General features: G+C 43.7%; 2 protein-coding genes across 2 annotated transcripts in view; both read left to right on the top strand.

Moving 5' to 3' along the window:
• Positions 1-9,961: 9,961 nt before the first annotated feature.
• LOC147905666 (membrane magnesium transporter-like) lies at positions 9,962-48,891 on the top strand. The gene is made up of 4 exons (XM_087381185.1): positions 9,962-10,204; positions 10,954-11,006; positions 11,140-11,240; positions 48,492-48,891. Exons 1-4 carry the CDS (start codon positions 10,132-10,134, stop codon positions 48,589-48,591), a joined length of 327 nt encoding a protein of 108 aa, XP_087237311.1. The 5' UTR covers positions 9,962-10,131; the 3' UTR covers positions 48,592-48,891.
• Positions 48,892-66,927: 18,036 nt separating this feature from the next.
• Positions 66,928-70,682, top strand: part of ACX2 (acyl-CoA oxidase 2) — a 4,312-nt gene continuing 557 nt past the window's right edge. The window contains exons 1-7 of the mRNA XM_087373958.1: positions 66,928-67,746; positions 68,404-68,519; positions 68,620-69,500; positions 69,607-69,786; positions 69,945-70,111; positions 70,189-70,312; positions 70,592-70,682. The exon at positions 70,592-70,682 is cut by the window's right edge and continues 557 nt beyond it. Of these exons, the coding sequence (XP_087230084.1) occupies positions 67,331-67,746; positions 68,404-68,519; positions 68,620-69,500; positions 69,607-69,786; positions 69,945-70,111; positions 70,189-70,312; positions 70,592-70,682 (1,975 nt within the window). The 5' untranslated portion in view covers positions 66,928-67,330. The remainder of the gene's footprint in view (positions 67,747-68,403; positions 68,520-68,619; positions 69,501-69,606; positions 69,787-69,944; positions 70,112-70,188; positions 70,313-70,591) is intronic.

Below are 70,682 nucleotides of genomic sequence, written 5' to 3'. Positions count from 1 at the left end.
GATTTGTGAGGGTAGGGGAGGGCGAAAAGATGGGAGGGAGCGAAAAAGATGAAAAAGAGAAGATGGGAAGGAATGGCCGAAAAGCAATCGGTTTGCTAACTTTGATTCATTCATGAGTTCAAAGCGTTGCATGGACAAGCTCTTGCTTGATGCTTTCATCCAACAACAAGTTTCTTCTATGTATCCTTTGCTTCTCCGCCCATCTATCTATTGTAAGATCAAAGGAGAACGAGATATGAAGAGGCAAGACCCATCAGTTTCGCTCGCCTTCCTGAGCCTTGCAGTTAGATTCCTCCTCTCTTGTGACGCCGCGAGCGATGCTTCCTCCGCGATTGTTCTTCCCACGCTTTTTCCGGAGGAAGCAGCTGCAACGAGGGACGGGATGATCGCAGTGGATTCTTGGAAAGCTGGTGCAAAAGCCAGTGGTTCCTCGGCTACAACCGCAAAGCCTGATCTATTATTATCCTCGACGTCGCCTCCGAGTGCAACTCCTGAAATTCTTTCTTCTTCGTCAACCGCATCTGCAGCGGCAAAGGGGGGCTTGCACAACGAGAGCAAGGAGGCGGAGCTATGTCCGGCGACGTGCTTCCGGGCGAATCCGGTGTGCGGGGTGGACGGGTTGACGTATTGGTGCGGGTGGGCGGATGCAGAATGTGCAGGAGTGGAGGTGGAATACGAGGGCTTCTGTGACTTTGGAAGCAGAGGGACGGGGGACAAAGGGGTGCTGGCTGTGCAGTCGCTTCTCCTCGTACATATGATCTGGTTAGTGCTGGCTGCATTCCTGGTACTTCTGGGTGTACCATAGCTATTAGCTAAACATCACCAGGCACGCCGTTGCTTTTTGTGGAGGCGAAGCTTTTTTAAGTGCATCTTCTCCCCCCTCATTCACCTGTGCGGTGATGCTATTCCACTCGCATCCATTTTTTTCGCCCCATCTTATTCTTTGTAATAAGGCGCCCTGTGTTCCTACAGCAATCAACAAGCAATAGCTTTGCTTTTGGATGATCTGTAAAACTTTTTACTTTTGATGGGTCGTTTTAGCAGGCCTTCGTTTCTGTATTGCAGTAGGCGCATTGCCTTCCTGTTGTTGCAAGTTGTGATCTTGGAGAGCGTTTTGGTTTCAACTCTGCTGGGGTGTCTTTCTTTAAGGTGTTGAAAAGTGTTACCAGTAGAACTGCCAAACGTGTGGTGGAAGATGTAATGCTACTCTCTGACTAAGTTTGATGTGAATGAAAGCAAGTAATTCCTGACATGCGCACGAAGGGCAGAGACGTACTATCAGTGATAGTAAATGGAATCTCGTATACATTCTAAACATGACCGCTATTGAATTGAAGTCACTACTGGCAAGAGTCTTCTCGCTACTGACTGCCAGTTTCTTTTACGATCACATCGTTCTTGTTTGACAGTAGTTGATATATCTTTGGTTGTTTATCATTGTGTCTGAGCGTGTGTCGCTCCTTTATGGGTTTGGATCTTAATTTTCCAAACGTCGCTTAAGAGCTTTCACCATAAACCTTTTTGGCCTGCCCTTAGGAAGCCTTAGTGAAGGTTCAACTTTCAGAAGTCAAAAATAATTTCTAGCATTTTTCAGATATGTTTTTTTTGCCCTTCCATATATGGAGGCCTAAGTAAAGCCGATGGCATTGGACAAAGCTCATTTTTTTGAGAGATTGGTGCCACTTGGAGCCACATCAACGCTTCAAATCCTCTCTCTCTTTCTTTCTCCCTCTCTCCCTCTCTCTCTCTCTCTCTCTCTCTCTCTCTCTTAGCTTTCTACCCCCTTTTCCATGCTGCACATTCAATTCGTCTTCTTTTTCGATCTCGAGCAGGCCTTATGAATGATATTCATCGTGTTTCAAATTCTTTGATTGGTTGGTGTGTTGACTTTAGAGTATCTCTTTCAAATTTGGGTATGCTTTTTTGGAATTGCATTCATTCACTCTCTCTCCTCTTCCATGTTTTTGGAAGTGCATTCATACCCTCTCTCTCCTTTTCCATTTCTCTCCCTCTCTCACTTTGGGTAGGATTCACCTTTTCCTCCCCCCCCCTCTCTCTCTCTGTCTCTTTGTCTCTCTCTTTTCTCCTTCTACTCTCTCTCTCTTCTTCTTTCTCTCTCTCTTGGCAGTCCACATGAATGAAATTCATCTTGTTTATGAAGGAAGGTTTCTTTGTAGGTTTGGGTGTGTTGCTCATCCATGTGGGCCTCTTTGAATTTAGATAGTCTGTAATACTTAGTATTATAATATTAAATATTACATAGTTTGTAATATTAAGTATTCTAACATGACTTTTATCAATGGTCTCTTTGTAGGTTTAGGTGTGTTGCTCATCCATGTGGGCCTCTTTGAATTTAGATAATACTAAGTATTGTAATACTAAATATTATATAGTTTGTAATACTAAGTATTGTAATACCAAGTATTCTAACATGACTTTTATCAATGGTCTCTTTGTAGGTTTGGGTGTGTTGCTCATCCATGTGGGCCTCTATAAAATACTGTATCTTTTGGACTAATTGTCTCTTCATGACCACTTTCAACAATACCCTTGCTAAACACTAGAACTTGAGATTTCAAAGTGTAAGTACTTTGTTGTTTCCTTCATCAACCAACTCAAGATCTCGTCCAATTAGTGAAAATTCTTGAGATCCAGTCTATTTTATGAGTGAATGGCAACTACCCCATGCTCCATTTGGAACCATATTTGGTTAACAATGTTGTAAAGGAGGTGGATGCCAATGGATTCGTATACTAGGATTTCGGTAATCGTTAGCCTAAAGCTTCCTTATGGGGTCATTTTACTTGTGATAGCACTACTTATAACATCTCGGTGTTAAAATGTATTTGGAACATTAAAAAAATTACAAATTTAGGGACGCATTGCATCATACATGTGCCACATGTGCATTGAATCAAATATAAGTGTCATGAGTAGTATGACCCATCCACGACGGGTTAGAGACCTGCTCCGCTATGTCTCAAGGTGGGATCTTAAAATGTTTTTAATTTTAAGAAAATAAAATTTCAAGTTTCAAGACCCCTTCATCTCTAAAATTCAATTTGTAAGTTGCAAGAGTTGTGATTGTGCTATAAATTTAGTATCAATCTTGCTTTGGTGCTACTTAGGAAATAGAGAAAGCAAAAATTTGGAGTAGTTATCTTTATTCATCTCAAATGCTTGGAAGATTAATGTGTTATGCATCATGATATAGTAGACTTTTGAATGCCTCAAGTAGTAACCATGGGTTTCAAGCTTACTTTTCTATGCTATTGGATGCAAGAAATTCATCATGTCTGGGGCAAAGCCATTATCCAAGAACAAAAAATTGATAGTGAATGGTAATAAGTGCTCAAAAATAGAAAGTGTATTTGACATGTGTCTCTATTGATTATCTGGACATATGTGAGTGAGTGCATATCTATGTGGATGTGGTGTTGCTATACATGTGTCTCTATGCATGTGCATCTATGTTTATGTGTGTGCATATGTGTGTGTGCATGCGGGTGCACAATTGTGCATGTGTTTACATGCATGGGCAACTCTTGTCTCTAACATTTTATAAAAATATGGCAAACTTCTTGAGTTCTAGGTTCTACATCCTACTTGTGCAATTTATTGCACTTTGATCGTGGAGGAGGGACCTACCCTAAGCTGAGAAACACCATGTAGGCCATGTTGTAGCAATCAAGCTCAAATCCAAGATGTGGGATTCGGTTGAGGGAATGATGATAGACATAGATGGATTTGCAAAACCTTGCTGAATGGGTGCCTAATTTGCAATTTGCTTATTTATGTTGTAAGGATGGCAAAGAAAAAATCATCCAAACATTTATCAAGCAAGCCCTACATATTCAAGCTTCTTAAGGTTTGATGTTTTATCGACTTGTAGTCAATCAAGCTCACAAACAAAAAGTGTAATATAATAGCACAAAATGTAAACTCTATAATGCATCCAATGCGCATTGAGATTCAAATCCTTTGTCCCTCATGATGATTTGTTTCTGCTTGTGGGTGAAGTTTCTTTTTGATTGAGTGGTTCTACGTATGAGATCATGTTAATCACTACTGCAATGTCGAATCCCATTGTGAACATAGTTGAGTATAGCAAGAAAGTTATCTTTCTCTCATAAAATTCACCAAGATTGCATGCCAAAATTAAAATTTGGACTCAACACTTAAGACCGCTAAAGCGTGTTGCATCATGAGGGAGAAGAGAAAATGTAGGATGCCTTGTTAGAGCAATGCAATTTTAAGTAGCTTCAAAGAGCATTATTTTGTGCCAAAGATCATGGTATAGAGAGCATCACTCCAGTGGTGGCTCGAAGAGAATTAGCAATAAGTGATATAAGTAATATAAGATGTGAGTGAGATTTCTTCCATCCACAATGAAAAACCTCAATCCTTACATAACTTTTTTTAAATGTTCCACATGATTTAAAGATGTGCATATACCAACCGTCTAATGATTGACAATGGATTGGAATGGTTCTCAAGAAATGAGGATTGCCTAGGTGACTCTTTATTTCGATGTTTCAAAAAAATCAAAGAGCTTCCTAAGTTTCAGATCCTGCGTCCTACTTTTATGCTTCGATCATGGTGGAGTTAAAGAACACTACATTGCCAAGGCCATTTCTAGAATTCAAAGAGTAGAGAAAGGGGCACATTTTATTGATGAAAGTTTTCCACAACCATAGTTGTCACACTTGTGATTAAAATAGTTCCAATATTAAAAAAGGTTTTACTTCTATGTCCCAAGCTTTCACATATTTACATTCTTTAGGGCCCCATGGTTTCAAAGGATTTAAATTGGTTTCAATTGGATCCTCATATTTGACAGCTTTACAAAACCTTGGTGAATCATGGGTGTCTTTGTAATTTGCACATCTACGTTTTATGGATGGCAAAGAAAAAATCATCTAGACATTTATCAAGCAAGCCCTACATATTCAAGCTTCTTAAGGTTTGATATTTTATGGACTTCAAAGTTAAGCAAGCTCACAGACAAAAACTGTAATATAATAGTACAAAATGTAGAGCAAAAGAAATGCTCCCCAAATCCAAACATGCCTCAAAGGCATTGGTCGGAAGACATGGACTTGGACTCATTGTTCATTCACTGATTAACTACCTTCATAGCACCACCATTACGGCATGCACACACCCATATCTTACATTGCTAGAGACTTCTTTGACTTCACCTTCTAGATCTAGTGCTTCAACAACCATGGCTATTGAGACCATCTTGTGACCCCTCACCATGCCCTCCACTACAACCTCCATTAACATAAACCTAATTCTATCACACCCATTTCACTTATGACATCCAAAGCCCATGTCATTAAGTAATGTATTCCTTCTTGAACAATCACAATAGTGGTGGGTCACTTCCCACTAACAACTTTAACATCTTTTGTAGCTTTTCCATTGTCCCCTGCCCTACCCATGTAGTTTCCATTTGGATGGGTTGTCCTTTGATTTTGTAATCCTTGCCCACCTCTCCTAAAAATGTGAATCCATTGGCACTGGATCTTTACCACTCTTTTATCAAGTCTACCAAAACATCATTTGCTCTTTGCCATTGCCAAGTTTCTTGCTACAAGCTCTTTGTCTCTTTCATACCTAGCAATCCTAGCAAGGTGCCTCTCTCAAACCCTTCTCCCTTCATGCCCTCCATTTCATTAGGGTGGCAAAGCTTGCACCATGATGGTAGTACAGGTAGGAAAAATGGTATCTCTTGTGGATGGTTGAGGGATGATGAAGCATCACATTTTTCTCCCTTCACCCTCTAGTTGTTTGGGTGGCTGTTCTTTGATGAGTGTGGCTTTGTGCAACTTTGCCTATGAGACTATGCAACACCTATAATGCCATGTGGTTGTTTCAGGATATATGTTTGATCTCAAGTTGTTGTTGGCTCCTTAGCAGACCTACATTTGAACTTTGAGAGGTGGGGAGTGCTTGAGCATGGCAAGGAGCTACCATGAATTTAGGCAAGGATCAAAGTAGGCATGAAGGCCAAAAGGATGAAACACACGCATGAACACACACACACACACACACACACACACACACACACACACACACACACACATGAAGTATTGAGTTCTAAATAAATATGTTATATATATTATAAACTCTCTGTCTCTCTCTTTATATATATATATATAATCTTATATATAATATGTATAGATATATAAACATTATATTATATGTAATATATGTTACCGAATTGTATTTACGATAAAGTATTCCATATGAGCACACTGGATGCGGCGGGGGTCCTAGTGGATGCTTTGTGGGGTTTAGTTGGGAACGCCTAACTACCCATGTTTTGCTAGGCTAGATGGTTAGTATTGTGGGTTATTCCATGTTGATACTAATTTCGCTATTGTTACTGGTTCTATTGCAATTGGTTGCAAGGTGTGTATTTTGATGTCTGTATAACAAGCATACAATTGTGTTGGGATTAGTTGGTGTGATGATTAATTAATTATTTGTAATTGTAACAACTAACAAAATTGGTAGCTTGAGTACAAATGATGAGTTGGATAATGAGAAACGAAGATGCTGAAGGTGATTTGGATCGATCAAAGTGTCGAATGGTTGCCAAAGGCCATAGGCCATATCGTAAGTAATGAATATCAAGCCATGGGCTATTTTATTTTATTAATTGTGCATGAGGGCACATTAAGCCTTGTGATATTTTGAGCTCGTGGACCTATGTTGAGCAATCCCTGTAATTGTGGACAAGGGATGCTTTTGGATGTACTATTACTGGCTCTTTGCTTTTTGGAATTATAATTATAAATACTCTAAATGGGAAGCAAGAGCCACCAACTAGAGGGCACTGATTGGATCCCATGTGGCATCGTCTCTCTTATTTCTTCCTTGTTTCCTTGTTCTTGGTTTCTATGGTTTTGGTAAATCATGAATTTGTGAGAATATTTAATTTTACTTTTTGTAACAGTGGTATTAGAGCCTGGCTTAGCCTGAATGTGGCAGGCAAGTGACATGATTTTCTCTAATTTGATGACACATTTGTTCTCAGAATGTTCTTCTTGATTGTTTTGACTACTTGATTGCTAGGTTTTGAGCTCGTGTGCAAAAGTTATCAAAGATGCTTTGAAAATTGACATTACAATTGTGATTGACAAAAATAGCCCACGCTGGCTTGTTCAAAGGGTATGCACTAGTTCTTTTGAGTGGTTGTATTACTATATTCCAACTTAAGGTAAGAAATTTATGGGTCTTTTTTTTCACTACCTACCATCAATGAATTGGATCGGGTCTCAAATTGCCCAATGTGACTATCAGGGTCTTGTTTTGTCTTGCCACTGAATTCAGCAGAGTGGACTCTGGGGTTCTACATGTTGACTGCTGGATTGATTGGAACTACTGGTTTTGCTCTCCTTGGGCGGGGTTGTTGCTCGAGAGTGGATCAAACAATTGCCTTTGCGCTCCTACATATAGCCCAACTATTGCGTGGTACCCAAAACTTGCCTGAATGAAGGTTTTTGATGGAGACTATGTGAGATTTTCTACATTAACTACATCTTGGTATTCTAAACTTCCTCCAGAACTAGTGGAGGGATCCTCACCGGACGCTGTGTTACCAGGAACCCAGTCTTCATCTTCTGAACTCGGAGCGATTTCATCCAATTCTAGCTAGATTTTAGATGGTTCTCCTACCTCTCCCTGCATTCCAAGCGTCTCGCCAGGTCCTTCCTCATTTGCATCAAGACGACCTACCCTTGTAAATTAGAGACGATTGATACGTCGAGACTCTGTTTCCTCCGTGTCTAATATCTGCTACCACTCTCTCCATGAACATTCTTTGAGATTGCTCGACTCCTTCTCCCTTTGGTCTTCAGATTGGATTATTTGCGCCCGCCTCAATGGTCCCCTGCATTTCCATGAATATCATACTGTTTGGTGGAAATGTGGAGTAAATGTCATTTTCAACCTTTAAAAGATTCACTAATTCCCTTTTCCCACAAATCTCCCAAACTGAAGAGCTCCTGGGTTTTGTGGGGGGGAGAAAAAGGTGGGGATCCCACTAAGGCCCGGCCTCTTGGAGTGTCATTATAAGTGTAAGTGTAAATTTGCCCGATAAATATTTTCAATAACTTGTAAAAGGGAAACGATAGGTGTAAATTAGAAGGAAAGGAAAAGAGAAAAAGCAAGTGAAGGTGAAGCAATATGGGGAAAGGTGATGAGCAAAAGAGAGGAGAGAAAAGAGGTGTTAGAAACCCTGAACTACTACTAACCCACACTGAAACCATGTTGACCAAATACACACAAAACAAAACTTAATTATTAGTGGGTAGTTTGTTGGGACCCCTTACTAATGGTGCATTCAAGTAAAAATGTTGAGAGCACAATTGAGGCTCACCAACCGACTGTCTGGTGGGGATGAGTGTTGCACCCCAACAGCCACAGCAACACTTGTTTGAGCACAAACGATCCGATCATGGTGCACCACATATGTGTTGTGAAAGGTACGAAAAAGAACATCCATGATGAATATGCAGGTTCTTGCCCACTAGCCTTTACCACGATTACAATTCCAGACTGAAGGTATGGTTGGCTGAAGTTCACCATCGATACCCATTGTGCTCCAATTGTCATGTCTTAAACAACTGCATGGTATTCGCTCTATAGCCGACAATAATGCATCCATAATCTTTTACCATAGTAGGGGAAGAAATAGGGCTGTGATTTCGCTTGAGAGTCAATCCACTGTGTGCATTGAAGATTTTGAAATGTCTAGGTCACGTACCTCATTCGCCAGTTCAATTATCATCGTATCTAGAATTATCATCGTATCTAGGGCCGGTCTTGTTCGGGTTGAAGTTGAATTTTGAAATTCTGAGCAACCTTTGTGAAGACATCGATGTGAGTATCTTGTGAGATTAGAGGGGTCGGAATAATTTACAAACTGCCAAAAACTAGTGATGTTAGGAATAAGGACACGAAGATAACCGCACTCTCCACATAGGTAAGAAGAGCTTGTGTCTATGGGAGTTGTGGAAAGTAGAAGGGCAGAAGAGAAAACAAGGTGGAAAGCAAAACAAGCAGAGGACGCAGATGTTCCCATGAAGTGAAGAGAAGGATGCAAGTATGATCTTTGGAGTCCCATAGAGCAGATAATAGATAGTCAGACAAGTTTTACAAGGCTTGCAGATCTTTTTGCCGGACCATTTAAGTGTATGATCGGATGCTAGTGGTTTCTTTTCTTTTTTACTCTACATTGGTGGACACAATTGTTCGTGCAAAGGGGTTGCGAGCATTATCGTATTAGTAATTGTACAATGAGGGAAACGAGCTTGACTTCTTTTGTCGGAGAGCCTGTTGCCACACAAAAAACGACAGCGTCAAGAGTTCATCCTCGCCACTACACTTGATCAGAAATTGATTTGGTAAACAAGGAAAAACAATTGCGATGAATCGCTCAAAATGAATGTTGACATAAACACACAACGATTGCGATGGATTGCAGAAAGTTACGATGGTGAATGTGATGGATTAAGCTTGGAAAGAGAGAAAGCAAAGCATTGAGGCGAATCAGTGCAAGAGAACTTGGGTTCTGCGTTGGAGGTGGAGTCGAAGAAGAGGGGAGAAGGAGGAGGAGGAAAGGCAAGAGAGGGATGTGTTGGGATGGACGCCATAGCCAGTTATGCCTAGTAACTAGAGTGATCATCATTCCTTTAACACATAAAGTGAAAAATGGGCAAGAAACTTGCTAAATTTGGGCATGAAACTTGCTATAAGAAAATTACAATATAGGAAAGTTACTAATCGGGTCAAACATTCCTAACTATACCATTAACTCAAGACTGGACCTTAATCCCCCACTAACCCGGTCAACTTGTCCAACTTTCCCAACCCACCTCCCAAAAATCCACTAGATCCCTAAGACCCTTTGGAGGGGGAAAAAACACGGAACGAAAGATGTTTTAGAGCCTATGTTATGCAAAGTTCAATCATAGAATAGTCATAGGCAGAGTATATGCTCTGAAGAATTTCAAGAGAGATTTATGACACTATCCTACAAATTATCGAAGAAGCTTTCCTTGAATTTCAAGCTCATATTGCCTAAAGGGCTCTAAAAAACAAGACATCCGAGCAGTGATGGGGATCGATTTCTTGATAGGCCTGCTCGGTTTGGTGGTCCTTGGTCACGCTGCCTTCTCCACCATACATTGTAAGCATTCTCCCCGTCAACGGAAAGCACTGTTGTGTTGAAATCCGGCACCGCTCCTGCGATCCCTTCCCTCATTTTTTTTTTGGGTAGCTCTGTAACTACAATCTTGGGTTTTTGCGTACCTCTGCGATAGTCAAACGCGGGATCATATCTTCAAGGTTTTCATTTCTACCACTGAGCTTGCGATGTACACTCTATCCTTACTCCGTTGCATGACTTCTCATCTAGTCTCTCACTTGAAGACCTTCCGCCTGTTCAAGCAACCCCATTCGGTTTGAAAATATTTTACTTAAATGGTAAGAGCCCAAGTTGATGTGATTCGAACAGATACATGACAAACATCGTGCATGTTTGTACACTTGTCCCATCTCGGAAGCAGTTTCATACACACAACACTCTGCTTTTTTTAAGATGTGCAAAAGCCACCCTTTACTGCATGGCATCGCTAGTTGGACTGCGTCAAGTTGTGATCATGTAATGCCTGCCTAGATAAATAAGTCAGCATGCAGATTTATAGATTTGTAATGCTTTAGTTGCAACTTGCGAGTCATGACTAGTGTATTGATGGAATACATTAACAGCCAAGTTAGTCGTGTAGGTCTCTTCTCTATTATATGGGTTTATTTCGCTGGGGTGGACTTCAGTTTCCTCCTCCTGCGGCTAGTTCTACTTGGGTGCTGATGTTAGTTTTGGGGCACGTCTCTAGGCTAAGAATGATCCGTGTTTAATGTATGGTTTGAAACTTGCAGATCGTGGCATTTTGAAGGTCAGGGAAGAAGAGTTTGTGCGGCCTCCTTTTCAGGTATTTTGATGCAGGTTTAGAAAGCAGGTCTCGTGTGGTTTACATTAAATAAGAATTCTGCAAGAATCGAGATAGGAAATTTATATTTTGAGTACATAACTGCAGAAAACCGATAGATTTCATTTGCATGCAGGTGCTCGTTGAGATTGTTTTTAGCCTTGCGTTATGCTTTTGGGCTGCTTTGAGAGTTCCAGGGCGTTTCCTTCCAATATTACCTGATTCAGAAGAAAACAGGTTTGCAAAAGATTCATTCCGCATGCTTGTGCTTGTAATCTGATTCGGCCTTCTGTTTTGTAAAATGTGGGGACTTGCTATGCGGAAAATAGATGAAATGTAAATGGAGAACTCAAGCATGATAGACACCAGAGATCTTCCTAACTATAATATACTGCTTTATTTGTACTGATGGCATAAATGCCTTGAGTACTGCATGAGTGCCAAATAGGCCTACAAAGCTGAGCTGAGATGAGAAAACTCCCCTGACTGCGACTGAGGGACATGGAGCTATGCTGCTGAAACAGAACATGAGACCTCGACCATACACTGGCCAACCCCGGTCTGAAATATGCTGTTGGTCACCCTCTCCTTGGATCGCAATTGGTACGGCTGATTTCTGCTGCTGTACGGCGCGGACTGGAGTGGGCTGAGGGCTATACAAGGGGCTGGAGAGCTGGTTGGAGGCTGGAGATTGAATGCCAAAAGAGGGGCCAAGGGGCTCCTTATAAGGGGTGGACCAATTGGTCGACCAGCTTGTTGGCTGGCTCGTGCCCTATGGGCTGACTTGAAAGGGGTTGAGGCTGCCTATAAAAGGCGCCTCTCCCAACCCACTTCTTCACTTGGTGCTGCTCTTTGGGGCCTTAAAACCTTGTAAATATGTTGTGTTGGGGTGCTGCGAGATGGTGAGTGTGCAGCTAGTTGTAATTGCCACCTGTGCCTGGCACTGGTGCATGTGACATTCCCCTCTTTTGTAACTTGTTACTAGGTGGAGACCCCGCAACGCTTTGCCTTGGCGACCCGAATTGCTCTGCCGTGAAGCCTTGTCACCCTCCTGGAATGTGGAATTGTGGATCTAAATGCCTCTCGAAAAACCTAAGTGATGTGGAGCTATGAAAATTGTAGCTTTGTCCCAATGGGAGTGAGAGATGACGGGGATTGATAAGCATTCCTCTAATCAAGGAGGATGTCCACCGCACAGGTAGTGGTGCCATTTCTTGAAAGCATGTTGGATAGCCAACATTTCCTGATTATAAACATGATAGTACAATTCCTTGGCCTCAAATTTTCTACTCTTGAAAGCTATAACTCCATGCTTTTGTCTCAGAACAGCCCCCAGGCCTTTGCCACTTGCATCTATCTCTACAATGAAGGACCGTGAAAAATCCGGGCATACAAGTACTTGTGCGTTACTCAAGGCGTCTTTGAGATTCTCAAAACTGAGTTGTGCTTCTTGTGACCACTTGAAAGCATCCTTTTTCAACAAGTTAGTGCGAGGGGCTGCCCTCTTGGCAAAACGTTCAATAAATCTCCTGTGAAAAGAAGGAAGACCCAAAAAGCCTCTGAGTTGGGTGGGATTTTGTGGCTTTGGCCACTTCCTTATGCATTTGACCTTGGCTGGATCCACCCGAATTCCATCCCTGCTTACAATACGATCAAGAGAGGTTTGTGGCTTTGGCCACTCCCTTATGCATTTGACCTTGGCTGGATCCACCCGAATTCCATCCCTGCTTACAATACGACCAAGATACTCAACCTCTCTTGCCATGAAAGTGCACTTGCTGGCTTTAGAATAAAGCTAATCCAACCTCATAAGTTCCAGCACTTGCTTGACATGACTGATGTGTTCCTGCTTATCCTTGCTGTAAACGAGGATGTCATCAAAAAATGCCAACACACATTTGTAAAGAAGGGGCTGCAAAATCTTGTTCATGAGTGCCTGGGAAGTAGCTGGTGCATTGGTCAATTCAAAAGGCTTCACTTTGAACTCATATAAACCTCTCTGTGTGCGAAGGTTGTCTTGTGCTCATCTCCTTGTTTCATTCTGGTTTGATGGTAGTGTGACCTCAAATCAATCTTAGTGAATGAGTTCATCCAATAGGTCATCTATCCTTAGATACTGACACACGCATAGATGGCACACTCCCTCCTGAGCTATCTGGCCAGCTGCCTTGCTGAAATGACCTGCAATTTAGGGGTTGCAGTATTATGCAATGTTACAGATCTACCGTGTGGACCAAGCTGAGTGACAAAGCATTTAGGTCCATGCTGATTTTGCCCAATGATTTTTTTTTTTGGCCGAAAAAACAGTGCTAATTATATTACTTCGAAAACAAGATACAAGAGGTCAGCATTGCAGCTGACGGGCTGCGTTCACAAATCGGACGCAGCCCAAAAAGGTAACAAAATAGAGCTCTCTCTCACGGAGGGATAAGGCGAGTGTGAATGAACAGCCAGAGAGGTGGTGCGTAGCGCCACTGGAGGCCCTGCGAAGCCTGCTCGAAGAAGAGGCCCTGTGTGTCCCAAACCCGGAGGAAACGCCTCCGCTTCTCCCGACCGGCCCGGGAGTCCCCCTGTATCTAGTCCCACTGGCCTCTGAGGGTATGTATAATCTCACTTCAGATGTCAGTCATGATCTGGGCAGTCGATAAGGAGGTGCCACCGAGGATCTGCGCGCAGCGCCGCGAGGTCCAAATGTGCCATCCTGCGATGTTGCTAATAATCTCCCAGACTGGCTGCCTCTCCTGAGCTCCTGTGTCAGCCTCTGCCAGGTGCTGCGGGATACTCTCGAGTGGCCCCCACGTCCCCTGTGTGATAAGGAATGTGGGGTCCTGCTGACATGCCTCGAATAAGTGATGAAAACCAGGTGCGGTGCTGCACCAGCAGAACGCGCCCCAAGTGATCAATTTTAGCTCCGGTGCAGCGCGAGTAAGGATCCCGAAAGTCCACCTCCACACTTCTTGGGCGTGAGTGCAACTCCATAGGCAGTGTTTTGGTGACTCCTCATCCTCATGACAGATCTGACAACGTCCGTCCTGGCCTATCTGCCGCAACCAGCTCCCCACTGGAAGACCTTTGTGGGCAAGAAGCCACAGGAAGTAGGAGATCTTCTGCGGCCGCCAGCTCTCCCACAAGGCCTTCCAGAAGGCCTGCAAAAAGAACCTGGAAATACGCTGTGCATACCTACTGGGCCGCTGGGTGGGAGGGCGGCTCTGCATCCTCCCGAGAACACACCTGCCCAATGTCGTGCTGTAGGCAAAGAAAGAGGTCGGCCCCTGACTTGTCACAATCTCTGGCCATCTCCACTCTCCTGGGTCCCAATCAAGCTCTGACAAGGCCCGCCCCTCCCAGAGCCAGAGTCGCTAAAGCTGCAGCTGATCCTGCTCTATGCTAGGATCGGTCCGCCAAACCTTCCCCACGAGGCCTACGACCCGAACCCTCTGCCATGGGAGTAGGGGGTCGATGAGCACATCCTCTCTCCTGAGTCGTCCATCCCCCATAACCGCGAAGAAGGAAATAGAGGAGTCGTCCATCCGCCCTGCGACCACCAGTGGGATGCCACGGGGGGTGAACTGTCCCAGCCAACGGTCATCACCAGGCATGAGGATCTGAAGCTCAGGTGGAACCAACCAATTAGCTGGAATCGCGCCGTCGATCTCCGTACGTCTCGCCTGGGCTCCCCGGGCACCTCCAGTTGCGTCTGCAAGATCAGCCGTCTCCAAATGTCTGTACGTGTCCCTCCAAACTCGAAGGGACCGGGCTGGCCCCCGCATCCAGCCGTCCCACCTGATGTGTGATCTCTCCCCCAACTGAAGGCCCTCGGCATCTCTGACCTGATCGTTCCAGATAAGCGGCTGGCGATCGATCTCCTCCTGACAGCTAGGAGGGGACTGAATGAGATTGAGGCGGAGCCGCCTCCAAACCATGAGGAGGCTACGAACGAGTGGGGAGCGGGGCTGAGTGAGCGGGGCGGAAGTGAAGATCCACCTGAGGGACGGAAGCCACTCTCCACCTCGGCACGGGACACAAGAACCGACCCCCTACTGAAGTAACATCTTCCACGTTTGCTCCCCCGGGGTCAAACCGCGGATGACTAGCTTGCCTAACAAGGCCTGACTCTGAAGCTCTGGATCGATGACCCCCAGGCCACCCTCAGCCTATGGAAGAATGACTGTCTGCCAAGCAACCCTGGCTCTGGTATCTCTGAGGCCATCCTCCCCGGACCAAAGGAAGTTCCGAACCAACCTCCTAAGCTGTGCCACGCTGGATCTCGAGAAACACCAACAGGAAGCCACATACCAAGCCGTGGCTAGGAGGACCTGGTTGACTACTAGGGCACGACCTGCAAGGGAGAGCTTAGCAGTGCTCCAGAAAGCCAGCTTCCGTCGGATGGAATCTAGCACCGGGAGAAACTGCTAAGCTGGCGTGATATCCAGGCCGACCTGAAAACCGAGATATCTAGTTGTCTGTCCCCGCGGAATCCACCTGAAACCCAAAAACCTCCCCCACTGAGAGCACGCCCCGGGGTCTGTGAGAAAGCCAACTGATTTGTTCCAGTTGATTTTCGCACCGGCAGCCGAACAGAAGACCTCTAGGGCCATCCTCACCTCTCCAGCATCATCTCATCATCCTGGACATACAGTGCTGTGTCATCCGCGTACTCTGAGTCCAAGAGCTCCGTGTCCTCCCGGAGTGGAAGGCGAACACCCCTGATCCCAGTAGACCTCGCCCGAAGGTAGTATGTCATAGCCTTAGCGAAGAAGAGAAACAGGTAAGGAGCAAGGGGGCAGCCCTGACGCACTGATCTCTCCAGACGAAAACGCTCACCCATCCTGCCGCCAATGATGACCCTGCTAGAAGCTGTCCTGTACAACGCTGAAATACCATGAATCCATCCTGTTGGGAAACCTAGTCGCTCCAGAGTCCCCTCCAGAAAGGACCAGTCCACTCGGTCGTAGGCCTTCTCAAAGTCGAGAAGTAGGATGGCTAGGTGTGACCCACTGTGCTGAGCCCACTCCGCCGCCTCTGAGAAGGTGAAGACATTATCCAGGATACTGCGATCCTGGATAAAGCCTGTCTGAGTGTCATGAATGAGGTCTGGAAGTAGAGGCCGAACTTTGGCGCTGATCATCTTGGCAAGGATTTTGTAGGCAGTGGTAAGGAGGGTGATCGGGTGCCACTGACGGATCTCATGTCTATCTCCTCCCTTCGGGATGAGGCAAATCAGTCCCGAGGAGAGGCTCTCTAGCATATAACCGCTGCTGAAAATCCTCTGAAGAGCTGCTAGGAGGGGCTGATGGATCTGATCCCAGAAGGAGGTGAAGAATGCCCGGGATAGCCCATCCTCGCCCGGGCATTTCTGCCCGTCGATGGCCATCAAGGCCTCCAACATCTCGTCCGTAGTGAACGGTGCCAACGTCGCCTGCATGCTGGGCTGGACCAGGGAAGGAATGTGCCTCCACACCTCCTCACGGGAGCGTCGAGTGCGAGGGGCAAGCGACTCCTGTTGGAAAAGAGTCCTGTAGAAGTCGGTAGCCAACCCCAAGACCTCACCCGGATCCGTAACGATGTGCCCCTCCGTTGTCCTGAGACTCCGAAGCTGATCACCTGCTGCTCTCTGGCCATGCGTCCTGAAGAACTCCCTGCACATCCGGTCACCCTTCCGAGCCCAGAAGGAGAGAGAGGCGTGATAGGAAAACTCTGAGCGGCGCTGGAGGGTCTCCTCAAGAAGGGCTCTGGCTCGAAGGGCCTGGATCCGAAGCTCCTCCGAGCCCGGGGATGCCTGCTGGAGCCGCTGAATGGAGGCGAGGTCCCTCCGAAGAGCTCGCTCTTTGCCCCACCACTCCTGTCGAACCTGTAGGACTGCGAGCTGGCAAATCTGGCTGGACTCTTGCAAAGCCTGCACCACCGAATCAACCAGATCCACGCACTCGCCCCAATCTCTGTCCCAAAGACTGCATATACTACTGCGCACGTCCACCCTCGAGAAGATGGAGTCGGGAATCCAGCATGAACGGGGGGGAAGGGCCTGAACTGCCGAGTCTAATGATAAGAGCACAGGCGCATGGTCGGAAAGTGTCGTCCTTGGAACTATACCCGCCTGACCGCCTCTGCTGATGGCCCAATCACTGACATAAAATCTATCCAGCCTCTCCAGGAGTCTGCCTCCTTCCCTGCGGAAGCCCCACGAGAAGTCCAAGCTCCCGTGCCAACGCCGGAAGGACGGGTCTCTCCAACTGTCCCTACCCCCAGTCGCGAAGATGAAAGAGTCCCAAAAATCCACTGCGTTGAATCCACGGTACCACGGGACTATCATAATAATCTTTCCATCCACCGACGTGGGGGAACCAGCAATCAGGTTGCTCGCAGCTTTCGCATTGGAGAGTTTGAGCCAGAAGATGCCCCTTCCCATAAGGGCCACCTCCTCAATATGGCCGTCCTCTAGCATGAGAGTGGACTAGGAGCTAGTCCCCGATGGCTGATCTGGAGGGGGAATGTCCAATGACTCTGCCATAAACAGAGGTAAGGGCAAAGTCATTGGCAACCTCCTGAACCCGAGACGATTGTTGCTCTGTCAGGATGACGCGGTAGGCATCTGGAGAGGGAGGGTCCGACTGGGCCTCCGGTTCCGGGCAGGGAGCCGCCATACCGCCAAGACAAACTGCGAGGCTTCCGATGAAGAAGAGGCTGCACCCAAAAAAAGGGGGGGATAGATGTGGGAGAGTGGAGCCTGGGTGTGAAGAAGACGGGTGCGGAGGCGGAAAGCGGGGAGGAAGGAGGGCGGAGGGCGGAGGAAACGGGGCGGGAGGCCGGGAGGCGGAGGTGGCGCGGGGTGGGGGAGTGAGGACGGAGAGCGGGTGAGGTGAGGAGGAGGGAGCGGGGGAGAGGCAGGGCGGGCGGAAGGGCGGGAGGGGGCGGGGTGGAAGGGCGAGATGGAAGGGGCGGGGCGGAGCGAAAGGGTGGGAGGGGCGGGGGCGGAAGGGCGGGGTGAAAGGGTGGGGGTGGAGCGGAAGGGCGGGAGGGGCGGGGGCGGTGTGGTGAGGGGGCGGGGGGGGTGAAGCGGTGGGGCGGGGGAGGAGCAGAGTGGGACGGTGGGGCGGGTGGAGCGAGGGGGGGGCGGCGGGGTGGGTGGAGCGAGGGGGCGGGGGGGTGAGGCGGAGCGGCGAGAGGGGGGGTGAGGCGTAGCGAGGGGGGGCGGCGTGAGACGGGGTGAGGCGGAGGGGCGAGGGGGTGAGGGAGCGGAGAGGCGAGGGGTGAGAGTGGAGGGGGACGAGGGGGGGTGAGAGCGGAAGGCGAGGGGGGCGCAGCGGCAGCGGCGAGGTGAGGCGGCGGGTGAGGGGGGGTGAGGGCGGAGAGGCAGGGGGGCGGGGGTGGTCGAGGCGAGGAGGAGTTAGGGGGAGGTAGAGGTTGCGGGAGGGGAGGGGAGGCTCGCAGGAGCAGCTCGAGGGTCAGATGGTCTTAGATCGCCATGGCAGATTTAGTGAGATGCACGATTTTGCCCAATGATTCAACCAATCACAGACCAGGACAACATCTATTGGGCCCTGATCATATGCTGTCCATTTGCCACCTCTACTCTCAGCCCATGATCTATCTCACTAGCAACCAGTCCCACCTTCTGTAAGGTTTTGCAATTAATAAAACTGTGAGTGCTACCGCTGCCCACCAACACGTGCAGTCCTGCCATTAATCATCCCTTTCAATCTGGTAGTTTCAGCACGTTTGGCATCAATCAAGGCATGAAAAGAGATAGCATCCAATAGATCTCCTTCTCGTCCATAGGAGCATTACCACTAGCATCCTCACGTGCATGAAAAGGTATAGCAACCTGATGCTCCACAAGAAAAGATGTAGGCCTACGACCTCGCATGCCACGAGTGTGCTGAACGTCAAGTGATTGCATAGCATGAACATCATGATCAGTAGCACCACCCAGATTAAAAGGAAAATCAGTTCCCTTCATGGCTCTAGTGTCAGGAGCGTTGTCCGAATCATGTGCTCTTGCCATCTGATCATGAGAGGCATCCAAGTACTCTGTGGCATCAACTAAATCCTCATCATTAGAGAGTTCAATGATCATGCTAAGCTTGGCTGAACCAGTGTTCCGCATCTTACACACATCCCGATGCTCAGGGGTCCATTTCTTGCCACACTTAAAGCACAAGTTTGCTTTCTTCCTGCTGTCCATTATGGCCTTGGTATACTGCTGAATTGCTGATTTTTCATTTCATTTCCAGCAGTAGGCTTGGTTCCTGGCTTGGCATCTGATGGCGTGTATGGCTTAGCATAGGGCATCTTACTCCCTGAAAGAGTAGGAAACTATGGAAAAGGTGCTGCAAAAGATTTCCTATCATTCCAATCAGTCACCTTAGGCTTCTTCTCAGCCTCATTTGCATTCTTGTATGGTGCCCACTGGCATCTTATACTTGTTGGCATATTTAGGCTCAAATACCTCTGCCAATTGGGCTGCACGCTCAATTGTTGGAGGGTTATGTGCCTTCACATCTGTAGCTAGGGAAAGACTCAATCCTTGGATGAAACGCAGCAACTTCGCTTTCTTAGATACGTCCTGTACAAACAAGGAAAGCCTCCAAAAGTGCTGCAAGTACTCTTGGAATGTACCAGTCTGCGACAATGCATAGAATTTAGCCAAGTACTGATCCAAGATGAGAGGGGATACGAAGGTAGTAATCATCAACTCCTTGAACTCCTTCCATGTGGCTGGCCTCTGAGGTGAGGCCCTCATATAACGCCACCAAGTATGTGCATAGTCCTGCATGTGCATACCTGCAAAGATTATGCGGTCCTCATCCTGCTTTGGGTAGAAGCGGAAATAATCTTCCAGCTTCGTAAGCCACTCCTCCAGCTCATTAGGTGTGCGAGTGTCCCCTTGAACTTATGCACTGTGAGTTTGTCCTTGACATCCTTGGCTGCAAAATTCCGGTGTGCGTAACCTCCAGAAGTGCGGGCATCATCACGCTTGAGGTTCACATAATTGGAGAAAGACATCTCAAGTTTGATAGGCTTCAGGTAGGGCCTTATATAAACGCAAGGAATCTGCCAGCATTTCATCAAAAGTGGCTTGTTGCCCACCACTAACCCCCTGTTGCATAGTAGTTGTTGCCATCTAATGCACGGTTGCGTCTGGTTGTATGTGCTCACTGGCGGAGCTATAGGTGCATGAACTCCTGTCTGGGTCTCTTTGCCAAATGCATCTCTCCTAAATGATGGCATGCCAAAGGGCTGAGAAGAGGATGGACCTCTCTCCCAAGGGTGTGGGCTGCCATATGAACCAAAACTAGCTCCAGGCATATTTGCTGGTGCGGTGAAAGGAGCACTAACTAGATGCATACCAACAGGTCGGCTTAAAAGAGACAGCTCAGCCTGCATGGATGCAGAAAATTGTGAGCCAAAAGATGGACTGACATCTTGCAAGAAGGTGCTCTGTGGCAGAGAGAATGCATCATCCAAGCCCATGTTGGGACACATGTAACGGTCCAGAAGACCGTTGCTCATAATCACAGTGGGCATCTGCCATAAAACCCTTGTGTGGAGTAGAAAAAACATCGTGATTGTCTCAGTGGTCCCCTTGCTGACCTTCATTACGTGCGTTCTTCAACAGCTTTCAACCTTCCATCGTCGTTATTTGGACTGGCAGCTCGAGGGATTGAAGTAGTTCTGGGTGCACACACTCCGAAAGTGCTTTAGTGTGGAGCCTTTCGTTCCAAATCTTCAACAGGCTCTATCGTCCATAAGCTAAATCAAGCTTCTGGTTCTCTTGCTTAAGCGGTGAAGCAAATCTTAGTGCGAAACCAACGATGAGAAAGAGCATCTCTGACATGCAAGCTTTCATGCCTGCTTCGGAACTGATCTTTTTCAGGCCAGCATGTGCCTAGGAGAGATGCTCCACTAAAGCGATGATGGATGCCTGTTCCTTTCGTAGCTTTTGGAATAGTGCTTGAGAGCGCCAATGCTCCCTTCAAAACTACGGTTTGCCTTATGGGCTAGCCCTCCGATAATAGAGATTTGGCACTCTTTTCATGGATGAGTATTGGGATGACAGCGTGAAGCTTCTGGCTTAGTTCATCTGTGGCTGTGGGCAGGGCGTTTGTGAACCAGGCCCAAGAAAGCGCTTTGATACCAATGTAATGAAGGAGAAGGGGCAGATTTGGTGAAGGGCTAAAGATGGCAAACAAGGGGGGGGGGGAGAGAGAGAGACACACACACACACACACACACACACACACAGAGATTGGGGAAGAGAGGGTAGGCTACACCTAGGAGGAAGGAAGTGGGAGTAGATAGGATTAGAGGTCACATCAAAAGTGTACAATAAGGGGTGGATGGGGACTTATATAGTCCCTCCACATTTTCCACCTAAAAGGACTCTAAAGGGCCTCTAAATTGGCCCTTTCACCCCCCTTCATTACAAATGTACTAATTGGGATGTTGCTTAAAAAGATTGTGAGATGTCCGGGATTGCTGAGAACACCTCGAATCAAATAGCGGCATCTCAAAATAACTGAGATGGAAGGAATAGATGCTCCTCGAAAGACTGAAAAACTATGTAAAGCTGATGATGCCTCTCGGAGGAACACAGAGAGGAACCCAATTGAAGAGCACACCTCCGATGAATCGATTGAATTGCTGCCCACACCAAGGGAACTGACGGTGAGGACATTTGTCACTGCTATTGCTGGTGGCTCAAGATCTGATGAAGAGGAAACTGTATGACTAACCTCCCGGAGTGAAGGACACAATAATGGTAAGGCATCGCCAATCTGTCTACTAACAAGTAGTGCAACTGCTGCCTCCCTAAAAAAGTGATTAAGGGGAACTGTGGAGGGAACTGAGTATCTGCCGAGGAATCGTAATCTCCGTACTGCTGATAGTTTACCTGCTACTACTCCAATTGTGAGGGTACTCCCTCTTGCTAGGCCTAAAACTAGTCCGGCAGGCTCCTGAGACGCCCCCTCTTGCTGAGCTTCAAGGCGAGTGGGACTGAAAATTGAGCTCACTAGTCCTGAAAACTCTTGATGAAGGTGAAATGTGAATAAGCTTTTCTAAATCTGATGTGGCCAATGAAGCTCCAAGGGTGGGAAGACCTATAGGAATTTACTGTAGTTGATGAAAAGGTCTGATGGGTGGAAACCCATCACACCTATCTGCTGAGTCTGGGGTGTCCTCCTATGCCGAAGCCCCAAAATAACTCACTGTGGAACTAGTCAACCCCCCTTTGGTGGTGGACCCAAGAAGTTCATGTACTGTAACTGCTGATGGGTCTGTCTTCAAGGGAGGAGGACTCATGACAAATAACTATGAAAACTGTATGCTCCCCTGATAAGCTGATCCAGCTGGCTGCTCTCCCTAGGTGGAAGATCATAGGAACAAACTGGATATGGTAAAGCTGTTGGACGATTATAACCCTAAACTGCAACAAATTATGCCAATTATGGCTTTTTAAACCAAATAAGTTGTCATAATAGCTGCATACAGTTCCTCAATTCGGGGGTCTTCCATCCCTGAGGCTATCTCAGCTCAGTCAACATGCACACATGATGAGCCTCTTGAGTCTACCAACCATGGGGATCATCCAGTTTCAGTATCTTATTCTCTTGGGGTTCACACCAGAGGGGATCATTCAGTCAGTGTTCTTAAGTCGAATGGGTTTTGGGAAATTGAATGGTCCCCTGAATTGGTAGACCCAAGAGAAGCCGATGTCTGAACTGCTGCAGAATAGTCCATGGAACTATGCTCGGAGATGGAAGACTCCTGAGCAGATAAAGAACTGGCTGTGGGTGGTCCACTACACTGTGCTCTATGGTGGAAGGCCCCTGAGCGGATGATGGAATTACAATGCTAGCTGCTGATTGGGAGAGGAAGTGTGACCAGGTCATGAGAAACTGCTGATGCTAGAGAAGTATCTGCTCTTGGTCTCACTTGTGCTGGACCTCCAACGCTGCAAAGACGGCACGACCAAGGGGATGGAGAGCTGCTCGGATGCTGGAGATTGAATGCCAAAAGAGGGGCCAAGGGCCCCTTATATTGTTAGGTATTGGAGCTAATAATCATGCATGCAATTGTAGTTACTTACGAAAAATGATGAGCATGAACAGAATCTTGAACTGAAAGAGAAGCGACAACATATGTAGAACAAAAAAGGTCTATTTATCATGACAGACTCTGAGATCAACCAGCCTCACCTCTACTGAGTTTTTTGGCATACAAAGCAAAAGGATCACGATGATCGACACTACTACGGACCCTATTGAGCAGCTGCTCTTACGACTCTACTAGCTGGAGAGAAACATGCTGAAAGCGACTCTCATGAGCAAGAGTAGCTCAGATGGTGCCCCGCACAAAGAGACTCAACAGTGTCATCCTTCATGAGCTTTGTAGAAGCAGAGAACCGCCCTTCCATGCGACCCTCTTGGAGCCAGCCTCCAAGAGGTTTCGTTGCCATGCCATATGCTGCCACTTGTCTCTCATGCACACGGTTACTACACTAGAGAGCCAATCACCAACAAGTTACTCCATGGCCCAATCACACTGAGCCGACCAGCCATAATCACTAATAGGAAACCACCAAACCGAAAGCCACCCCATGAAGGTTCTTGCCAACAATCCCCCCCTTAACCGAATGAGGAGAAAGACACAGACAATATTAGAAGAAGAATTGAGCACAAACATCCCGAACATCTAAAACGTGGTCAACTCAACAACAGAGTCCGGCCACCTTCAAACAATCGCCACTACCAGGCAATTCTAAAACATGCTTAGGATCTCAAAAGGCCCAGTCGTGTTCATCACAACCCACTTCGGTAACTTAGTCGATGGCGCCTCATCAACGATCAATCCAATGCCTTAAAGCTTTTAAACTATGGAAAGGCCAACATTCCCTCGAAATACGAACAAGGGAAGGAAACAATTGAACTATAACAGTCGGCCAAAAAAATGAGAAGAAGCCAACTATAACCCTCCACACCTGAAAACGTGATCTCCCGGAGACCACCTAATACAACTGCTTCAACGCAGTTCTGAAATGTGCCAAGAGTTCTTAAAAGGCCCATCACAAATTCAATCTTCTCCAAAGATCATGAACAGACTGGAAACAAGAGATTGTCCACGATTTGTTCTGCCAACCCTCCACTGTTATAAATCCAGCAATCTCACAACAAGTACATATTGCCACAATAGTTGCATTATTCTCCAGGCGTCCATCCTTGTGCAAAGGTATCGATCCACTCTGCCAGGAACTCACAACAGATCAAAATCCTTTGCACGTCTCGACCAAAATCTGAAAAGTCTTCTACGCTCTCACTGATCACATGACTAGGAACGTCCTTGTCGGTGAAAACTTTGTCATCGATTAAAGAGAACCTAAAAGCCTGAGAAAAACTTGAGAACCTCACAGAACGAACCTTTGAAAAAACCAAACTTCCACAGGTCCTTATGACGCCGCTTTGATACCACTGTTAGGTATTGGAGCTAATAATCATGCATGCAATTGTAGTTACTTATGAAAAACGATGAGCATGAACAGACCAAAAGAGAAGCGACAACATATGTAGAACAAAAAAGGTCTATTTATCACGACAGACTTTGAGATCAACCAGCCTCACCTCTATTGAGTTTTTTGGCATACAAAGCAAAAGGATCACGATGATCGACACTACTACGGACCCTATTGAGCATCTGCTCTTACGACTCTACTAGCTAGAGAGAAACATGCTTAAAGCGACTCTCATGAGCAAGAGTAGCTTAGATGGTGCCCAGACAAAGAGACTCAACAGTGTCATCCTTCACGAGCTTTGTAGAAGCAGAGAATTGCCCTTCCATGCGACCCTCTTGGAGCTAGCCTCCAAGAGGTTTCGTTGCCATGCCTTATGCTGTCACTTGTCTCTCATGCACACGGTTACTACACCAGAGAGCCAATCACCAACAAGTTACTCCATGGCCCAATCGCACTAAGCCGACCAGCTATAATCACTAATAGGAAACCACCAAACTGAAAGCCACCCCATGAAGGTTCTTGCCAACATATATGCCTACTTTCCCAGCCAACTTGGCTGACTAGCTAGTTAGCTAGTTGGCTGGCTGGTAGGGTGTGCCCATGCAGCCCTATGGGCCGACTTGAAGGGGGTTGAGATTGGTGCAGAGGTTCCTTCCACTTAGCCTCTCTTTTCTGCATCTCGGGAAGTGCAGGTCGCACAGACGCAGTTTCAGGATGCCCTTTCCTCTATGCTCCAGGGTGCTTTCTGCTTGATAGGACAGGAGTTCAGCCAGCAGCTTACCATAGCCATGGCTATGCAGGATACGTCTCTTGTCCAGATGGGACAGCAGATTGGTCAGCAGATCACATCTGCCATTGCTATGCAGGATAAGGGTAAGCAGATACCTTTGTAAGACTAGAATAAGTCCAATCATACAAATTTAGATTTTTTGTTGTTCTAAAGATAAAAAATCTACACAGAAAATAAAAGAGAATGAAAGAGAAGAAAAAAGAGGTAAACAAAAACTTTTATGAAAAACAAAAGGAAGACATACTTAGCAAGCAAAGCAATACTTATGTCGTCATCAGTGCCCAAGCATAAGCAGCTATACTGGGTTTCTAAAGATCCGCAGAGTCTCTTGGGCAAACCCAGTGCTTACTAATATACGTCAAATAAACAAAAGAGAAAGAAAACAAGAAATAAAGAAGAAAGGACGCAGGTGACTAAGCAAAAATAAACAAGCAAGTCAAGAAACAAGTTTATCCAAAAAATTGGAATCTCTCTCTCTCTCTCTCTCTCTCACTCTTATTTAAAACATTATAAGCGAAATGGCCCTTTACACTTATGTATCGTTTCCTACAAAGAGGCAAAAATACATTTCTAACTTAGAAAGCACAAGCATACTCAAACAAACTCTCTTTTGAAACTGAAAGAAAAACGGGCTATTCAGCTTCTCGCTTTTTGTTTTCAGCTTATGTTCAATCATTTTAAACATACCTAAGGCCGATACACCATAGATAAAAGATTTCATATCTAAGATTGTGTGTACTTTTTTCATTATTTTCCTTGGATTATACCTCTTGTGTAATAGTAAAGTGATCAAATTACTACATTGAGTGATAAAAGACTCCTTAGTTATACAAAGGCGGGAAAATCTATGGAATTGGGAAGAAATGACTTCATACTTTGCCAAATTAGAAATGTTTGAGTCAATGTAAGGCATTTTTATAATGTGTAAACCACTATATTCAGGTTGTTCATGTTTATCGTATATATCAACCTCTAATCCTATGGTAGATTGAGAAAGTCTAAGATCTAAGAAAACACAAGAATCCCCTCTTGAAGTGTAGTTCAGTTCACAAGAGTCACGAGGATAGATTCTTTCTTCAAAAGCACTAGCGTCTTTGTACATAAAGTCTTGAAAGTTAGGAACATCTAGTGCAAATAAATCATCTATAAAACGCCGAACTTGGCTAAGCTTATGTAAAATGATAGGGCAGGTATTGCTAGAAATAAGATGTTGCATAAACTCAAATTCATAAGTGAAAAGATAAAAGTTTGCTAAAAAGACGGCACAATTAGTGCCCATGAAGATTCCTATAATTTGTTGAAACAAAGAATCACCTATTGTGATGTAAAGGTTATCTAAAAGAAAATCTATCCAAAAGCCAACATCTTCTACACTTACTACCTTTGTGTATCTTTTCTTTTTAGAACCTATGTCATGATCTTTATTTTTTAGCCACAAAAAGTCAAAGCATAAGGCTGTTTTCTCAACTTTTAGAACCTATGTCATGATCTTTATTTTTTAGCCACAAAAAGTCAAAGCATAAGGCTGTTTTCTCAACTTTTAGCACTTTGCATCTATCTTTGTCAAATCTCGGCTTGAAAACTTCAGCCACTAGCTTTTTTATTCTAAACTTCAGGTCTTCCAGCTCGATCTTTGTGTAAAGCGTGGTAAAATCATAGGTTTGAAGGAGAATAGGAGACTCTTTTTTCTGAATGCTTCAAGAGGAATTAAGCAGCCCGCACCCCAGCAAAGGGACCATTCAGACAATTAGGATGTTCTTGAATGCTTCTAGAGGATAGGGTAAGCAGCCCACACCCCAGCAAGGGGACCATTCAGACAGTCAGGATGTTTTGTCTGCTCCACGCAGGGGTTTTATGGCATATGCCCATCGTGCCTATGAGCATCAGTCTTTTGGACCATTGCATGTACCCTAGCTTGGGGATTCTTTGGACATAGATGATGCATTTTTTGTGCCACAGAGCACCTTCTTGCAGGATGTCAGGCCATTTTTTGGCTCTCATCTTTCTGCATCTATGCAGGCTGAGCCGTCTCTTTTGGGCTGGTTCGTTGGTGTGCATCCGGCTAGTGCTTCTTTCATTGCACCAAGGAGTATACCTGGAGCTGGCTTGGGTTTATATGGCAGCCCACACCCCTGGGAGAGAGGTCAGTCCTCTTCTCAGCCCTTTGGTATGCCATCATTTTGGAGAGATGCATTTGGCAGAGAGACCTAGCCCGGGGTTCATGTACCTATCGCTCCGCCAGCGAGCACATATAGCCAGACGTAGCCAGTGCATTAGATGGCAGCAGCTTCTATGCTACAGGGAGTTGGTGGTGGGCAGCAAGCCAGTTTTGATGACATGTTGGCAGATTCTTTGTGTTCATATAGGGCCCTACCTGAGGCCATTAAACTTGAGATGCCCTTCTCCGATTATGTGAACCTCAAGCGTGATGATGCCCGCACTTCTGGAGGTTACACACAGCCAAGAATATCATGGACAAACTCACAGTGCATAAGTTTAAAGGGGACACTCGCACTCCCAATGAGTTGGAGGAGTGGCTCACGAAGTTGAAAGACTATTTTCGCTTCTACCCCAAGTCTGAGGAGGAGCGCATCATTTTTGCAGGTATGCATATGCAGGACTATGCCCACACATGGTGGCGATACATGAGGGATTCGCCTTAGAGACCAACCACTTGGAGGGGTTTCAAAGAATTGATGGTCACTACATTTTGTATCTCCACTTGTATTGGATCAATAATTGGCTGAATTTTATGCCTTGTCACAGACTGGTACGATCCAAGAGTACTTGCAGCGCTTTTGGAGGCTTTCCCTGTTTGTGCAGGACGTATCTGAAAAGGGAAAGCTGTTGCGTTTCATCCATGGGTTATATTCTTCTCTCGTTGCAGATGTGAAGGCACATAACCCTCAAACAATTGAGAGGGCAGCTCAGCTTGTAGAAGTATTCGAGCCTAAATATGCTAGCAAGCACAGAAATGCCATGGACAGCTCGCATGCTATGGGGTATGACGGTGAGTCGAAGCCTAAGTTGGTGAGTGGACTGACAAGACATTTGCAGCAGCACCATTTCCTCACTTTCCTATCCTACTGTCTCGGGTAGTAAGATGCCATATGCCAGGCCTTATAGGTATCCTGATGCCAAGCCTGGAAGCAAGCCTACTGCTGGAAATGAGCAGGCTGAGATAAAACAGCATACACGGGCAATAATGGACAGCAGAAAGAAGGCCAACTTATGTTTTAAATGTGGCTAGAAATGGACTCCTGAGCCAGGCCTTACAGGTATGCTAGGCCTGTGAGAAGGGGAGAGAGCAAAGGTGAGAGCAAGAGGCAAGAGTGAGAGAGAGCTGAAAAGATAGTTGCAAATAGATGAGAGAGATACAACTGAATGGAGTGATAGGTTTTGTCTAAGTGACAAAACCTTATCCTTCACTAACCATAGTTAGTGAACTAACTGTGGTTAGGGGGAAAAACCTTCAAGTGAGGGAAAAGTGCCCCTAACCTACTTATTACATTACATTGGTCACTGCTAAATTATAGCAATAATTCTAACACCCCCATGCAGTGCCAATGTTATGTACAAGGAAATGATCAATCACCAAAAGGAGAGAAGTTCAGGGCACTGCGAAATGCCTCAAACTTTTCACGTGGAAGTGCTTTGGTGAAAATGTCTGCAACATTGTCATGTGTTGACACATAGGTCATGTTGATCTCTCTTGCATGCAACTTCTCTCTGACGTAGTGATAGTGAACCTCAATGTGCTTCGTACGAGCATGAAACACAAGATTCTTTGCCACTACAATAGCACTTTGACTATCAGTGAGAATTGGAGAAGGACCCTCCAATGAAAGATGAAGATCAGCAAATAAACGACGCAGCCAAACACATTCAACTGTCGCTGTGAAAGCTGCCCTGTACTCAGCTTCACATGAAGAGGTAGCCACTGTAGATTGTTTCTTGCTCTTACCCAAAAAGAAACAATTGCCACTTGTGGACTGCCTAGTGTCATAATCTCCAGCCCAATCTGAGTCATCGTAGGCATGCATCTGCAAGTCAACCCCCCCGGGAAACATCAAGCCAAAAGACTTGGTACCTTGTAAATAACGGAAGATGCGTTTTACAGCCTGCCAATGCATAGTCTTTGGGCTGTGCATATATCTGCTCACCTGAGAAACTGCAAACTGAATATCAGGTCGTGTATTGCAGAGATAAATGAGGCATCCAACAGCCTGACTGTAGAGTGTGACATCAAATGATTCACCTGCTTCATGCATTGTAGGCTTCAGCCCCGGCTCCATGGGAGTAGCTATGGGCTTACAATCCTGCATGTTGAATCTGTCCAAGAGTTTTTGCACATACTTGGATTGAGACATACCGATGCCACTTTGCTCTTGAGTGAACTGGATCCCCAAATAAAAGTGTAGCAGCCCCAAATCTGACATGTCAAAAGTGGTCTGCAATTCAGCTTTAAAATCTGCAATATTATCTTCATTTGACCCTGTGAGCAGTAAGTCATCTACATAAAGAATGATGACTAAAATATCCCCCCCATCCTTCTTGATGTAGAGGGTGCTTTCAGTTGGACTGTTGTGCAGCCCCTTGCTGGTCAGAAAGGCATGAATCTTTGCATATCATGCACGTGGGGCTTGTTTCAGCCCATACAAAGCTTTATTGAGCTTGCATACCTGAAGTGCATTTCTTGAAATTTCAAAGCCTGGAGGTTGTTTTACATAAACCTCTTCCAACAAGTCTCCATTAAGGAAGGCTGTTTTTATGTCTAACTGATGAACATTCCACTAAAAATTTGCAGCCATTGCTATTATTGACCGGATGGTTGTCATCCTGGATGTAGGAGCAAAAGTCTCCTCATAGTCTATGCCCTTTTTCTGAGCATATCCTTTTGCGACCAGCCTTGCCTTGTACCTGTCAATGGTACCATCGGGCTTTCTTTTAACTTTGAAAACCCACCGTGTACCTATGGCATTTTTACCTGGTGGCAAATCGACAACTTCCCATGTCTAATTTTTCTGAATGGACTGTAACTCATCGTGCATGGCATTCATCCAATGCACATTATCCTGTGCCTCTTCAAATGTCTCAGGTTCCTCCTCATCAAGAAGAGTACCTGCATAGGCTGATTCAACTGAAAGAGCACCTCCCCCATGCCTTACTGCACTCCGAGTTCTGCCAGGTAATGGAGCATCAATTTTACTCTCCCTGAGAGTTTGTAACAGCCAATTTGGGACTGTTTTTGCTGCATGTATATCTGCAATTTCTTGCTGAACAACCTCTTCCACGGCTTGTGGAGGTGGTATGACATCTTGTGGCTGAATCGGAGCATGTGGAGGTATCTGAAAATTCTGATTTTCATTAGATATTTAGTAGGGGAACCCAAGGCAATGGGTAGTAACCCCTCAAAGACATCACCGGAAGAAGAAGGCATATCAAATTCAGCTTGAGTGTGAGCTGAATTTGAAAATATTACATCTCTATTGACAATAATCTTGCGTGTGACAGGATTGTAGAGACGGTAGCCCTTGCTCTCTGCACTGTATCCAACAAAAATGCATTTTATTGCCTTATCAGACAACTTATGCCGAAACTCAACGGGCACATGAGCATATGCAAGGCATTTTATTGCCTTATCAGACAACTTATGCCGAAACTCAACGGGCACATGAGCATATGCAAGGCATCCAATGGAAATGATCCACAGAAGGCTTTCTCCCTTGCCAAACTTCAAAGCTTTTGTGGGTGCCCGATTCAAAACATAATTGGCACACATGAGACCTTCAAGCCAAAATTTGTGAGGCAGTTTTTTGCTTTTTAGCATACATCTATCAATCTCCATAAGAGTACGATTTTTTCTCTCAGCTTTGCCATTTTGCTGAGTTAGCCTCACTGTAAGCTGATGTACAATGCCCTTGTCTTTCAAAAAAGCATCAAAATCTGCAGACAAGTACTCCCCTCCTCTATTTGTGCGTAATGTCTGTATCTTGAGTCCGGATTCATTCTCAACCATGGCTGCAAAGTGTTTGAAAACCATAAACACTTCTGATTTGCGTTTCAGCCGAGAAACCCAAGTGTAGTTGGAGTAGTCATCTATAAAAGTGACAAAGTAAAGATGACCACCCAATGATGGAGTCCTCATGGGACCACAGACATCACTATGTATAAGCTGTAATTTTCGAACAGCTTTAACTGATCCATCCTTCTTAAAAGGAGATCTGTGCATTTTACTAAGAATGCTCCCTTCACAAGCATGTGGAGGAGGTGTTTCAAGAGGAGGCAATGCATCAACCATGGCATGTTTTTGAAGCGTCATCAAGCTGCCATAATGCATGTGTCCATATCTCGCATGCCATAACTCCGCATTCTGCATAGCAGCAGTAGGAGTGGAAACTGCAAGAGCATGTGCTGGTCTTTTCTCATACATGTCAAGCTGAAAAAGACCACGCAACAAAGTGCCAGACAATCTCAAGGCATAGTCATGCTCTCTATCATGGACTGCACACTTGTCATCTTCAAAAATGACCTGAAATCCAGCTCTGTTAAGAGTGGACACTGAAAGTAGATTTTTTGTGATACCAGGCACATACAAGACATGAGAAATTCTGAGTGTTGAGCCATCAATGGCTGTAAGTTCAACTTCTCCTGTACCACGGACTGAATAGGAGGAGTTGTTGGCACATGTGACCTTTTTACCAACAGGTGGTGGATGCAGAGATGTGAAGAGACACTTCTTGGAAGTGATATGCTTTGAGGCACCGCTGTCAAAATACCATGTATTATGTGTCTCATTGACACTGAAAGCTGATGCATCCTTGGAAGAATCATAACTGCATGTTAGAAAAGCATAAGTGTCATCATTACAAGTGGCTATACTATCCCGAGCAGCCAACTGAGAGTTTGAAATGCAAGACAAGAAGGCATAGTCGTGCTCCACAAAGTTGGCTGTAGCTTGCTCATTGTCAGATGCATGAGGAGCTGAATCTGAGACAGCCATACCGGAGCTGTTTTTCTTTTCTTTTGCAAGCCTTTTCTTGCATTCTCCAATGTAGTGACCTGGCTTTTTGCAGTAATGACATATTTCCTTCTTCTTGGGTTTACCTGCATCACCCTTAGCCTTTTGAGAAGGCTGTTCTGAACCACTGGAAGGCTGATTTGCTGAAGTCTTTGCCTGTCCCTTTACTTTAGGCTTGAATTTTGAGAGCATGGCATGTTCACCTGCTGGTGAAGCCATGTTTTTCCCGGTCTGCTCTTCCTGCAGCAGAAGTCCTATCAACTCGTGAAAAGTGAGAGGATTTGCACCCCCCCTCAACGACAAATTCAGCGAGGTATGAAAGCTGAGATAAGACTCAGGAAGAGAATTCAGAGTAGTGGTAATCATCTCTGAATCAGGAATGATCTCATCAATATTCAGCAACTGCTCTCGTAAATCCTGTAGCTTTGTGAGGTGCACTGACATGGAGTCACCCTCTTTCATATGTGTATGAGACAATTCTCTTTTAAAAAAAGACACCTTGGCATCATTTCGAGCTGCATACATGCTCTCCAAATACATGCTCTCCAAAATATCCCATGCTGCCTTTGAGGTCTTATACGACCGGATATGTGGAATGATGAATCTTTTCACTGAAAGAGAAATACACGACAAAGCTAAAGCATCACGTGAATCCCATCTCTTTTGCTCTGGAGTGGTAGGTATAATTGCACCAAAATAACTTGTGCTGCAGATGTACCTTGTGCACGACCTCTGCCTCCTCCTTGTTGGGGAGGGGTATTAGGTGCCACATTTGCTTGCCGGAACTCATCCCCACTTACATAGTCCCATAAATTACGAGAAATCAGAATATTGCGTACCATAAAACTCCAGAGGGAGTAGTTGGTACCGTCCAGCTTATCCTCTTGTGAGAGACGACTGAAACCGAAATCATTCTGATTTTGCTGGGCCATGTCTGAGAAAGAAAATACAACAAATGCAAATCTGAATTCCCGTGCTGGGAATAGAATGCACAAATCCCAAAAGCCACAGCCAAACACTAGCTAAAAATGCAACTCAAATCTTTGTAATGTCTCTGTCAGAAATCTGCCAGAGTATCCAATCTCTCCCAAAACTTGCTAAAAGCGCTTCAAAACACTCACAGAAAGGCAATGTGAACTGAAACTTGTCAAATTGCTCTCCCAACACAAAAGCCCCAATTTGTGGCTTGAAATTGCAACCAGAAAGGGGCAAATGGTCTGAAAGCCCCAAATGTTGCACAAATTGCTCTCTATTTGCAAAAGCCCCAAATTTCACTGCGAAATTGCAGTGTAATTGCAAAAGCCCCAAATGTTGAGGTGAAATTGGGGCAAATCCAAGAAAAACCCCAAATTTTGCAAAATGCCCAATTCCAATAATATGCTCGAATCTGGCCAAAAAACTGCTCTGCCAAACAATGGCTTCCTGCAAAGTTCCCAAATTGCTCTTTTTCTGTAAAGCAAAAACCTGCAAAGTAATCTTGCAAGAAAATCCTCCAAGGAAAATCTGCACAAAGTGCAGACACCTACGAAGGGTACAACGCCAATGAAAGGTTCAAGGGCCCAACTGTACGGACAACTGATGCCCGACAGTACGGATTTGCAGCAACAGTACGGATTGTACGGAAGATGCTTGAATGGACTGCTGCTGTACGGATGTACGGAGACACAGGCTGCTCGGAAAGAATGGTGACCTGTACGAACGAACTGTACGCAGGAGGTGTACGGACGAACTGCAGGTGTACGACGCCACACGTGCAGTACGGACGAACTGTTCGCAGGAGCTGTACGGAACTGTACGGCTAACCGTACAGTCTGGCGACGAGTTGTACGGCTCTGTTGTACGGCGGCGATGGCGATGAGACAGTACCGAAGGCAGCGCAGGTACAGTACGAGACTGTACGGAATCAGTCCGTTCAGATTGTACGGACTGTCTATACGGACGATATGGCGAGCTGTACGACAGTCTGGTACGAACGTTTTGTACGGGCAGCTGATGCGAAATGGTACGGATGCTGCGCAGGCTGGGACTGTACGGCGATGATGCAGGAGGAGTTTGGGCAAGGAGCTGGGAGCACGTCCGGGAGGGAACGCTGCTCTGATACCAAATGTGAGAAGGGGAGAGAGCAAAGGTGAGAGCAAGAGGCAGGAGTGAGAGAGAGCTGAAAAGATAGTTGCAAATAGATAACAGAGATACAACTGAATGGAGTGATAGGTTTTGTCTAAGTGACAAAACCTTATCCTTCACTAACCATAGTTAGTGAACTAACTGTGGTTAGGGGGAAAAACCTCTAAGTGAGGGAAAAGTGCCCCTAACCTACTTATTACATTACATTGGTCACTGCTAAATTATAGCAATAATTCTAACAAGGCCTTATAGGTATCCTGATGCCAAGCATGGAGGCAAGCCTACTGCTGGAAATGAGCACGCTGAGATAAAACAGCATACACGGGCAATAATGGACAGCAGAAAGAAGGCCCACTTATGTTTTAAATGTGGCCAGAAATGGACTTCTTAGCACAGGAATGTGTGCAAGATGCGCAAGAGTGGTACTGCTAAGCTCAGCATGATCGTTGACCTCTCAGATGATGAGGAATTGTTTGATGCCCTAGGTTCTTTGGATACGTCTCAGGATGAGATGGCAAAAACACATGATGCAGATGAGGCTTCTGACACTCGAGCCACGAAAGGCACTGACTTTCCTTTTGATCCTGGTTGTGCTACTGTGCATGACACTCATGCTTCGCATTCGCATGAGATTATGCCCACTGGTGGCATGAGAGGCCGTAGGCCCACACTCTTCTCTGTGGAGCATCACGATGCGATGCCTTTTTATGCACGTGAAGATGTAGGTGGTAATGCTCTTGTGAATGAGGAGGAGGTTTATTGGGATGCCCAACCAACACTTTATGCTATTTCCATGCATGCCTTGATGGGTGCCAAAAGTGTTGATACTATTAGATTAATAGGAATGATTAATGGCAGGATTGTGCATGTGTTGGTGGACAGCGGTAGCACCCACAGTTTTGTTAACTGCAAGACCTTACAGAGGGTGGGACTGATTGCTACTGAGATAGACCATGGGCTGAGAGTAGAAGTTGCAAGTGGACAGCATATGGTCAGTAGATCTTGTTGCCAAGATGCAAGGATTAAGTTCTCTGATGACTATACATTTGCAGGTGATCTCTTGGCACTTGACATGGGCCCAATAGATGTTGTCCAGGGCTGTGATTGGTTGCAATCACTTGGCAAAATCAGCATGGATTTCAATGCCTTAACAGTCAGGTTTGTCCACAGGGATGGATTGGTTACATTGCATGGTATTGCAGCTCCTAAATTGCAGGTCATTTCAGCAAGGCAGTTGGCCAGAGAGCTCAAGAGGGGCAGTGCCATATATGCATTAAATGTGTCAGTGGCTAAGGAGGGTGGCACTGCCCGTGTTGATGATTGTGATATGCAGAGATTGCTCTTAGAGTCAGAGTTTGCAGATGTGTTTGTTGATTTGCCATCACAGTTGCCTGCGAGAAGAGATCTAGATCATGCCATAGTCTTGAAACCTAGCAATAAACCAATCAATAAGGCCCCATACCGACTCTCTAAGGTAGAATGGGAGGAAGTGGCAACTCAAGTGAGGGACTTACTTCAGAAGAGTTTCATCACTCATAGCACTTCTCCTTTTGCATCCCTTGTGCTGTTGGTGAAGGACGGTTCTTACCGTATGTGCATTGACTACAGAGACTTGAATAAGGTCACCATCAAAAACAGGTTTCCAATCCCCAGGATAGATGACCTGTTGGATGAACTCAAGGGTGCTCAGTTTTTCACTAAGATTGATTTGAGGTCCGGCTATCATCAGATTAGAATGAAAGCTGGGGATGAGCACAAGACAGCATTTCGCACAGAGAGGGGACTGTATGAGTTCAAGGTGATGCCTTTTGGATTGACCAATGCACCAGCTACCTTCCAGGCACTCATGAATAAGATTTTGCAGCCTCTCTTTTGAGGTTGCATCAGCTTTATGCTAAAGCCAGCAAATGCACTTTTATGGCACAAGAGGTTGAGTATCTTGGTCACATTGTGAGCAAGGATGACATTCGAGTGAAATGCATTGAGGATTGGCCGCAGCCAATCCTGCAAAGGTGAAATGCATTGAGGATTGGCTGCAGCCACGCAACCCTACTCAGTTGAGGGGATTTCTAGGTCTTGCTTCCTTCTACAGGCGCTCTATTCGCAATTTTGCCAAGAGGGCAGCCCCTCTGATAGACCTTTTGAAGAAGGATGCTTTTATGTGGTCTACAGATGCACAGCGCAGCTTTGAAGACGTGAAATTCGCCCTCACTCATGCTCCTGTGTTGGTATGCTCTGATTTTTCATTGTAGAGGCAGATGCCAGTGGCAAAGGATTAGGGGCTGTGCTAAGGCAGGAACACGGGGTAATTGCTTTTGAAAGCAGGAAATTGGATGCCAAGGAACTGGATTATCATGTGTATGATCAGGAGATGTTGGCTATCCTTGATGCTTTTGAAAAATGGCACCACTACATGTACGGTAGCAAAATCAAGGTTAAGACAGATCATAGGACACTCAGGTATTTCCTTACGCAGCCCAGCTTGTCAATGAAGCATAAGAGCATCATGGGTTTCAGGGATCACGTACTCCGAAACAAAGTCTACACCGAGTATCTTATCAAGTGGCAAGGACTCCTTGAGGATGAGAACTCATGGCAGCCAGAGAGCATTGTCCAGGACAATCCCTATCTCCTACCGGGCTGACTATTATTTGCTGTTTGCTGCACCTATGTAACAGCCCGCATATGAAATTTTGAGGGCAAAATTCTATGGGAAGGGATGGCTGTAATGAAGGGGGAAAAGAGGCCAAGTTAGAGGCCCTTTAGGTGGAAAATGTGGAGGGACTATATAACTATGTACCTTTTTGATGTGACATCTAATCCTATCTACTCTCCCTCCTCCTTCCTGCTTCTTGCTGCCTACGTTCACATTCTCTCTCTCCTCCCTCTCTCCGCTCAGCCTCTCCCCGCTCCCCCCTCTCTCCCGCTAGCCTCTCCCCGCTCAGCCTCTCCGTTAGCCTCCCCGCTAACCTCTCCGCTCAGCTTCTCCGCTAGCCTCTCCGTACAGGCCGCCGTACTGCTCTCCGTACCCTCTCCGTACAGCCCGTCGTACAGCTTCGTAACCCCTCCGTACAGCTCGTCGTACATCCCCCTTACAGGTCGTCATACAGCACCGTACAGGTCGTTGTATAGTCCTGTACAGGTCGTCGTACAGCTCTCCGTACTCTTTTCGCACATTTTTGTACATCCCGTACCAGTCCATCGTACCTGCCCGTACCTTCTCGCAGCAAAGCCCCTAGGGTTTTCTAACCCCGAGTTGGGCTAAACTCCTAGCCCAACTCGGGGGTTAGGTTCGGCTAGGGAGTTTTCAGAAATAGCCAATATTGATTGGCCTACCCTCTCCTCCAAATCCCGCTCAACTCCATCAACCTCAACTATCAGGACTCGGTACTCTACAGTTGCAGCCATGACACCATCTCCGTATGCACGCAATTACCAGCAAGAAGGGTCCAAACGACCTATCATTGGACAACATGAACAGATTTATCATTTGCAACAAGCAGTTAGAGAGTTAAGGCTTGAGCTGGCAGAAGTAAAAGCTCGACTTCAAGTTCTAGAGGGACCTGGCAAGGAGGCATTAATTGCTGAGGTTGTGGACTCATGTAAGAATTCTCCTCCTAACTCCTCAACTAGTCTCTACAGTCAAAGATATGGTTTATACTGAAGTACAATCAATCAAGAAAGAAGTGATTGAGGAGTTTGACACAAAGGCAAACAAGACTGATATCCAAGAAGAGATCAAGGAACATGAAGCCAGACGTGATAATGCATTGAAGATTAGAGTGGGGGGGCTCCCTGAAGGATGGTTCAAAGATGATGACTCTTTCAATGAGACTTCAGCACATGTCAAAGCAGCCATGCCTAACTTTGAATGGAAGGTTGATGATGATAATGATGATGACGGGGCAACTAATATCCGGCATTCCAAAGGACATGCTATTCTTACACTCAAGTCGCGAGATTTACGGATCAAGCTTCTTTGACAATCTTACAAGTTGAAAGGGACTAAGATATGGATAGCTGAGGAACTTACACGAGCTCAATTGAAGAACAAGGCAACGGAATTAGCTAAAGTCACGATTGCTAGGAAGGATGGGCAGTTTATCATGAAGGCATAGCACTAATCAAAGAGTTTAAATCAAAACCAAAAGACTCTGAGTCTTAAACTGATGTATGGTTGATTATTTCTTCAGACTATGATGTAGGTATTCTAAATAATTGGGGTTGCTTTTGCACTCCTTGGGATCTGCCATGTGCCCTCCCTAAAGCAGATGTACTAGATGGTTTTTTGCTGTCCCATAGACCTGTTGGTCTCGCGTGGACATTAATAGACTTTCTTTCTTTCTTTCTTTCTTTATCTCTCTATCCCCTCATCCTTCTCTCTCTTCCTCTCTCTTTCCCCCTCTCCTCTCTTCTCCTTCCTTTCTTCTGCTATTCTCTCCCCATCTCCATCACCATCTTCCACATGTCGTGCTGGCAACCAAGCAATAAGTGGCTTGACTAGCTCATTGCCAAATGCCACATGGCCAGTAAGATGGCTGCCATGGGGGTAGAGATAAGAGAGAAAAAGGAAATTACATGGAGGCATCAAAGTGGCTGCATCACATGGCGATACATTCATGGCATAGATCTGGCCTGGAAGAGGCAGATCTGGAGCAGCACAGCCTGATCAGTGTCATATAATATATCACGAGGGGCACGCTTCGGTGGCATGGTGACTGGCCCTGGAGAGAGGAGCTTGAATGTAGGCGAGGAGAAATGGATAGCCAATGAAACCGGCCTCTAATCACTCAGAGGGCAGTGGAACTAAACCTTTAATCACTTCAGCACTTATTTACAGCTCACAAAGCATAGATCACAACCATTAACCTTTGCATGATCACCATTTGGCATTTACCCATTTGTTCACAAACAAAACCACTGAAAAAGGGATGGAGGTTAGAATGCCCCTGCTCAACAAACATAGACAAGTGCACCCGATTGGCCCCAAACACCGTGGCGCCCCTTTCGGTATTTCATTATATTTCACAGTGAAATGATTACGAGTTGCATCTAGGGGACCTTCCCTGCAACTGAGCACGCAGCCCCAATTCATTGAGCCTTCGCAAGGCTTTCAAGCATAGAACACCATCACATAAGTGCACTTAACCCTTAGGCTCAATCCAAAGGCATTCTCTTTTCCGAGTGCAATTCCATTGGCTGTCCATATGCAATCACACTGCACCCCAGCTGCTCTCTCTTTGAGTGGTTTCCAGATGGCATTCACAAAGCTTTTCAAAGCTCCAAAATAAAATCAGCAAAGTACCCAACCAAAGAATGACTCATGTAGCACTGCTTGGGCACCTGTGAACCAAGAAAGAGGCGGCACACGAGGCCAACCAATATCTTATGGCAAAAAGAAATTGCAGCAGCAAAATCACAACTCACCAAGTCCTAAAAACTCGAACCAAGTCCTCAATCGCCAAGAGGACGTAGTAGCCAATGCCTAATTGCATTCTTAGCCAAAGAGGAGTGCAAAGGCATGAAGAAAGAGCATTTACAAGAGCCGACTAGCAAGAATTCTACTGAAAAATGTGAAAAGAAGCACTTCTGCCGCGAAGAAATGGGAGTTCTTGGGCTTGAAAGAAGTGTGCTTCAGAGAGGAATGCATTGAGAAGGTTTTGGAGAAGTTTCATCGCTAGAAAGTCCTCCAAAACTGAGAAAAATCAGTCAACCAGCGCCTGGGACCACTCGAAATTCAACAGAAAGGTGTAGCTTTGCAAGAGGAGAGGCCCAGGAGGCGGTAGAAGCAAAAAGGTCCAGAAAAAGCCACTTTTGCAAATTCGACCAGCAAAAGAAGTGCTCAGCTCTGCCCATTCTACCAAACGCACGGAGGGAAAAGCATATCACTGCGAAGGGGAGGCAGAGGGGAAGCCATCGGGCCAAACGGGTGTCGAGGAATCCAAACGGGTGAGGAGTTATGAAGAAAAACGGAATTCAGCTGAAGGAGGCTGAAAAACCAGTCCAAAATCTCAACAAAGGGAGAAGATGATAGAGAAAACCACACATGTGAAGTTTAGAAGGCCCAGGAAGGTCCAGGAATGGCAAAGGAGCATGTAGAAGGCACTAGAGCCATCTGGAACTCTAGGGGGGGCCATTGAAGATACATGGCCCTCTAGGGGGCCCATTAAAAATGCCACATCATCATTTCCCAACAACCACTCTTTTAATTTTTTGGAATGCCTTTGGGCCTAGGGATTAATTACGCTTATGTGTTAGGCACCATGCCGCGTTTAATTACACATTATTAAGCCCATGCTTGGACTTTTAAAACCAAAGTTGTCACGGTCTTGTAGTACATTAAAGTACTTAGAATTTCACGCTCCCGTGACATTTGTCATGGTCTTGTAGTACATTAAAGTACTTAGAATTTCACGCCCGTGTGACAAAAACCCTGTTGTAATGAGCACCTGAGATAGTGTAGGGAAAACACGACAAGGTCGATGGAGAGGCTCGGAAGAAAGGTCGTCGAAGAAGCTTCGAAACGGAGCCAAAATGGCTCCAAACGGGCTGTGAAAGGCCCCTAAAAAGAGCTTGAAAAGTGAACATTTTATCCTTTTTTTTTTCTAGAGGGAAGGGGTCCTAAGTCACCTAGGACAGTTAGGACAGCTCTAACCTAAGACCTTTAGGACTGTTAGGTCAGTGTCTTAGGCCAACCTAACCCATCCTTTAACCATAGTTAGCACTAACCTAACCTAGACCCAAAGTAACTAAACCCAACCAAAGTAACCCTCTGTTAGTCTACCCTAGTTAGCAAACCTTGTAGGCTAACGTTTTGCAAGAAAAGAAAAACGAGAAGCAGGGACGGCGTCGAGTAGGGTGGCGCACGGGCGCGGGTAGGCAGTGAGGGCGTGGAACAGGACGGCGTCATGACCGTTTGATGGAATGCACAAGGCTCTTGGTCTCGTTGATGGCGCACGTTGGGATGCACACGGCTCTAGCACACGAGGTCTTGTTGATGGCGCACGTCGCACGGGTCTGAGTGATGCCTTCAGCCCTTGGAATTTGGTGCCACAGCCCTCGGGATTTACCGATTGAAAAGCCAGCAGATTTGACGATGGTCCGTACGTGCTTGCAGCCAGAAATTTCTCACGTGCTTGGAGCTAGGATTCGTTGCAGCCAGCAATTGCTCACGTTTTGCCATCGCTCACGTGCATCGTTTGGTAGGATTTGGCGTTGATAGGAGCGTTGACAGATTTGCGTTGGCTGGACAGGATTTAGCGTTGACAGCTTGATGTTGAAGCCAGTTCCGAACAGGGCCCTAGGTACCTGGCTCTGATACCAATGTAGTGAAGGGGGGAGGGACAGATTTGGAGATGGGGAGAGAATAGCAGAAGGAAGGAAGGAGAAGAGAGGAGAGGGGGGAAAGAGAGAGGAAGAGAGAGAAGGATGAGGGGATAGAGAGATAGAGAGAGGGAGGAGAGAGTGTGAGCGTAGGCAGCAGGCAGTAGGAAGGAGGAGGGAGAGTAGATAGTTTTAGATGTCACATAAAAAAGGTACATAGTAGGGGGTGGATGGAGACTTATATAGTCCCTCCACATTTTCCACATAAAGGGCCTCTAACTTGGCCTCTTTTCCCCCTTCATTACAGGCTCACAAACTTTTCAAATTAATGTGCATAGAATAGATGTGCAAGCCAGTAAATAGACAATGCTCAGAGACAAATATAGAAGCAACACTTTATATTTCCGTCCGTCCCCAAAGTAGGACAGGTTACAATACCAAAAGGTTCTCCTGCTAGATGTCAAGCACTTCTAGATCTCTGAGCCCACGTGCTCCACCTCGAGCTTATGTAGACTCTGTCCAGAGTGTTCTTCTCCACCTTACTGCCTGTGAATCAGCCTAGGTGGGCAGCACCTTGCTGAGCTAGGTCTGCAGCCTTCCAAGTCCCTTGGTCCTCCAGGATAGGCTCCAAGTGTGCTGGTGTTTGCTGCTCCTACTGTTCCTGCTTTTGCTACTTCAGAAGATGATGATCACAACAGCTCGCTGCCCTAGAAGACAGCCAAGGTCCAGCCTCTAGGGAACTCAGTCTGTAGCACACCTTCCACTCTCCTTCACCCCCAGTGTGAGGCCCCAAGGGAGTGGCTTCTGGCTGCTCCTGTCTGCTCCTGCTCTTGCTGAATGGTTGGATGAATTATGAGGCCCAGGGCCTCTCCTTTTATAGGCCCAAGGCCTTGTCAAAATAGCCTACTGGTCAGCCCTATTTTGGCTGACTCAGTCTCCGACCTGGTTGGCTGCCCCTACCAGCCCAACCAGGGCCCTATATAAGGGTCTTTACTAGGCCCTTTACAGCCTTTGTTCTAGGCAGGGACCCAGCCCTCTTGACCAGCCTAACCAAGGCCTGGTTGGCTGGCTCAACCAACCCCAACCAGCCCTGCTGTTGGCCGACCTGTTTGCTGATCTGTCCCGCCATATTCCTGCACCATCTTTAGGGTATGTTCCAGGCCATGTGCCTACCCACACTCCTCGCCATGTAGGCGCCTATACCCCGGGATACCCCGCCATCTTGTGCTGCTTCAGATCTGCCTCTTCCAGGCAAGATCTATGCCATGTATGTATCGCCATGTGATGCAGCCACTTTGATGCCTCCACGTACTTTCCTTTTTCCCTCTGATCTCTGCCCCCATGGCAGCCATCTTGCTGCCCCTGTGGCCATCCCTCAGGACCTAGGTCCACCCCCCCCCCCATGCTCTCCTCATATGGGGGCTTACAGATGGGGAGGTGACCTTTCCAACAAGGTGTTATACTATTTGGTGGGGGGTGAATTGGTAATAGCTAAATAGTCCAAATGAGCTAAAAAGAATATAGTTTCATAGAGTGGAATCCACCACATGGACTAGCTTTTGATCATCATGTCCTCTCTATCAACGTCTTTGAAAAGTATATAAATTTTTACAATTTAAAGACGGATCAATTGACGAGATGGCAATGGAAAAGGGACACCTAGCCAAAACTCGAGAGCTCAAAGCTAATTAGAAATAAAAAAGTGAAGTAAAGCACATTGTGCACATTCTGATGCGGGAATTTAGATTAATTGTGACATTATTAAATAATAAAACTATATTTGACCTTTATTTATGGGTCAAGTTAAGCCTTGAGGTCAAATCAATACAACTTCAAATGCCATAATACTTGGTACACCATTTGTGCCATCCCTAAGGATCTACTGCGAGTGGTACATCATGAGCATATGTAAACACTTAATGCATGCACATAGATGCTCAGACTATACTTCCCAGGGATAGTTCATGCATGCTTTACCCACCTATGGCCATCTCTTCAGACCCACACTAGTGGTACATCATGAATATCCGAAGTACCTGAGATATCAAATCTAAAGTGGCCAGCCAACCATGCCGCCAACAGATCACCAACAATGCATATACGATTTGTAGAGCTGCAGATAACAAATACGTATAGCATTGCAAACCAAGCGACTAGTATACCCACTGTGACTAGTACACCACGTATATCGCGGCCAACGATGCACGACATAGACCACTTCCAGGAATTGCGCATCCGGAACCAAGGTCTAGGGGAATCCATTCTCTTTTTGTCGAAACCACATGACAAAAAACATCATTCCCATCTTATCGAATCTTGATGACAAGAATAACATGCATATTTTACCGAAACCTCATGGCAAAAATAGCATTCTTATTTTTGTCGAAACCTCATGACAAAAATAGCAATCTCATTTTGTTGAAATCTCATGACAAAAGAGCATCCAAAAGTAGCAGGGAAAACACCATCCTGCAAACCGTATACATCATCCAAAATCGAATGCCAAAAAGAGTGGTAGACTCTGCCATACAAAATTCTTTTTACAAGTACTTGTATACCGCGCTATACAAAACCAGCCGTAAACAACCCGCTGTGGAATCATCAACTCTTGCCCCTCGGAACATTTCGTGGCTCATCCGTGTCACTAGCCGGCTCCTTTCTCTTACGGTTGGAACAATCTCTAGACCGATGTCCCTCCTCTTTGCAAATAAAACATTTGCCAGCTTCATATAAAGCGCGTCGTTCCTCTGGAGACAAACGATAACGTTCATCCTTTTGACGATTAGCTTTTCTATCAGACTTATCCCCAGAAGATCCATTCTTAGATTCCTGCTTCTATCCACCTTTGAACCTAGAAGTCCTCCCCTGCATCAAAGCATATGCCGTGCTAGCATTCTCGATAAGCTGAGACATATTGGAGACTTGAGTCTTCGTGCAGTAGTCTCTCAATCGCTTAGGCAGCCCGCAACAATATTTCTCAACCTGCTCAATGAAAGGAACAATTCGGTAGAAGCTAACAGGCAACAAAGCCGCCAAAAACTTGCTGTTATTCTCCAAATTACGGCAATTATTGGAATTCAGCTCATGCCAAGCAGTCATGATATCCACTTCAAAAGTTGTTGTAAGCCACGCAGTTGAAAACACCCGCTTGAAACCTACCCACGTGTTTGGTGCAGTGTTTTGCATAAGCATAGTGGTCCACCACTAAAGTGCATTCCCTTTTAGGAAACTTGCAGCCCGGTGTATCTTGGATGACTCTGTGAAATTCCCTGTTGTGTAGGCTGCATCAAACTGCTGCAAAAAGGTCAAGGCCTTAAGTTTATCATGCACCCCACTAAATGTCTCAAATTTCACGTCTGCATCTGCCTCTTTAAAGTCCTTCAACTTCCCTTGAGGTGCCAAATTGTCATAAACAGGTGCCTGGGCAAAAGGGACAGCAGCACTCACTCTATCCCCCACACTACCAACATTAGGAAAAGCTGTATTATTCAGACCAGCACCCGAATTATGCATATTTCCCAAAGCAAGGTTACCTATTGCTGCATTAGGCATACCTGTTTGCATCCTTGGGGCTGCTCCAACATTTGCATACATCATGTTCTATCCCATGGGCTGTAAACTAGGCTGAAACCCAACTGTTTGGCTAGCAGGCATATCCAAAAATCGGGCTTGTGGGCTGACCATAGCCTGAAACATTGAACCACCACCAAAATAACCTGGCTGAACCGGGTTTGCCAAAACTCCTTGCTGTCCGGAAACCATGGACTGAAAATTATTATCGTGTTAAGACTGCTTCTGACCATAGGGGATTTGAGAGGGATGATCTTGAAAAGTGACATGTGGTCGCTTGTTAGATTCAACATCCCTATCCCCATCATCAGGCTTCCTTTTCTTCGGCTGCACATTTGAGTTCATCATCTTCTAGAAGCGAGGATCTTGTGTGATGAACTGCGTGAAAGCACTCATGAAACTCTACATCTGTGCCTTGAATAGTTTCACATCCCCCTCATCCGTTCGATCATCCTGATGCTCTGTAACATGTCGGGTCTCCTCTCCTGCATCCTGGTCACCTCCAAGAGACTGAGACATTTTCTCTTCGTTCTCAGTAAGACTCGCGGATCTCTCCCTGTGTGACATATTTACTGAATAGTATGCTGTCTTCTTCACCTAGTTTGCTGGATTTGCACCAAGCCAACCAGAGGCTCCCCTCTTGAAGAAGTTAGGTGGATCCCGGCAATGGAACCACTGAAACCAGCCTCAACAACGTAAAGGGTGGTAGGATCCACTTTATTACAGCATACACATAAAATTGACAAGTAAATATGCACCGCAAAACAAATGACAGGGGAGCTAGAGCACTCCTACTCAGAAACAAGGACACCGATTGGTCCCAAACATCGAAATCCCTTGTGGTATTTATTAACATTCATTTGAAGCCAAGCGGCTGATTACAAAGGTCTCTGGGAAGTTGCACCACAGGGAAACCAATGCCTGCAGACTCTCCGTCCAGCCCACCTTGTAATTCCCTGCTCAACTTCAAACAGTGATCGGCATCCAATCACTAGACAATCCTGTATCCTCATCCAACCAAAGTATGCAACAGAGACCCCAATAGCATCCACTGTTTGATGCACACCTGCAATCGCACAACCAAGTGCCCAACCAACCAAACACGGCTGAACAACTGCAAGACAAAGCCCTCAATAGCTAAACTCTGGTGCAATCAAACAACCAAACACTTCCCAGCGGGTTGCCTCAATCTATAGCCTCCCTGGCCACTGCCCAACAGCATAAATCAACCCTTCTTCGCAAGGAAAGAAACCCAAACGCAATAACTAGCCAGCAACCCAAGGGAACGGCAAAAGTAGGCAAAGACGAGCCTTCTTCTACCCGGAATCCACAGAAGAAAGGTCACCTGGGCTTGAAAACCCTAGATCTTGCAGAGATTAGCTGATTTTGCCCTGGCACAGCCCCAAGAGCAACTTAGAAGGAAAGTTACCAAAACCAGTCACAACACCCAAAAGCTCCAGATTATCAGGTCGCATTTCACCCGAAGCAGCCTAGTCAAGTCAAGAACTTCTGGAACAGCCCTAGAACCAATCGCAAGCACCTGGAATGGCTTGGAAGAGCCCAAAAGCAAATCGCAACCTGGAACAAGCACCCTGGAAAAATCGCCATCTGCAACAGGCTCCTGGAGGCTGGATCAATTGCGATTTGCTCTGGCAGGCCCTGAATCACCTGGAACTGGCCCCTGGATGAAAACGAATTTCCCTGGCAGGCCCTGGATCACTTGAAATTGGCCCCTGGGTAAAACAAATTTCCCTGGCAGGCTTTGGATCACTTGAAATTGGCCCTTGGCTGAAAATGAATTTCCCTGGCAGGCTCTGGATCACCTGAAACTGGCCCCTGGGTAAAAACGAATTTCCCTGGCAGGCTCTGCTCAAGGCAGTCATGCGCAAATTACGGGAGTCGCAAATCAAAAGTCCCATAATTTCACGTCCTCCTGACAGTGCATAATCAAGATGGCAAGGCGATCAGATTGATGTAGAAAATACTCAATTTCTGACAATTTCGAAAATTGGGCCTGTCTGCTGGCTGACATGGTATCCACTGATTGGAGCACCTTGCTGTGACAGAATTTGGCTCAGAGTTGTGCCATAGCCTCAAGAACACACGCTTCGATTTGCAAGTAAAAAGGATGAACAATTCCACAATTTCCCATGATTTTGTGCTCTGATATCAATGCAACAGGACTGGCCCTATTTCTGGTTATATGTAACTACTGAACCAAGCTTTGACCCTAGCGAGCAGAAAATAGCCAGAACTGAATTGGAGAAAATGTGCTACTAGCATTGAAAGCTAGGCTAGGAAAGATTGCAGGGTAAACAGTAAAAGCACCTTCATTAGTTGGGGAAAAGTGCAGGTCATGGGCTGGGCCTGCCACAGGACTTGTGAGGGTCTACAAGGACAGGTAGAGAGTGATCTCCTTCTTAGAATTCAGCTTGAGCAAGTACTCAGCTTGTTAGAATCATGTTAATGAAAGCTGAACGATCACTGGTATGTATAAATGAAGTACATCATCCTACTTATAGTTCCTGGACTGGCTGCTAATTACAAGATTGCTTATGGGATAGATCCCCAAGTGCCACGTTGCAACAACAACAGCAGCCTACTAAAAAGACTCTAGACTAGCTAGCTAACTAGATAGCATACTAACTAGCCGCAAGGAGCCTATAGTGGGCAAGAGCTGACTGCTTATGTAATCGCAAAAGCAGTAGTAGGCATGTAACAGCTGCATTCCAAATGAGTTGGAGAATTCGCTCTCAAAGCTGGAGTATGTAAAATGTATGAACTGATCTGATCCACATCTATATTGAGCCATTGAAAGTATATGCAGTACACACGAAATAATTACTGGTGCCTTGGCAGCTTTGTAGGAAGTTGAAACACCCTGGTGTAGAAAAGGAAAATAGAAACTTGAAATGTTTTCCGACCTGCAGTAATAGGAAAAGAGCTGTTTGAACTCTGTACCTGTTCTCACACCTTAAATGATTGGGAGTATCCTTGGGGGAAACTGTGTTTTTACATGCATCATTGCTTGCAAGTAGTCGTATTTCATATGGTGTGATTATCTTGTGTAACTGGCATTTTCATTTCAGAACATTCGTGAAGTAGGAATGTTTGAAACTCTAGTTAATTCATTTATATTTGATGATGCAGGATAATGCATCTCTCTGAGAACCTTGACTTCATGACATTCAACCATAGAGGCAAAGTTTTCCCATTGGAGCTGGATGCAAAGTTGAGTTTGAAGGGTTAAAACCATTTTTAAGCAATGAGGTTTGATGATAGTGAACATTTGGCACTCTAGAAATGCCACGTTTGGCTCAATGGAGAAAAGTCTCTGAGAACCTTGACTTCATGACATTCAACCATAGAGGCAAAGTTTTCCCATTGGAGCTGGATGCAAAGTTGAGTTTGAAGGGTTAAAACCATTTTTAAGCAATGAGGTTTGATGATCGTGAACATTTGGCACTCTAGAAATGCCACGTTTGGCTCAATGGAGAGAAGCTTTTGACTTTGTTTTCTTTTATACAATTAAAAATGTCTTCTTGGCAAAGTGAGGATGTGAAGTGTAAGGCGATGTCGCAAGATACGTAGAGGGGATTGGAGCGCTCATGGATTTTGAGGTAAAGATGTGTTAAATAGTACACCTACAACCTAGCGAGGTTCCACTTGTACCTAAAAACCTTCCATACTAAAAATCAAGGGCAAAGCACCCACATAGGCTGGATAGGGAATGTGACCATACCTCCATGACTTTCTAATCAAGGTCATTATGCCACTAAGAAAAATTGTCCTAGAAATTTATGTTGTCTCCTTTCTCATAGATAAAAAAGGGAGAGTCTAAAATGTTCTGTCCAAAGAAGAAAATAGAGAGAGAGAGAGAGAGAGAGAGAGAGATGTGACGTTGTTTGACGTGCCATTCTTAAAGCAATTTGAAGTGTCACCAATTGATACTTCTCCCAAGAAATAAAGAGGAATCTTTATTAGATTCAATTCAGTAAAAAACAATTGACTTTGGTTAACTAGAATCAATTTTATTTACTTTGCTTTGCTTTTGGAGCCATGAGTAGTCTCAACATTAACCTAGCCTTCACCTTCACAATATGAAATTCTAAGTATAGGAAGTGGTTTCTTTAGTTTTTTATGTTTTAAATAATTCGCTTATTTTATCATTCTTTCTTTCATACATAAATGAGAGAGAAAGAGAGAGAGAAAGAGAGAGAGAGAGAGACGGGAGGAGAGAAATTTTATTCTTGTTTTTTTGTCTCTTTTTGTTTCTTGATTTATTTGTTTATTTTTGCTTAGTCACTTTCTTTCTTCCTTCTTTTTTCTTGTTACCTTTGTTTAATTGACATATTTTAGTAAGCACTGGGTTTGCTCAAGAGACCTGGGTCTTTAGAAACCTGCTTATGCTTCTCTTTCATTTCTCTTTTTATTTTCATTGTAGAAATTTGGGCTTCAAAACAACAAAATTTGAATTTGTACGGTTGTAGAATGCATGCATTTCTATGCTCCCTTTCTCTTTTAAGTGCGTCAATTTTACGAGCAAAAACCTATGAGTAGATTTATCCGAGCGTGATTTTTAAGAGATTAAAAAAATTATATTTCTTGAGAAAACATGGTTTTTACACTTTTAATTTTCATTAGAACTAGATCCCTTTATCAAAAAACATATAGAAGTGTCACTCATTTAACGTCACTCATTCAATTTTACATAACATAAATTTTCTTCTTCATAGACATCCTTTGTACCCCTGTCATTACCTTTAAAAAGTGTTGAAAAATAATTATTTTAAGAAAAATCCCTCATAATCTCTCAATGTAATAATATTATATATATATAATTACTATTTTAACATATTTATATTAATATGATAAGATCTTTTTAGTATTTTAATAACATAAATAATAAGATATTTATGGATATGTTTTTAAAGAAGTTTAAATCACTATAAATAAGTATTAACTTGGGCTTATATATCACTCTCATCAAATATATGTAATATTTAATACTATATATGTAAGATTTTTCAAAATATAATCCTATAGATGTGCTCAAATGGGTTTTTTCAATCAATTTGAGTGGTTGAATGACTATATTTGGACATTGGGCGTGAAATTTATGCCACTTTTAAAAGCGTTGTTCATGGTAGTTTCGCTAGCGAAACTACCTTGAAAGACTTACTTTAAAGGGGTTTTGTTGGCGAAACTTCCTTAATGGCAACTTCAATGAGGTTGAGAGAGGGTTATCAATGTCACCCTCCAATTAAGTAAAAGTGGTAAGAATGATCATAAGTGAATTTTCATAAAAAAGTCTACTCTACATGTGGGTTTCTTAAAAAGCCAACCCATTATGTTACTCACCATTCCCAAAGATTCATGTAAAGATTTGTGTATCAAATAGGCATTGCTATAATACTTTGCATATTTCTAAGTGAAACTATGTTTTGTTCCGATATATTTTTACCATATTTTTATATAGTTGGAAGCTTTTTTTTTTCTTAGCTCGCTCAGACGCTCGGAAGATTTTGCTTGAAAAATGCTCGTCTCTTGGAGAAAGGAGGGAGTGGAGTAGGGATGAAGGAAGGAGGAAGGAGGGAGTGAGTGGAGAGAGGGAGACGTTGGAGGGGGAGGGAGTGAAGGGAGAGAGAGCAAGGATGAGAGGTGAGGGAGGAACATACGCAGATACAACAGTGGCATAGATTAATGTGACGATTAATTATCATGTTTAGGATAGGTTAATTTGAGCGGGATGAAAGAAAGTTGAACTAATTGAGTTGGAAGAGTGGATAAGCAAATTGGAAGATTCTTTCATGTTGTATCTTAAAGGGGATCAAGGAAAAATCAGGGTGGTTGTGCTTCACTTGAAGGATTGGCTCATACTTGGTGGGGACATCAACATGAGGATAGTGTTGTAATTGATACTTAGCAGGATTTTAAGAAGGAAATATTCCAAACATTGAACTCTCCTCTAGCCCGAGATAAATATGTTTGCAGATGGTATGATTTGAATCAACAAGGATCAGAGAAAAACTATATCAAATGGTTTTGGAAACTGACTTTAATCATCCATGGCATTGATGATAGAAGTAGAATGCTCAAATTTATCCATGGATTGCATCCTAGCATTGCCTCAGATGTGGTGGCACAGAAGCCAAGCTCTCTCATGAAGGCCATGCAGTTGGTTGAGTTATACCAACCCAAGTACAATCTAAACGAGAAGACCTTGGGAATTGGCCATTTTGGACCAAACCTTCCATAATGGTGGTCCTACTGATGAAAACAGGCTTCCTGCATCATCCACATTACAAGTTATATAATGGCTGGTTTTTTAGTTCCATGATAGGATTTTCCTTATTGAAAACTAATCATATAAGCTCCTGATGTTGTAGGAGCTACACTCATTACCATTGGCTAGTCACATAGGATCGAAACACATATCCATGGACTTTATCAAGGGTCTACGTGTGATTCCTAGAGGCTAGAACATCATTTATGTTGTCACAAAGGCTGCACACTTCATATAGACCAAAACTCAATATTCAGCCTCCATGATTGCTTTCCAATTATGAAAAATGTCTTCAAATTACATGGACTTGCCACAGGAGATTGTAAGTGACCGTGATGCCAAATTCACGAGGCATTTTTGGCAGGAGATGTGTAAGTCTATAGGCATAGTTCTCACCCCAAGTATTGCTGATCATCCTCAAACTAATGGCCACAGAGAAATGGTAAATAGATGGCTGGAAGAATACCTCAGACATTTTTGTTTTGATACTCAGACAAAGTGGGACAAGTGGCTTCATCTAGATGAATTCTGCTATAATAGTACTAAACATATCTCCATTGGGATGAGCCCATTTGAAGCTATGCATGGCGGCAAAGTTCATGTGCCATCCACAATTGTTGATAGTGCAATGGCTAACCAACAAGCAAAGGATGATTTATGATTGAAGGACCAAGCCCATATGGAACTGTATGCATATCAGCATTGAAGGGAACTCTAGTGTAAGGAGGGGGATTATGTGTTTCTTAGGCTCCACAAGATCAAATATGCTTCTTTGAAGGACAATAGTAATACTAAGCTTGCACATAGATATTATGGCCCATATAAAATTTTAAGGAGGGTTGGTGTAGTGGCTTACCAATTGGAACTTCCCCACCTTGCAAAGTACAAAATGTACTCCATGTTTCACTTTTGAAGAAGTACTGGGGTCTTTCTAAACAGGCACTTGAGGAATTACCTCCCATGGATGAGGAGGGATAGATTCAAATACATTCCAGAGAGAATCATTGGTTTCAGGGACCATGTACTCACTAATAAATCCTATGTGGAATACATGGAGAGGCCTTTTGGATGATGAATCCTCCTGGCATCCCTCATCTATCATGGAGCAGTACCCATATCTTCTTAGCTGATGCAGTAATTGTGGAGGCTTTGGACATCATCATTGCTGCATGGATATGATACAATACCATCTACTCTTCTCATTGTTTTCTCTGACTCTTCAGAAATTCTTTTTGAGTGGGGAGGACTGTAATAAAAGAGGTAGTTTGGTGACTTTTTATTGTAGCACTTTGTACTTTAGGCTATTAGGTAGTTGCCAGGTGGTAGTTTTGGGGAATTATCCCATAAGCATAGTTGTAAAACAACTTGTCCTAATTTCTATAAAAGGCCTAGCTGTCCCACATGTATTCATCTTATCATTGTACTTTCATTCATTGAATGAAATTGGATTGTACAGTAGAGCTCACTGCTCAGTTGGGAATTCAATAAAGAATAATCCTTTTTGGTCCTTGTGCAATCCCTCACAAGCTAGTATATAACTCCATCCTTGACTTATCTCCTTTCCAACTCTAAATGGTACCTCCCTGTTACTTTAGCATCTCAACTCTAAAACTCAACTAAGGAGTGAAGTTGTTGCTATAGCCTAGACCTCATGATGGTAGGGTTCTCTGCTAAATCTAGTTATTTCTACACTATGTTTAGAGTGGTCTAGTCTAGGGCTATCTCAACTAAGGAGTGAAGCTGTTGCTATAGCCTAGACGTCATGATGGTAGGGTTCTCTACTAAATCTAGTTATTTCTACACTATGTTTGGAGCAGTCTAGTGTAGGGCTACCTTCTGGTCTAGACTTAGTTAGAGCTATTTGATAGAGCTAGTTTTGTTTCACAAAGGTCACAATATGGACACTCTACTTCTACATCGTTGCTCCTAACACGAGGAACAGATTGGACGGGACTACCTTCCTTGATCCAAAATTAAGCTTGAAGGGGACTACCATCCTTGATCCAAAAATAGGTCTAAGTGCAAAAGGAGACTAGAATGAGCTGTTACAAGTTTCATGAAAGGGCAAAATGTGCACGCTAGCCAAAAAAAGAAAGACAAATGTTTGCTTACAGTGAGATGTGAGCTTGAGAGAGGAGTTCGACACTTGGGCCAACGTCAACTTTTTTTTTTCTATGTGAAGAAAGCATGACTTACATAGGGATTTTAGATAATGCTTTTGATTCTACCACTCCAATTACAAAATATAACTATAGAATATCCATAGAGGAATACATCTAATGTACCCTAGAGACTTTGTGCAATGGTCACATATCTATGATGCGTGAAAGCATGCTACGGTGTACCCATTTAGTACTCTTTTTGGCAGGGGAAATTATTGTATTATTTGAGCATTAAATAGGCATTTTAAAACTACTTGTAAAGCATTTTGGCACTTTGCATATACTTTTGGATTCTATCTCATGGACGTTGAATAAAAAGTACATATGGCTATTAGCAATAAATTTCTTTTAGAAATGAATGAGTATTAAAGTTTTGTACTATTCTTGTCAATGGTATATACACCGTAGCATGCTTTTACCCGGATTGCTATTTGTGTGAAGTCAACAAGTATTTTCATGCATAAAGTCAAACACATTGACATATGGAATTCATGGGAATCGATTGCATTACATGACACTTTCAAATTTATAAATTATCACATGCATGATGATTCATGTTTTCAGAATGCATAAGGTCCAAATGCATGATGTTTTAAACTTTCAAGTTTTAGATAGTATGTTTGTACATGAAATTCGCATACACGATGATGTGTGATGTGTTAGTTTATCATGAAATATGTCACACTTTCTCCAATCATGGTAGGCAAAAAAATGGATTATATTACATTGAGAATATTGATTGCAATTGGAGACATCCATGCACTAGCCTTAGGGAAAGAACATTACAATTAAGTGCATAAATGTCCTATTGCAAGCTATATCTACCTTGATTGCAAAACAACACAACTCCAAGAAATTGTTTTGTGCATGATCTTACTCGCACTTGAGGATCTAGTCTTACCCAATCCTCCTCAGTCTCCAAGCATTGTTGCTTCAATTTTCTAGTGGTTGCATTCCTTTGTTCCTTTTTAGGAATGTCTTGCATTGGTATGCACCATCTATTATAAAATCAAGAAAGATAGGTTCAAGTCTATATGGAACCATCATGTCTCATGTAGGTGTTCTAACCTAGCAAGGATAGCATAGAAGATGTTGATCCTCTCTACCACATCTTTTATGATTGCATCCTCTAACTTGCCTTCTATCTCTTTCCTCATCTCTATACCTCCCTTTCATGAGATTTTCGCATAACATGAAGGACCGTTCATTAATTAAAAGCCTGATAAAAGATCAAACTAGGATTTTGCCATTGGACAGTGGCATATTAGTCCATATGCGCTCCTCTCATGTCATAATAAAGGAGGGAAGGTTGTACTATTTGCATGGAGACCTCTCTTGATGCCTCACATGTATGAGCCCCAATGTCACCCTTATAGAACTTGCCACCATACCATTTTTTTTACAGTAGGCCAAGACAACATTGGACTTGATGGGGTAGTCCCACACGTTCCACTTTCAACCTTTTCACTTGCATGGATCTTCTTCTCTATGATGAATGTCATTCATGTTCCTTATCTAAGTATCCCATTACTATACCTTCTGTGCTTCACTCCTTGCACCTTTCCTTTTAAGATTGCACCACTTCCTTCCTTAGCTTGCTCGAATCGTCCCTCAACCATCCCAAGCTTTAATGTAAACTTCTTCTCCTAGCTCTCAATCATGATGGTTTATCATAGGACTCTACTCTTATGTAAAGCCATATTGAATCCCATTGCTCCATTTGCAATGCACTGACATCATCATCAAATGATAGTTTTGAAACACATGCTTCTCCAAAACTCTCTCATAACATTCATAATAGAGACTCAAACTAAAGGAATTACCAATTCATGATATTGGCAAGCTCAATATCTTGGGCATCTATTTCTAGCAACCCCCTTGCTTCCCTTGCATGTATCCTTGTTCAAAATTTGCAACCTATCAGTGTTCTCTATTGTGCCTCTCATCTCTCTCTTAAAAATGATGTTTATCTTCTCTAGCGATTTCTCTCAAAGCACCCTATTAACTATCTTTATTGAGGCTTTGTTCACATACAAACTTTGAATTGGTGCCATCTCAAGAAACATCATACATACAAAAGTTTGCAAATTGCATGTATTGCATATTGCAAGCCACAAGATCCAAATGTTAATGCAACTTGTGGTGTAGAAACGTCTCTTTAATGAAAATCCTCCATGATGCTCAGCTACCATACCCTATGTGCATATGCATTCATTATACAAGCTACTTCTTACACACAATGACACATACACATGATTTTATGCATGTATGAGAAAAAAAACATGCATGAACGTATGAAATGATTTATTAGGAATGCAATGTGCATTCATGATAGTGGAAACATTGTAAAGAATACAAAAATGCAAGCATGCGATATGATATACTAGTAGGTTCCTTATACAGTTGTGCCAATAGTACTATCATAGGTAGTAGTACTACTACTCTTATTACTGTTGGCAATACTCAATTTATCAATGCTACTATTAGAGTTACTAGTGGTAGCATGAATGATACTGGCGGTGTTACTTCTTCTACTAGTAATAAGACCTCTACTATCAGTTTTTACTATGTTACCACCTATGGTGGTAAAAGCACCTCTAGACATAGTATTGGTAATAGTTTGCCAGTTTCCAAGTTTTTTAAATGAAAAATGTTTATCCATGATTTTATGAGTCATTGGATAACAATGATGTTCATGTAATAAAAAATGCACATAATTAGGTGAATATAAAAACCTATGGGACCATAAGTTGGATATGCAAATGATAAACTTCCATTGGTCTATGATGATTACAATGATGACCAAATTTTAGAAGAACCAAAAGAAGCAACAAAAGAAATAGAAGAATAAGATACATTTTCTAAATTAATGAGGACGTCTTTCAAGTCTCAAGCAAACAATTGTAAAAACAAAGTTTAGAAGCAGTAAAAGGAAAGCATAAAATGTGTAGATGGAAAGAGGCACACACGATTGCCATTTTAACTATGATAGCTTATATGAAAATAATTCACAAAAAAAAAGATGCATATGAATAATCAAAAATTGAGGTCAAGACAATGACACAAAGATAAAAGTCACCATGGTCTGTGCAAACGTACTAAGCGAAAAGGTCAAATATAGAAAACGTTTTTGTCAGATGATTGAATTCCAAAGAGGAAATCTCCCTAGATAAATAAATAAATATAGATACCTTTGTAAGACTAGAATAAGTCCAATCATACAAATTTAGATTTTTTGTTATTCTAAAGACCAAAAATCTACACGGAAAATAAAAGAGAAAATGAAAGAGAAGAAAAAAGAGGTAAACAAAAACTTTTATGAAATCTCCCTAGATAAATGTAAATTCAAGGATTTGACAATGGAAAATTTATGTCTTAGCACCATAATGAAATGTTTGAACTAGATGCAAATTCAATTAACCTTGATAGCTTATCAAGTTGAATACAAACTTGAAGGAACTCTCCTTGAGCAAGGAACAATACAAGTAGAAGAAGATGGCAACTATACCTATAAATTTGGCATGATATTAATGTGTGCAAATAAAGATCTAATCAATAGATCCAATGATTTTAGACTATGATAGTGAAAATGAAATTAAAATGGAGAAGTAGACAATTCCTTTGGCACAATCAAATCTTGTGAACGTGCAAGATAAAAGATAAAACACAACCAACATCGACATACCAATGTTCAACTTCAACATCAGCAAGCATTTCTTGAATCATATGTTGATCTAGACAAGCTTAGCCAATTGAAATTTTTGCAACCATGAGACTAAAACCACAAAAATCAAGTAGCAAAAAGAGAAATTATAGATATAAGAGCAATATGCAAAGCACATAAGAGAAAGTGCAACAAAGAAATAGACGTAATCACCTACATATTCACACAATGAAAAGAAGACTAGAGTTGAGATATGACCCACAAATTTATAGCATGTTTTCTTTATGAAGCAATATTTATGGATCATCCACCAAATTGCAACATCTTTTATTTTGGTGATACATGCTTAGGTGATCAATCAATGATATTGATAATCCACTAGATTGCAACATCCTTTATTCTAGTGATGCATGCTTAGGTGATCAATCAACCATATTGATCATCCAAGAATGAGTGATGATATCCAATTGCCTTTATGCGATGACATCTAATTCCCTTTGGTGGTACACTTTTATGTGATCAATCTGCCAAATGATCAACCAAGAATGTGTGACCCCCAATTTTCTATCTACTGACTTGAGCAGTTCTTTTAAGACCTATGGCTAGGCATTGGGACATTGCATCTCTCAGACTATACTGATGCATTTTTGATTCTTTAGTTCTTACAAGAGGCATTTGAGCCTTTTGACCTTGATGTTCTTGCTTGTTTTGGGCTTTAATATGATGCTCTTGAATCATTGTTTTTCGTCTTCTTGTAAATCATGGTTTTCTATTGTAATATCTACTTATTCTGCTGTTGTTGCAACAAGGCATTTTGTGCACTATGCACATCATTCTATCCCTTTAACATGTGCATTTCTGCTTATAATTATGAACAATATGCTCTTTTTCCTTTTGCTAAGTAGTAAATTTACTCAATATTTGAAGGGCGCTAATAGCCTCTACTATTGACACTTTTGCCTCATCTTCCTTAGCATTTACCTTAACTATTGACGTTGGATTACCGTACGTTGCTTGATCTTTCTCGCTCTTTTATGTTGCAAAGCTTTCTTGACTTTTAGGTAATGGCTACTAAAGTGGCATATGGCATTGGGATTTCCTTCTTGTGCACTTCTTTATTTAACACATGCTCTCTCTACTCTGCTTGATCATTCTATAGTGTAAGAACCTTGGACTTCTTCTTTGTGAGCTTAATTCTCTTCTTAGGTGGAGTGATTGTTGCTGGTGGGTCACCTACAATAATTGACAGTTTCCCTTCACTCTCTCTTTAATTTTTCTATAATAAGGCATATCTGACATCTGCCTTAGTATAGCCACATTTTTAAAAATCTGTGAGTATCTCTTGATGAATGCATCTCTCAATGTCAGCCCTAGATTCTTCAACAACATTCTCAGATGAAAATAATAGACTTCAGATTGGTCGTGTCATTGGTGTGTGCATCTTCTCTTATCCATGCCTAACACTTCTCCCATTATGTGTTCATGCAGCACCCTCGCCCAATTAATGGGTTTTCCTTGCTCTGCCAAATGTAGCAGGGTGAAATTCTCTTTGCTCATGTAGTCGTACTTAGTTAACAGTAGAATCCTTTCCAGGTATTAGCAACATCTGATGTGCCTAACCTACTTCCTACAATGTTGATAATATTCCTTCTTATGGGCCGGCTTGCCAAACTCTTTAGCCATCAACTCATCTAGATACTTGACAGTGACTTTCATGGGCGCATCATAATTCAAAAGCAATTTAAAAAGTGAAGAAATCAATTCACGGGTGATTGGTATCTATGGTGTTAAAAATCCCTTAAGGGCATGTAACTGCGAAAACTGCTTGTAGCATGAAGATTCAAAGCATACTACCACCTACCCAGCTTGTGATATTCATACAAACCAATCTTTTTCAACTAGGTAACATTCAATGGGATCTCATCATCCAATTGGTATTCACAATCCTGGAAACCAATGAAAACTTTAGTGGCCAATCTTTGGAGATGGTTTCGTCGACTCCACCACGTTCTCCTTGCCTTGTGTAACTAGAGATGTCTGACTACAAAGGCTTTTCTTAGGGGAAAATGATAATTTGCATTTTTCCATGTTGATAGATGATGCTATCTCTTCTACAATCTGCAAATTGGATGTTGCGCTACTAGTCGCCTCTTCTTTTGTGCGATCCTCACCAAATGGAAATTTGATAGCTCTTCGCATCCTCGGTTCATAGATGTTGAAGCTAATATATTGCATAGTGAAAATAGAGGAGAGGACATGCAAGATTTGAAATAATAAAGCTATTCAAAAGAGGAAGTGAGTGTGGTGATGGTCCTCATGTGCGATGCATCAATCATGAAAGTCCAATGAATCCTCCTTATTTTGATGAGTGCTATTAGTGCGACAGCCACGACTGACTTTCTGATTGATTTGGGAAATCCGACAAAGGGCTTAAGTCAAAAACCATTTACCAGTTTTTTTGGCACATTCCATGTAAATATGCATATTTTGGTACCAGCACACTCCAGTTGGGTGGTTCTTCTAGCAGATCCCACATTGCATCTGTGGCCAGTTCTTTGTTACACTCAAACTTTTTCTCCACTAGCCTCTCAACCTCAGACGTTGTGGAAGCCTTTTTTGACTTTTGTTTCTCCTTTTCCCCCTTCTTAGCCCCTTTGTTAGACTTCTTTGCTATTTTTTGGTACAATGCCCCCTGCCCTCCTCATATGGGGGCCAACATGAAGCATGTGATGGGTGTTTGGTTGTGTATGCCAGGATGAGACCTTCTAAACCTTCCATGTAGTACATTGTGTACTATGGCTTGAATTCATATTGCAATTCTAGGTCTTTAGGTTGGAGTTGTTGAACTAGCATGACTATTCAAATAAGATTGGGAGCTTATAGACATTGTGGAGGATTAGGATTTCTCAGAATCTGGAGCACTTGGGGATGAATGTAGCCTTGGAAGTTGTGCATTTAGCATAATTGTGGGTTGAATGTACATGAGGATTGATGCTTTTTAATTATTTCGTGGTTTAGGTTGTGCAACCCCCATGTTGTAGAAACATATATTTACATCATGGTCTTGAGTATTGCAAATTAGATACCATAGCCTTGGTGGCTGGCTCCCTTCTAAACTAAGCCTAGACATTGAGATTGGTTATTCACTTGCTTTGAAGTTATATAGCAAGGGCAAGACATATTCCATTAAGGTGGAAAGAGATAAGAGTAAGAGCCATAGCCAACTTGACCATTAATTAGAGAGCCATGTATAAAGACAATGTTTCCAAGCGTTATAGGACAAGCTTGGTGAAGCAAACATGGAAACGGAAATGCTCAAGGAGATTTTAAGTAGGTGAGAAAGACCGGCATAAAACTCAAGCTTTAAGAGTAACCCATTGAATGATACCCCTTCACATGTAGCATAATAAGATTCGTTACATTCTACTTTAGCAGATGATAAAGCTATTATAGGCTACTTTTGCTAGCATTTTAGCTAGAGAGTGAGCACAAGGGAAGATAGGAGGGAGCTTGAGAGCATGAGAGAGGGCATAAGCAAGAGAAGCTAAATCTACGTGCATGGAAGAGATAGGAGAGACAACAAAGTGAAGACTTGGACTATACAAAGGATTGTATTTCAACCTTACAAAAGACCCTCTTGAGCTACTTCAAAATACAGGCCAAGAGTTCCACCCTTGAGCGTTAAAAGGCACACACTTGTGTGCATTTTCCTTGTCTTGATGGTTACAAGACAACACTTGTGTGCATCCTCCTCACATACTTGGTTACATCCAACACAACAAAGTCCAATAGGCATGTTCCATGTGCCACCATTAATGAGACCCATGTTTGATTCATGTACCTCTTCATGAGAACCATGTGTATACTCACCTTTAACCTCTAGGGAGTGTTCTACAAACCATGATTCTTTTAACACCCTCCTCAATGTAACGCTTGAGAGAGTTACTTTGGCTACATGGATACATGGTTTCCTAGATTACAAGGTTGATACCTTTGTATCTTAGTGCATGGACAAGGTGATATTTTTAGAAGTATGGTTTTAGAAGATGTACTTAGTGGCTGTGTGATTTCACTCTTTGAGCTTGATTCTTTCTTATGTATGACATGCTTTAAATAGTCATGCCATTTACTCCGTATGCATTCTACCTTGGCCTTCCTCACACCATGGCCAACACAAGGCTGCCATCCTTGCACAAGTACTTTTCACGTAGTTTCCATTGAGCTTTTACAAACATGCTTTTTGCTTGTCTGCATACGCCTCCGATTCGTGAGGATAGAAACACCTCCTCCTTTGGCAATGAGGCATAATAACCTCCTCCATGGGTAATGAAGACATTGCTACAAATGATGACAATGGGAGGGTCTTACCTCTTGACCTATTGGATTGTCAAGGACAGTGTCTTCTCCAAGAATACAAAGAGTGCTTATGAGCATGTCGGTTTTATAGAAACCAAAGGAATATGAAAATACAAGTGCCGCTGTTAGAGTATATGTGTCCTAAATAGTGCTTTAAGAATTGCATAGGGGTGAAAAAGAAGGGTACCTGCATGCCACATGACATCATCTCAATAGTCTGGATCAAGGCTCCAGATTGTTTCTCTACCACTTTCAAAAACTTTCACAAAAGTATTCCTGCACGTTGCCGGTTCTTATCGAATTGCTCTATACACAGGTTTTCCACGAAACATAGATTTGCGATTGAATCAAAGGGTTTTAGACCCTTCTAAATAGACATAATTTGCAACTATGGTCTCTATCTATAGATTCTATATGGCTTGAGCTCCTCTGTCAAATTGTCTCTTTAGTCATTGCTAGTGCTCCACTGCTTGGCTTTGTCTCCATTTTTCTTCTTGAGATGTTGGCTTTGAGCTGCTTCGTGATAAGGTAGCCTTGTTCTCTGGTTTTACTACTCTTTCTTATGCTAGTGTTGCCCTCTGTTCATCATCGATGGATGAAGCAAGTTTGCTTTGTTGTTGCCGCTCAGCTGCTAGCATTGCAATCACTTGCTTCATTGTGCTAGATTGCCTTGACACTTCTGCATAATCTTTGCTTTGGGAATGATTGTTGTTGTGGCTGCTCCCTTCTTGTGAGCTAGTCGCCCTTTGTTGTCACCCAAGTTGCTTTGTCGCTGTGGTTGCTCTATTGCTAAGCTGCTAGTTCATGCCTTCGTTGTTTGGCCATTTCCTTACTGTGGAGCTTTAGCTCTCAGATATTGATGCCAAGGCTACCCTTTGCTTGGAATCTTCTGCTGCTTGCTTTTGCTGCTACGATTCTTCTCTATCTTCTCTACTACGTTATTGCTTTGTAGTGCTACCTTCTCCAGGTTGCTACAAGCTTTGTTGGGCTGCTTTGCTATGACTTCTTGTAGGACAAAGAAGGGGCAAGCAACCTTCCACTTGGTAGTAAGGCAAGTGGTTACTAAGGGGCTTAGCACATGGGAAGAAATAGGATGAGAATGGGAAAAGGTGGTCCTAAGTGGTCCCATGCATATTTCTATCCTATTCCCATCCCACCATGTGCTAACAAAAAAAGAAGTAGGGATGGGTTTAGGAGGAAGAGGACACATGGCATTATTTCATGTGTTTAGGAGGTGGGGACCACTTGGGGACAAGGATACATGTCATCCTTGCATGTTTTTGAATCCCTAAAGAAGGGGAACCCATTCTGGCTCCTAGGGTCTAGAGGCCATGGTCTAGGATGGGAGAAAAAGTGGCTACTCCCATTCTAAATCCATCCTAGACCACTTGCTGTAGGATGGGAGTAATGATGACAAAAAGATTCCCAGCCTAAACCCATGCTAGCCCCATCCATGTGCTAAGGCCCTAAGAGTAGGTAAAATGAGGGCAAGTAGACATCTAGCTACAAGCTAAAACTTGTAGAACACTTGTAGGGATGGCAACTAAGATGACGAGTAATGTGGAATGAGAAGAAGCACTCTATGGATCTTGCTCTGATACAATTTTAGCATTTTAGCTAGAGAGTGAGCACAAGGGAAGCTAGGAGGGAGCTTGAGAGCATGAGAGGAAGTGTGAGCAAAAGAAGCTAAATCTACGTGCATGGAAGAGAAAGGAGAGACCACAAAGTGAAGACTTGGACTATATAAAAGATTAGGATGGGATTCGGATCCTTGTATTTCTGCCTTACAAAAGTCCCTGTTGAGCCCCTTCTAATACAGGTCAATCTTTCCACCCTTAAGGGTTACAAGACACATGCTTGTGTGCATCCTCCTCTACATACTTGTTTACATCCAACACCACAACATACGATAGGCATGTTCCATGTGGCACCATTAATGAGACCCATGTTTGATTCATGTGCCTCTTCATGAGAACCTCACCTTTAAACTCTAGGGAGTGTTCTATAAGCCATGATTCTTTTAACAACTTTTGCTTTGCCATGAGAAGGTAGTTGTGAGCCAAGGCTAAAGAAGAAATCATTGCTACACTTCTTATCCACATTACTAGTCCAATTTCCATCAGTACAGACATAAAGCCTGAAGTCCTTGTATTTATCATATATGAGTCCATCATGCCATCTACTGTGGAGATACTTCATAATTGCTTTAGCTGAATCTAGTTGCCTTTTTAGGATTCTACATTTACTGAATTAATAATATGAATTGTCTAGCCTGGTAATGGTCAGATATATCAAGTGCTATTTGTACTACTAGGGGTTTATACTTGGTGACCTATCATAAGTTGAAAGGTTAAGATTTGATTCCATGGGACTAGGCAAGGGTTTGCAAACATGCATGTAGAACTACTTCAGTACTTTCTAAGTGTACTTCCCTTGTGTAAGCAAAATTCCATTTGTATCTCTAAGTAGTTCTACATGCAAACATAATTTCCTTGTGCTAACATAATTCCATTTGAATCTCTAAGTAGTTCTACATGCAAACATGCATGTAGAACTACTTCAGTACTTTCTAAGTGTACTTCCCTTGTGTCAGCATAATTCCATTTGTATCTCTACAATTTCTATGCTTAAAAAATAATGGTCTTGCATGTCTTTCATGTCGAAGTGCAATGTGAGCTATATTTTGACTTCCAAATAAGTTTGCCCTTGGATCCTTCGATGATCAAATCATCCACTTATAAAACGACGTCTTGTGAAGTATTCCTGATGATCAAATCATCCACATATAAGACAACAACAACAACAATTCTTGTGAAGTTTTCCTGATATGAGTATGGATCCTGGCATTCCATGCAGTAGGTGCTTGCTTTAAACCCTACAAGGATTTGACCAATTAGCATACTTTCTATTCTTGACGTTTGATTGCATATCCTCCTAGCTATTTGCAGAGTTTCTATTCTTGACCTTTGACTTCATATCCTTTTGGTTATTGCAAGTAGATTTCTTCCTCTTTGAATACCATTCAAGAAGTCATTTTTCACATTTATTTGATGTATAGTCCAAGAAAATTGTGATGCTAAATGAGTGATGACTATCCTGATAATTGTCATCTTTGCAACTGGCGCAAAAGTTTCCTCATAGTCTATGCCATATTCTTGTGCATAACCTTTTGCAACAAGTCTAGCTTTATTCCTATCAATTGTACCATACTAGTTTAAGTTGACTCTATAAACCCACTTCATCCAATGGGACTTATCTCTGCTTGAAGCTCAAATAAACCCACTTCATCCAATGGGACTTGTCTCTGCTTGAAGCTCAAATAAAGGTTAAGTCTGATTTTTGATGAGAGGATATACTCTTCATCCATGGCATGTCGCCATGTCGCCAATCAAGTAATTGTGTCTTACACATGGTATCCCCTCGCTTGACCCCCCCCCCGCGCGTGCTGATTCGCTTAACCTAACCGGTGGTAGAATAATTTTTTGCTTCGAGAGGAGAGGGGAGATATTAATAGGGATTTTGAATAAAACTTGAGTAGGAGGACATATTAAGGTGTGCTATACATACAATTCAAGCTTTCAATGGAGCATTTAAAACAAGAGTGCACAAGCGCATTCGCACATAGCCTATTAGGAAGCATACATACCTTACATATATAGAGCACCTCTTGGTCTTAGTTAGAGCTTATGGTTTAATTCGCTTGACATAACCTTTCACCTAAGCAACCTAAGGTCCCCTCCCTCTAAGGAGTTAAAGAACGAACTGTTCATATTGAGCATGACCTTCTAGTGCAAGTGCACTCATGTGAATTGGTTAGGCATTTGATAATCTTTAACCTATTAACCATGGACAAAGGAAAAAAGGAAGCAAGGACATGTGGAGCTTGGAAGAGAAGAGCCTGCCACGTGTCACAAAGAAGGAGCTCTTGGATGGAGGTTGGGAGAGGGGAGGAGGTGGAAAGACAAGAGGCAACTTCTGGAGGAAGGAGGAGATAGAAGGTCAATGGAATGGAGGAGATAGAAGTTCACCTTTGGGAGGAAGGAGGAGATGGAAGGTCAATGGAATTGAAGGAGGAGATAAAGCCATGGGTTAAGACTTGCCAAAATTTCAAAAGCCAATCCAAGTATGCAAGGTTAATTAGCAATTTAAGAATCGATCAATGCATGTGCCAAAAGGAGCTCTCTCTCTCTCTCTCTCTCTCTCTCTCTCTCTCTCTCTCTCTCTCTCTCTCTCCCGCGGCAACGTGCGAGTTCCAATCCAAGTATGCAAGGTTAATTGATTAGCAATTTAAGAACCAATCAATGCATGTGCCAAAAGGAGCTCTCTCTCTCTCTCTCTCTCTCTCTCTCTCTCTCTCTCTCCTGCAGCAACACGCGGGCTGCACACTAGTTATCCTTAATGAAGGAACAGAAACAACCCTAATGTGGTTTTTTTTTGTACTCCATAGTCCACCATGAGGGCCGAGACCTACGTTGCGCCAGGCTACAAGGAGCCATTCGTCAAGATTTGAATGGGGGAAATTGCTCAGGTCTTGAAGTGATGTTGCTCCTATGAGAGACTACTTCATGAGGGCGATTTTACACCACCTGCTCGACCGCCCATCAAAAGTGGTGGGAAGGTGCGTCGATCTAAGTGGCCCCAATAAAGAAAGTTGGGCCCGAACTCAGACGAAATAAATCTTCGTCTGCCATACACACACTGCCGATCGAGTGTACTCGTGAGTGATGGTTGCCACCTGACAAAGACCAATGAAGCTTTAGATGTCGGCCCCGGGATAAAGCTTGACGGGCACACGCAAAGATTTCTCCTTTGAACTCGCCCTAAAATTGGAGAGGGCATTTGCAATTTTGCATTCTCAAAACTCAACGTGGAATAGGTCAAAGGACTTTAAGATGCAAGCCGACGTGGCAGGATGGGGCTTGCTAAATTGGATTCCAGGAATCTCGGACGGCCACCGCCAACGAGGACAGTTTGGGTGCCAGCGTAATCATCAGGTTTTGGGCCGTCAACGTCATGACTGGCGCAATCAGCTACGAACCCATATGATCCGTGATCCATCAGAATCTCAGATTCTGGTAATCTGTCTGACGATGCTTGATGATGGTAGTGTTTCAGTATCTGGATAAACGCATTTGACCTTCTCTACAATCATTTAATATCTTTGGTGGCTATCTTTCTTTATTAATCGCTTCCTCCCCAAGGCAGTTGCTTTACTCGGTTTCTGGATCGAATTGCCTCTCCAACAAATTTTCCGTCCTCTTGCACCGTTTCTTCTTATTCAGGAGTTTTGGGCACAATTGCGCAAATTGGGTGCCTTTTTTTGCTACAAGATTATCTTATTCAGGAGTTTTCGGATGTCGTCGGCACACGTACGCATTTTGGGTGGCTTTGTTTTGCTACAGATTCAGCTTACCAGTCGCAGTTTTCCGCCCTCTGCGTATATCGAACGCTAACTTGAAGAAGGCTTCCGATTGTAAGTTGAAGCTCTCATCACTCTTAAAACAGGATTTCTGCCTTCAAGATGGACCTAGACGACACCATTAAACGGCGGCTCGAGCGTTTGTCATCTCATCTAGGGGCAGCGATTCCTAATGCATATGATCATGAAATCACAAGAGAGGCTTGTTCGACTATTGCTGTGGTGCACCCTGAAGCAAGACCCAGTGCCCTCTCTGAGATCGTTGCGGGCAGGCACAGAAGTATTCAAGAGCCAATTTATCAGTACTTTAGAGAGCATCCAGAGCTTCAAACGCCCGTGGAGATTCCAAAGGATGAACATAGGGAGCTGGCTATGCGGCAGCTCCTCGCGATTGTGAGAGATGTTGGCGTACAGCCCTTGCGATTGCTGTTAGAGGATCCAGCTAAATATTTTGCGCTTACTGAGGCTGCTGGTAACATTGATCTTTCGCTGGCCATCAAACTTGGAGTGCAATACAGGTATGGGGTTGTGTTTCGCAGTTATACGCATTATTTTAGGGCATTCAATTCAGACTCGTATTGTTTACTTATACTCCTCCATCGCAACCCAGACACTCATCAATCGTTAACCGGATATAGGGTAGCAGTTTGTTTAAGCAGACATGCAAGGCTTTCCGTTATATGTATGCAGTGGATTGGGAATTTTAATCTTTATGCATCGTTTGAAATCCCACGAACAGCAATAAGCTGATTTATTAGTGGCGCTGAAGCTATAGGCAGCACTGCCTGAAGCTTGACGTGATTGCTGTTATTGCACTAGAAAACCATTAGATGTAATTCGCTAGATTGAAGCTTTTGAGCTAGGCTGTCTTCAAAATTCAAATAAGAAGTGCCATTTGGCAGCTTTCAGGCTGTGGAGTGTATACACTACGTGATATCTTATTGTGAGGATTGGATTCATATATTATTCACAGTCCACCTTTTTGTTGAGCGTCATTTAGGTGCTGTTACATTTGTTGTTAGCAAGGTCCATCTTTTGTTGGCAAGGTGAATGATGTTGAGGGTCTTCTTTTCAATTGTTTTAAGATGCATAAATCTGTCCTTCATTACGTTTCAGAAAATGCCTCATGCCAATGCAATCCCTGTAACTCAAGCTCTTTTTTCAAATGATTGCAGTTTGTGGGGGGGTACGGTGATGAATCTGGGCACCCAAAAACACCGGGACAGATTCTTTGCTGGCATTGACAATCTAGATTTCCCAGGATGCTTTGCGATGACAGAGCTTCACCATGGTAGTTTTTGTTTGCCTTTTTGATAGAACAATATGGGAAGGGTTTTGTGCTTGTTCTGCCTCAGTTCTTTTGGTGGTGACATATTATTTGATGCTGACAGGCTCAAACGTACAAGGCATTCAGACAACAGCAACATTTGATTCCCATAGCGATGAATTTATAATCAACACTCCTAACGAAGGGGCAACAAAATGGTGGATTGGAAATGCTGCTATCCACGGAAAGTTTGCAACAGTGTTTGCTAGACTTAAATTGCCATCGTCTGACTCTTCAGCAGAGACTGACATGGGCATTCATGCTTTCATTGTTCCCATAAGGAGTATGCAATCTCATTCTGCACTCCCAGGAGTGGAGATACGTGACTGTGGCTACAAGGTGGGTTTGAATGGTGTGGACAATGGTGCTCTTCGTTTTCACAATGTACGAATTCCACGCGACAATCTCCTTGACAGGTTTGGAGGGGTGTCCAAAGATGGCGTGTACAGCAGTCCCCTTCCTACTGTCAATAAAAGATTTGCTGCAACTTTAGGCGAGCTTGTTGGAGGACGGGTGGGCTTGGCATCTGGGTCAGTTGGAGTCTTGAAGGCTGCAGTGACTATAGCAATACGGTATTCATTGCTGAGGCAGCAGTTCGGTCCACCCAATCAGCCTGAGATCAGCATCCTTGACTATCAGTCACAACAGCATAGACTTATCCCTATGTTAGCTTCTGCATATGCTTTTCATTTTGCGACCGATTATCTGGTTGAGAGATATGTGGAGATGAAAAAGACCCAGGATGATGAAGTTATTGCAGACGTTCATGCCCTCTCTGCAGGTCTAAAGTCGTATGTCACCTCATACACTGCACGGGCTCTAAGTGTCTGCAGGGAAGCATGTGGTGGACATGGTTATGCTGCTGTGAACAGGTTTGGAAGCTTACGAAATGATCATGATATCTTTCAAACTTTCGAGGGAGACAATACTGTTTTGTTGCAGCAGGTAAGATTCCAGGATTTCTTCAAACTTACCCAGCAGAGGGATGCCATTTTTGCAGGTATTTTGAATGTTACTCAGACGTGATAATCTTGATGCTTTTTGGAAACAGGTGTCTGCAGATCTTCTCAAACAATTCAAAGCAAAGTTCGAAGGGGGAGCGCTTACAGTAACTTGGAATTATCTGAGGGATTCGATGGGAACCTATGTTTCACAGACAAATCCAGTGGTGACACATCGTGAGGGAGAGGGGCACTTGCGAGATCCTCATTTCCAGCTCGATGCTTTTCGGGTATGCTCTAATACGTTTGGAGTATCACTGGTTGCTTTATGCACTCTGTGGGAGCCGCTCTGTGCCCTTCCGGAAGTCTCTGCTGTCCCATAAGACTTTCTTTTTTTCTGGTTGTAATCAAACAAGGCTTTTGCAGTGAACGCTTTTGTGTTTTGCAGTATCGCACAGCGAAACTGTTGCAAACAGTAGCTCTTCGGTTGCGGAAGCACTCCAAACAACTTGGAAGCTTTGGGGCCTGGAATCGTTGCCTGAATCATCTTTTAACACTGGCAGAATCACACATTGAAACTGTGATTCTGGAGAGATTCATCGAGGCTGTTAACAGGTAATCTCCCATCATTCAGTCCAGTTGTGGATAATTTGCAAGTTGTATTGACTAATTTTATGTGCTTCGCAATGCAGCTGTAAGGACAAAAATACAAGAAGTCGTTTGAAGCTTCTTTGTGACCTGTATGCATTGGACCGCATTTGGCAAGACATAGGAACATACAGGAATCAGGATTACGTTGCTCCAAATAAGGCAAAGGTAATAAATAATATATCATTTTGCAAGAGGGGATGCTGTTGGCCTTTCACTGATCTTGTAAATTTGAAGCAAATATATAGCTTTAAAAACTATGGGTGAGCAGACCAATCATTTGGCTGTGAATTTGAAGATATAAAAGCATTTAAAAAGATCGTGATGTTGTAATTGCAGTTTTTTTACCCTGAACTATATTGAACACATTGGTTGAAATATAGTGGGGCCCTTTCATTGCTTCTGTATTAGTAACCTGGTGTGTTCCTTGAAAATTTGTGCTTGCAGGCTATCCAAAGGCTCGTAGAGCACCTCTGCTATGAAGTTCGTGGAGTTGCTAAAGAGTTTGTTGATGCTTTTGGGATCCCAGATTTCATCT

The sequence above is a fragment of the Dipteris shenzhenensis genome, chromosome 1, assembly GCF_047967505.1.
Source record: "Dipteris shenzhenensis isolate YYH24624 ecotype China chromosome 1, Dip_SZ_1.0, whole genome shotgun sequence".
In the NCBI taxonomy this organism is placed as follows: Eukaryota; Viridiplantae; Streptophyta; class Polypodiopsida; order Gleicheniales; family Dipteridaceae; genus Dipteris; species Dipteris shenzhenensis.
This window is presented reverse-complemented; position numbering and strand designations above follow the sequence as displayed.

Bases quoted from the DNA above. Each gene is read 5' to 3' on its own strand.
- LOC147905666 (XM_087381185.1), top strand. From the start codon at position 10,132: ATGGGGATCGATTTCTTGATAGGCCTGCTCGGTTTGGTGGTCCTTGGT. The intron at 10,205-10,953 runs GTAAGCATTCTC...TGAAACTTGCAG, and splicing joins TGCCTTCTCCACCATACATT to ATCGTGGCATTTTGAAGGTC. The intron at 11,241-48,491 runs GTTTGCAAAAGA...TTGATGATGCAG, and splicing joins CCTGATTCAGAAGAAAACAG to GATAATGCATCTCTCTGAGA.